At 42.2% G+C, this 71,655-nt stretch overlaps 2 protein-coding genes across 4 annotated transcripts; one reads left to right on the plus strand and one right to left on the minus strand.

Moving 5' to 3' along the window:
• The first annotated feature begins 25,053 nt into the window (after window positions 1–25,053).
• GNE (glucosamine (UDP-N-acetyl)-2-epimerase/N-acetylmannosamine kinase) lies at window positions 25,054–51,736 on the plus strand. Of its 3 annotated transcripts, XM_065744261.1 has the most exons (12): window positions 25,054–25,180; window positions 30,747–30,955; window positions 32,597–33,048; window positions 34,303–34,455; window positions 34,875–35,087; window positions 36,161–36,248; window positions 40,354–40,564; window positions 44,161–44,290; window positions 47,125–47,346; window positions 48,229–48,411; window positions 49,071–49,187; window positions 50,504–51,736. In XM_065744261.1, exons 2-12 carry the CDS (start codon window positions 30,792–30,794, stop codon window positions 50,737–50,739), a joined length of 2,169 nt encoding a protein of 722 aa, XP_065600333.1. In that variant the 5' UTR covers window positions 25,054–25,180; window positions 30,747–30,791; the 3' UTR covers window positions 50,740–51,736. The 3 variants fall into 3 exon arrangements, with proteins under 3 accessions (XP_065600333.1, XP_065600334.1, XP_065600335.1); XM_065744262.1 differs by lacking the exon at window positions 25,054–25,180 and having other exon boundaries at window positions 29,154–30,955; XM_065744263.1 differs by lacking the exon at window positions 25,054–25,180 and having other exon boundaries at window positions 30,871–30,955; window positions 32,836–33,048.
• Window positions 51,737–55,212: 3,476 nt separating this feature from the next.
• CLTA (clathrin light chain A) lies at window positions 55,213–70,508 on the minus strand. The gene is made up of 5 exons (XM_065744276.1): window positions 70,219–70,508; window positions 62,270–62,307; window positions 60,336–60,453; window positions 59,266–59,377; window positions 55,213–55,644 (listed from the first exon to the last, which is right to left on the minus strand). The coding sequence occupies exons 1-5, from the start codon at window positions 70,424–70,426 to the stop codon at window positions 55,473–55,475; spliced, it is 648 nt and encodes a 215-aa protein (XP_065600348.1). The 5' UTR covers window positions 70,427–70,508; the 3' UTR covers window positions 55,213–55,472.
• Window positions 70,509–71,655: the final 1,147 nt, after the last annotated feature.

Below are 71,655 nucleotides of genomic sequence, written 5' to 3' on the forward strand. Positions count from 1 at the left end.
AACGCACAATGACATTCAAGTTTCCCACTAGAAAAGTGTCCTGACAGAAACTAAATGTACTGACCTGATTAAGTAACAAAACTGATTTGTAAAGACAGATGTAAATCTTTGGCTCAGACACAACCTTAGCACAAAACTATTAGGAGTCATACTTCAACAGAGAGGCTGATGACTGAAGTCTAGAAAAGCAGGATGTGATCCTATAATGGTCACTAGTATTTGAGGCAAGAAGCTTTCTCTCTCCATGGCTTTACATCTCTCCTGCCATTTCACACACACACACACACACCCTTTTTTTTCCCCCTCTTTGAAGAGGAAACAGTTTGTGAAGTGAATGGTTGTGCCTATTTGTAGAATCTAGTACAGCACTGACAGATTTCTGTTGGAAACTTCCAGAGCAGTAGCACAAGTCATGTTTGCAAAATCTCATAAATTCTTCCCTGGTCTTGGCTGGATGGGCAAGTACCTCAAGAAATCCCAGTTCCATTGCTAATATGCTATGGTGAAGCCATGTAACATGTTCACTTCATTTTAGAGACAAACTCTTGGATCAGTATTTACTCCTCTGCAGATTCAAAGACTTCACTGTTTTTCTTACTGGAGAATGAATACTGAAGGCAATCCAAACATGTTCTGGTAAACTGGGTATTGATCACAATCCACTGTGCCAGGATTGCTGCGGCAGGGTGGTTTTCCCTTTCAAGAGGGAAAACTGTTCCCAGGCATCTTCTATCACCCATTTTCTGACTTCAGAATGAAAGGAATTGGACAGTATTTAAGTCTGATGTTTGTTTGCTGCTTGCAAAATTTTGCTCTTCCAAAAGACTTGAACGAGAGTCACAAAGGGAAACAGTCCACAATTTCTAGCAGGTTCAGCTCTGGCAGTAGAGATTCTGCCATCCACACTCCATCTGTGTGAGAACTGTAGCCTTGATCTCAACCTACAGCAGAGAGAACTACCTTTTTTTTCCCCCTACTGGGAAACATTTAGGAGGGAAAAGTCTTTTCTGTCCTCTTCAAGACTAAAAAAAGAACAGAGTTGACAGTGGAGAAGAGATGGAAGGCTATGAGACTATCTTCACTGAGATAGCACGCAGAGGCAATCTCAATACAATTACAGGAATGGTTCGTCTTACGGGTGTGGGTTTCTGTCAGAGCAGATATGTAAAGGGAAAGCTGGCACTATGCTCCACTTTTACAGAGTGTAATCCTACTAGGGCAGGGTCACCACAGCTTTCCATTCAGTTAACCTTGGGAATGTGGCAGAGTTTGTTTAGTTCTTACCACACTCAAAAAGGAATTTATGCCCTGTGAATAAAGAAGGAATGCTTTGTGCAGTCACTTGATTTGTGGTTTTAACAAACAACCCTTGAGACATGTTGCCCACTGAACAGGCAATTCACATCATCCCAGAAGCCTGACATGGAGCCTGAAATATACATTGTAGTACTGTTTGAAGAGGGAAAATTCAACTAACCATACTGACAACCACTGCATTTTTTCCTTAAGTCCCGACTTCTGAAGTCACATCATCTGGCTTTCTCCTTACCAATGAAAAGCTAAGGTTTTGCTTTTCATGGCTGCAGAGAAATCACAAAAAAAAAAAAAAAAAAAAAGTGTGGGAATATGGCCTTAGGGTTCAGCATGCTCCTTAGCTGGTAAGAGCATCATACTCCTGACCATGAAGTCCTGGGAGAAGCAAAAACAAAGGATGTGGTGAAAGATCTCTGGGCGCCTTACAGTCAGGCATTGCTTTGTTACATGCATATTGATAAGAATTCACAAAACACTTGCAGTTGTTTAGCAGGATAGTTAACCAACGTTAGTTGAAAAGTACTGTCTGTAAGTAGAAAGGTGTAAGAGGACTGAAAATACATTTCAAAGCGAAGTATCACTAATTTAGGTGTTATTTTGTTGTTTTTTTCCTGAGTATTTTTACACACTTGGATATCAAAGGTGACTAGTTTTGACAAATTTCTTCTTAGTAGGAACTGAAAGTTCAATTCCACCAGGAAACTTTGTAAACAAACTCACACTGTATAGAAGATAATTTCTAAGCCGCATTTAGTGGTACTTCTTCAATAGAACATGAGGATGATGCAAGATAAGAATGCACTTCTCAGTATACTTAGATGTTTCCCCTTCAGTTCCTTTTCTGAATCACAGACTACAATCCATACAGAAGCTCTCTGCAGTACAGCATTTTGTAGAACATAGTATCTGTGTTAATTTTCAGTAAGTAATGTTCTTAGAGCATCTGACATGCACACAGATCCTAACACTTAAAACCATCAGCTAACTTAATCCGTTTCATCCCACAGTGCAGAACTCCAGGATTCCCACTACTCTTGGTTATATGAATACACAGTAGTTTGATGTTACTGATGCAGCAGAGTGCTTCACTGCCAGCACTAGGGGTACAGCAGTTGGCTTCTGACATTGCTGCAAGGCTGCAAACCTCCTGTGGGATTTCCATGCAGGAGCACAGAGCATTTCTTTAAGGAGCACTTTTCCCAGACCCAGCAGTGACAGTGGAGCTGGTGATTGCTTTTGCATGACCTCCAGCACTATTTCCCTTCCATCTCAGTTCAACCAGCAGAACTCCCATGGGACTGCTCCAGTCACAGAGCAGTAACAGTCAAGTTAACCTCTTCTAACAGTAGATTTCTTCAGCACTTTGTGTCAACAAGCACAATGGTTCACAAATTTCTATGCCACCAAAGATTTCTGATTGCTAGATATGAAAGCAATGTTTTTGGATTCATAGAACTATAGGACTGGCATTTGACTACAGGAAGAAGATGATAAGGCCTGTGTGGATATCCTGACTTTGTCCAGAAAGTCTCTACCATTTCTGTAAAAAGCTTTAGCCACTGATATTTTCTCTGTCCCCCCTCTATCATGCTCTGTGGCTTCATCTCCTGAGGACAGCAAATCCTATGGGACAGTGGTGTAGGTTTGGACTGGTTGGTTACACATACGTAATACTTTTCAGTGCTGAGAGAGAGCTTTTGGCATGACACCATCCTTCCTGAATTTATAGAAACTAGAATATAGCTAAAGAAGCCAAATTTACCAGGCAGGGTTTTAGCAGCTGTTTCCAGAAGGAGCTGGGGAATATTTTCTTAAGCCTCAGCTGAAAAACAGAGTGGAACAAAAACAATTAATTGAAAGACTTTTTTTGCTGAGAAAGGAAAAGTTTTCAGAGAAAAAAAAAATCATTTGCTCTAATGCAAATCTAGTTTCCAAGTAAGCAATGTTCTTCTCTCCCATAGTGTTGGATGGTCATGGCTTAAAAAAAAAAAAAAAGGAATATTTACATTTACATTTTGTATCATTTCTTTAATTCGTCTGAATCTTCAACAAACTAGAATTAGATAAACATGCCTCTTAAGGACTCCAGGTGGTCGGCAAGGTGGAAATTTTTATTTGGCGAGTGTTCTGTCACCTTAAATGAAAACAAACTTCAGCTTGGCCACCATATTAAAATTAAATTTCCTGATGATTTGTGAGGATGAGTTTTCATTCACTATGAAATACTCTGTTTCTAGTAATATTCACAAAATCCTGGTCCAATAGAAGTTTGGTCCTACAAGTACACAATCTGAAAAGAAACAATTTGTTCAGTGATTAGGGCACCATCCTGCTGTTGCCCAAAAACATGATAAGCACCGCAAATGAGGTGGGAGGCTATAGTGGAGCAGATGAACAAAAAGTGAAAGCACAGGCCCTGGAGATAAAATGGGCCTGAAAACCCAGCCTCAGCCTGAATATTCCACCAAGGTGTGATTCAGCCATCATTGGAAGTAAGCAACACTCATATTCATGTTTGGGATATACCAGCCTGGTTGGTGTTTGGGATGTACACAGCCAGCCTGTTGCACATGGCCCTTATCCTTGCTCTGCCCAGCACTGGTGATGAGCTGCCAGCCTCCCGTCCACCACCCCAGCACCTGCACGGGACATGAGGAGAGACTGCTGCCCACACAAGCAGGATGGCAGCTGAAATTACAGTGCCTGTCTGGCTGAGTTCTTAACGCTATCTAACCTCTCTGCACAGCCAGCGAAAAGCTGACGAAGAGCCAAAAAGACAGGTTCAGAACCGGAAATTACACATAAACTTTTAAACAAACATTTGCACAGAAATAATGACCTTTAAAGACCAGTTAGAACTGGCTTGCATTGAAAATTTGTCTGCATGACTGCCATCGATTCAAGAAACACCTTTTAGTTACTTGTGTAAAACAGAAGGTGTTCTCAGACTGCATTGTATTTATTTTTAACTCACAGAGTTCAATAATTGTCTCCTGAGAGCCAGTGGTTATAGGAGTAGAAAGATTGCCTTCACTGACAGCTGCAGTCAGAACTATTTATTAAATGCTCCAGTGCGTGGGAGCAATATGGCCTGGTGAACAGAGCAGTGGTGTAGCACCTTGCCCAAAAGTGGAAGTAGACCATACAAAATGCAGCATTTGGGGACCCAAATTCTATTTTTACAGAACTACTCATTGCCCCCATTGCCTCCTGAAGAAGAGCTAAGACTTTTCCTCCCAAGCTCCATACACTACTTCAGTTTCCCATCCTCACCATCTGTCCTATCCATGCTATGGGAGCTCTGATATCAGGTCTGTTTGCTATGTGAAGTAGGAGCTACGCCCTAAAATTTCTAGAAGTCTTGCATTACTATCAACATCTTAGGAAATATTCTATTAGTAAAACCCAGAATGGGCAACAAATGTACATATTTACAGGTGCAAACAAACAAAAAATAAAAGACAGATGTGAGTGAATGTCTGGGAAAAAAATCAAGTGAAAAAAAAATATGGAGGAGGAAATTGTTTATTGCACTGATATGTTACAGTTTTTAGCAATTATTTAATTCTAAGCAAGCGAATGTTTCCAGAAATTTCAGCAGTTTTTTGCATGAAGCACTCTGCTTTGCCAAAAGAAAAGATGTAGAAGCTCTCCTCTGCCCATTGTGCAAGTAAAGAGAATTAAAATCTACTGAAAAATACACTGGAGAAGTACAGATTGAAAACTCAGCTGGCTTCAGTGACAAGCTCTCATGGAAACAAGGGCATCTGTTGTTAAATTGCACCTACTGACTTGAAACTCCAGACAACTTGTCTTCTGAAGTCAGTTCCTGTTTTGCTAGTGAAGTCTGCTCAGGAGGGCTGAGGTCACCACATATTTCTGCAGTCCAGTCCATCACTTCTTTACTCACTAGCTGTCCTGGAAACTGAACAAACTCAGGCTTTACAGCTCTCATCAGCTCTGAGCATATACTGACTCTGCCCCACAGTCAAAGAGAAGCATTCACCAAGCCTTGTATCCACTGCTAAGTATATCACTGCAGCTTTCCTCTTGTGTGGCACTTGCTATTGAAGCTGGAACAAAACCTCGAAGTGGCACAGTAAAGGAGCAGAAAAATGTTAGAAAAATGTTGGAGCCAGACCCCCGTCAGTAGTTGTTGACCAGCACTATGGTAAGCTGCATGTCTCAGCATGCTAGACACCAAGCCTCTCCATTTTGATATTAAATAGTGCAGCTGCCCCACTGGGACAGATAGTTCCATATTAGAAGTATCTACCAGAGATCCAAAGTTCCAATATGTGGGTTCTTTTTTACCTTGAAGGTTAACATTTATCTCATTTAGCAATATGTAAGCTGGAAACGATCATTACTCACCCAGAGATGTAAGCAGCATAGAATCACAGAAATGCCAGCTTCAGTCAGATTAATGTGTTGATTTTTTTCATAATTGAGTCTTTTTAGGTTTCACTTTTCCACTTACCATTTAAGCACATGTTCTCACATCTCAGTCCCAAAAGCTGAAAATTCATTTTGCTGCTTCCTGAAAGTCAAAATTCTGACAAAGTGACAGAGGCAAGAACTTAATGAAAAACATGAAGTATCAGGAGACTGGCACTTTGGTAACATGGACAATACTGTATTTCTTGATGATGATTCTAGGAACCAGTCCCTAGACAAATCCAACACAAACTTCCCAAATGTGAAATACTTCATCAGGCTTAGATGAACCTGGCCTGTTTCCCTTGCCTTCTCCTGAAGGATCCCTTGTTCTTTCATCTGTAGTATGCAGATATTCAGGATATTATTCTTTTCTGAAAATCTTCTAAGATTACAGGGTATTTGACATCTTAGGACATGTATTTTTGCCTCTTGTACAAGATAGATAGATAGATAGATAGATAGATAGATAGATAGATAGATAGATAGATAGATAGATAGATAAAACCTGGACTCAAAAGAACTGTAAGAAAGCAAAGGGGTGAAGAAAGAATCCCAGGTAGATTATTGTTTTCATTTTCTCATTCCCCAACAAGCTAATGGAGAATTTTGACACCATGCCTTTTCAGTGCGTTTCTGGAGAGAAAATCTCTCCTATTCTTTGTTAGAGAATGTAATATTCCCCTGACTTTTCCTAAAAGAAGAACTGAAAAAGACACAGGTTAAAGAACAAATGTAATACACCTTGGTTAGTGTACCGATTGACTAACAACAAATATTTGGTACATGCCAGCTAAGTTTCTGCTGAAAATGAAAAGTGAGTCACTTTCTGTTGACACCTTTAGAACAAATAAAACTGAGGTCCCTGGAGACCAGGTAAATAAAACATAAATAAAATGAAGTTTCTGGTGCCAACCAATTTTGGAGGCGGAAGGGAATGAAATCTCTCCAGTCTTAAAGAAGCAGCATTAATTTCTCTCTGACAAAAAGCTAGTTTATCCTACTCATGTACTCAGGATTAATCATCTAGCCAAGCATGTGTTCAGGAGTGAATTATTTTCCATCTGAAACTGAAAGAGTCTGTCAAGGCTTGGACACAAGATGGGGCAGAGGGAAGTGTGGCATCTCCTGCAAAAGTGTGGGGAACAGTTATCAGTTTGCAATCCTCTGGGTGTTATATTTATCTCAGGTTTTATTCAATACATCTCCCATTGCCCTGAATCCATGAAACAGGTACTACGTAGGTTGCTCTGAAAATAATGTCTCCTATTTATTTCAATGGAAAATACAACAGGTACAAAGAGCACAATGATAGTATATGATAGAGAAAATTCTCAGCTATGAAACACTGTTTTTCAACATAGCCACCACCATGAACTGTGCATTTTTGCCAGCGATGAAGAAGAGTCTATATGCCACATTTATAACAATCTACACCAGCAGAGGAGACCCACTGTCACTGTCACCACTGCTGAAATGCATCACTCACCACCTCACTGTGCTCACACCTACTGATTTGTCTCCATAAATGTTCACCAAGCACTAGTGAATGTCAGTAGGTATCATTTTTTTCTGCATGGAGGAATTCAGTGACACACCTTCGCTTCATCTGCACTCCCATGTCAGATGCCATTCTGTTAGACTGCCCCTCCACTGCCCTCTGTCACACATTAGCAACATTTAATGAGATTCTAATGGAAGGTTCCACCCATACTGCTGTACCACCAACATCCGCTTCTGACATTGTGGACCAACATCATAAAATAGGCATTACTTTCTGCGCAGCCCTCATAAATTTTTTATGTTTACAGAAGTGTTTATAGTTATATAATACTGCTACTAATTCTGACGTGAATGATATCACATGACAATACATTCTTCCCTATGAACCCAGCAATAAAATTATGTCAATAAGGGAATGATGTACCTGTCTGTGGATTTCAAGAGCAACATCCTACTGTCATCAAAAGTCTACACTGGAGAAAGCCTAAGGACTGTGAAAGACACAGAATTAAAATTGTAAAATGTTTGAATGCAATAACTTTTAAAGACCCTCAGAAAAGAGAAGCCATACAACATCATCAAAGTAGCAAGGTATGGGTTTACTCCATACCAATTTCAACATCATCCAGTAAATTTTGAAAGATTTATTAATTCTGTCTAAGTTTCAAGAGCATATGGGTGGGTATCACAGTAATCTAGTGTTAAATGTATATCTAAACTGGATTATATGGACTGGATATGTAGAGGAACAGTCACTTATGTGGTGCTGCTGGATATTTCAGGTCTGATGGAAGAGGTCACCCTAACACCTGCAGCTAGGGCAGTGTATCTACTAGCTCTGCTCTTAGACCTGGTGTTTCCTGAATGCCTGGAGTTTTTTTTACTTCTTTTCACTTGTATTTTTTGAGAAAGGAAAGACTGGCCTGTGTTAGATGTTACATGTTTTTGATTTTAGCCAAGTACCAGCATCCACAGTCTTGTTGAGTGTTAGGCACACTATTCTCGCACAAATATTGCTGCTATCTCCCCCGAGTACCACAAAGCTGTGCTTGCCCTTCACTGCTCCATTATCAAGAGAATTATGTGCCCTTGAGCTTTGCAATTGTAACAGAGCCCTGAGAGCAGCCAGTCTTAAAAGAGACTAAAGGTGGTTCTGTAGCCTTTTGGCTGGTTGCAGGGCACCCAGCAGCAACTTGCTCAGCAGTACATGAGGGGTAGAGCTGCGATTTGGTGTGACAACTGCACCTCTTTGTTGTAACAGCTATATAACCTCAAGGGAAGAAGGGAGCAAGAGAAGTGCTGCTCACCGTGCGCTGCCTCCTGCCGTGCCTTTACATGTCACTGCTTCAAGTCTTCCAGCATAGATGAGGAGAAAAGAGCAACTCAGAGTACTAACAGTCCCCCTGCAGACTTATTGCATACCTATAGACAGGGCTGCAAACCAGCATGACAGCATTCTAGGTTTTTTAAAGCTTTAGAGTCCTCTTCTTTAGGACAAAGCTGAGCACCTTACCAAGGCCTTCCCCAAATGCACTGTAGCCCCAGCAGGGGAAAGGTCTTGGCTGAATCCTAGTGGGCTGGGTGCTAGAGGAAAGAGTCCTGAAACTAAACGACTTCTGAGGCTTATTTGAAAGCAGTGCCTTTCCACATTTGAAGAAGTGCCAAAGTAGCCTTAAAAAGTTGTCCTCTCCCAGACAAAGCTCAGCAAGATCTATCTACTAAAAATGGCTTTCAGAACTAGTCTAAGAAGAAGGAATTAATGCATGTGTTTTAGCATCTCTGCCTTTTGTTGTGCACAATTTGTTTGCACATCTATGATATTTATGTAGATGAATAGCCTAGCGAACTGTGAAAGGAGTGTAGATCTTTGGAGGTGTAAATCAATACATTTCAGGTGAAATGTTTCAGATTTTAACTGAAACTTTCCCAATAGAATTAGGCCTTCTGTTTTGGGGACTGATCTAATACTAAAAATCATTTCTTCATTTCATATTATTTCTTCATTATGAAAGCTCTGTCTTGTCAATCATAGTTTGCACCAGGAAGCAGGAATCAAATACAGACGTGAATTCTTCCATCCATACAGAAGAATCCAGTAAAATGGTATTTGTTCCAGTAGATTTTTGTTTCAGTCTAGAGGGTCAGTCAGAAACAGGAAACAAGAGATGGTAGATTGAAAGACTGTGTGCCTACAGAGCATCCGTAGTACAAGTCTGAAAAATTTCTCACAACAATAAAAGGACTTTTCCTGCAGTTCAGCACACTTACACATCCCAAATGAACCCCAAGCCTGGCCTTTCAGTTGAAAGAAGCCAGTGCCCAACTTTGATTTCAACACTTCCATCAAAGTCTGCAGGACAAGACGTTCTCTTGGAAAGCACCAAGTCCCAGGCATTTGGCTGTGAGCAACCAAGACTGTAATCCCTAAGTCAAGCAGTAAGGCCCAGTTGTACATGATTATTTAGGCTCCCAGAATCTACCTTGATATTTGTGACCACACTCTTCCAATACTCTCTTGCCACAGTAGAAGCTAAATAAATACACAGTCCTACAACTATCCAAATCATAAGACAATAGGATCAAAGTCTGACCATGAAAAAAACAATAATAGTAATGCAAAAAGCAACACTGTAAAATGTTCAGTCTTGGAAAAGAACTGCAGGAATTTCTGCAATGCGTCACTTGACACACCATGCCAGCCAACACCTATAAGTCAAATATCTTCTTCCTCTTCAACAGGATCCACATCCTGCACCTGTTTTGTTACCTGTTCCTTCCAGCACCATGTAGAACAAGTGGAGAAATTACTGCCAATACGCACTTGGCTGTTTAAACATAGGTGCCTAGTGTCATTTTGGAGACTTTCAGGCACCACTTACAGACTTCAGCTGTCAGGAGATTATCTACAGGATCTTGGCTGTGTCTTTACTTCTTTACAGTATCTATCACAGTATTGCAGGATGACTGGATTTTGTAAGGACCTCTGAAGGTCACCTTGGCCACCTGTTCTGCTCAAGAGGTTGCCCAGAACCATGTCTAGAAGCCTTCTGAAGATCTTCAATGTGGAAACACAAACACTCTGGGCAGCTTGTGCCGGTGTTCTACCACACAGAGCATAAATGTTTCTTGATGTTCAGGGGGAGTCTACTCTGTTCCAGTTAGGGTACATTGCCTCTTGTTCTGGCACTGAACACCTCTGAAAAGAGCCTTCTTTGCACCTTCCATGCAGCTATTTAAACACATTGATAAGATTCTCCTCTCAAGGCTAAGAAGTCTCAATTTTCTCACATTCTGCTCATAGAGGAGGTGCTCCAGTCCTTTCATTGATGTCTTTCATTGGATGCTCTTAGTTGCCTTCATGTCTCTCAAGTACTGGGGAACCCAGAACTGGAAACTGTGTTCCAGGTGTGATCTACCTCTTCCAGACTTCTACCAGTATTTTCCTGATGCAGCTCACAATACCATCAACATTCATTGCAGCAAGGACATATTTCTAGCTCACGTTCACCTTGGCATCCACCAGGAAATCCAGGTTCTTTTCTGTAATGCTGCCTCCATCTGTTTGACCAATAACAAGTACCAGTTTATGATATCATTCTTCCCCAGGTGCCAGAATTTGCATTTCCCTTTGCTGAACTGCATGAGGTCAAGATCCCTCTGGATGGCAGCATGACACTCCGGTGTTTCTGCCACTTCTACCAGATTTGTATTGTGTGCAAACTTGCACTAATGAAAATGCTGAAATGGTACTTGACCCAATATTGACTCCTGGGATGCACTACTAGTTACTAGGCTCCAACTAGACTTTGTACAACTCATCATCACCCAGCTACTTGGCCAATTTTCAGTCCATCTTGTTGTCTGCTCATCCAGCCCATATTTCATCAGTTTTGCCTGAGAAGTCAGTGTCAAGTGTTAGTGAGGTCTGGGTAGACAGTATCCACTGCTGTCTTCTCATCCACCACACCAACCATTCCATCATAGAAGATTTTTCAGGCTGGCTAAAAAAGACTTCCTATTTGTACATTCATGCTTTCTAATAACTACCACTTCCTTTCCAAGAAAGAACACTTTCCAGAATTAGTAGCCCCACCACCTTCCCAGAGACAGAGCTGAGGCTGATCAGCTTCTGTTTTTCTGGGCCCCCCTTCTTGCCCTCTTTCAAGACAGTTTTCATCCATTTCCACAAACCTCTCTCTGTTGCCATGATCATTCAAGACAATCAGTAGCAGTTTCACAATGATGTCACAGTTTTGTCAGCACTCATGGGTACACTGCTCAGGGACTACAGCCAAAGACCTTTTTGTTAAGTATTCCACAACCTGATTGTCTTCCACTGAGAGTACATCTTCCTTTCTCCAGACTTTCACCTCAGCCTTGTGGACATCTAAACAAAGTAATTCCAAGGGCACTTGGTAAGTAAACACAAAACTATTCATTGCAATGAGAAGGCTGACCACAGCACAACTCAGGGGGATGTGGAGACACAGACCTACTTTCTAACTGTTGTGAATGTGAGAAAAAGGCATTTTCAGTCACCTGAGTCTAAGTCTGGGCTGCTTAGTTTGTCATCTGGGACCAAAGCAAAAGTGTTGTGATTGTTCCTAAGTGCTGGAAATTGCACAAATCCACCAACATCTATAACTCACACCTTCCCGTGCATGGATATAGCAGAAGTATGTATTTACAGTTAAGCATCATAACCAGGAGAATAGTGATGGCTGTTTCCTGTCTGTGTCCTTGTTTACTGAATATAGTATCTTTACAGGAAAATCTGAGAAAGGGCTCATTGCTAACTGTGACGAGGTGACTGTTCTTCCAAAAAGCAACCCTATAGATCTGGATCACTGCTATTTTCTAATAGGATCGTGTAGTTTTTCTGGTCTATCTGCTATTAACAAAAAGACTGCACACCTCAATCCTTAGCTGTCCATTTCTGCTTAGATACTTCTAGCTGTGGAAGAAAACTTCCAGAAGAAAACAAGAGACTTGGTTACACAGGATACGGAGAAAGATGAGGTACTCATCTTTCACTGCAAGTCACTGCACCTGGATTGGGACAGTCCCTAGCACAAATATGGTCTAGGCAGATAATGGATTGAAAGTACCCCTGAGGGGAAGGGCTTAAGTGTGTTGGTTGATGAGAGGCTCAACTTGAGCAAGTAGTGCACATTTGCAGCCCAGAAAAACTACCACATTCTGGGATCCATTAAAAGAAGAGTGACAAAACTGTAAAGGGTGCCAGTTCTCCCCTCCTACACTACTCAGATCCCACCTGGAGTACCACATTCAGCTGTGGGGCCCCCAATGTTAGAAGGACAAGAATCAATTGGAGTGAGACCAGAGGAGGGACAAAAGATGGCCAGAGAACTGGAGCACCTCTTCTACCTATAAAAACTTACTTGCAGTCTTGCAGTGGGCCTGCAAAAAAGATGGAGGGGAACTTCTTCCAAGTGCATGTAGTGATTCAATAAGGGGTAATGGCTTTTAACTATAAGAGATCAAATTTAGCTTAGATATCTGGAATAAAATTTTACTGTGAAGTTTATTTGACATTGGTACAGGCTGTCCAGAGAAGTTATGGATGCCCCATCCCAGGAAGTGTTTGTGGCCAGATTGAATGAGGCTTTGGAGAACCTCATCTGGTGGGAAGTGTCCCTTCCCATGGCTGGGGGTTAGAACTAGATGGTCATCTCTGAGGACCACCCCCACTGTAACAGCCAAGTGCTTTTTTCTGCATGTTCTTTTTCACCACCACATTTGAGGTTGTATGTCACATGGTTCTCTCTTCTGAAGGATTAATTAGGCCTCATGACTTCTGCTTATGGTCACAAATCTCCTCAGATTTCTTTGACCTCCATAAAGCTGTCCTTGAACTAATCACTTGACTTTCTGAGAATATTTGTTGTTTTGATTTGCCTTTCCTAGCATGAGAGCAAATATCAGTTTGTGAGACATTAAGGTAATTAGGAACCTGTAATGTACTGAGAAAGTTACAATCAAATTTCTCTTCTTTTTTCCTTTCCCTTCCATTACCTTCCCTCCCCTTCCCTTCCCTTCTCTTTTACAAAACCCTAGCTAGGCCTTTCTTCTTTTCTAGGTAAACATTCCATGCCATTCCTGGTGAATCCTTTCTCCAAGCAACTCCCACACATCTTATGTTTATAAACGTCATGTTCCCAGACTCCTGATCCGCATGAATGCAGCTGAGATTGCAGACCTGAATAATCAGAAGATAAAATCAGAAGATAATCCCTACTCCAAATACTCCCTACAAATGCAGAATAGCCTGAAGCTTTTGAATTTATCCACAAAGGGGTAAGCAGGCCTTCCTCCAGCACAGCAAGGCTTGGGTACCATACTACACACAGTCACATTTTTTGATACTAGTATACAGGACTTAGCTAAAACCTCTGAAAATATACATCACTCAGAAGTAAAATCTGGTTTCACTGGGAGATAGAAAAGGCTAGATATGTGGAAATAAATTTGGTGGTTTCTTCCTGATAGCAGAGAGGTTTTCAGGTATTATTGATTCTACTTTAATGAGTTGTGGCTTACAAACTATATTAGCCACTGACCACACTATGCCACTGGCTACAGAAACCTATCCACCTTTTTCACATTTACACCCTCAGACATTTGGATGGGGATTTGATTTTTTTTCTAATAAATGTGGGTCAGATAATCTTCATCATCTGTTTGAACAAGCTAGTGTGTTTCATTAAACTTGTAAGCTAGAGATATTCCACGTAGAGTTTTTTCATTCCTCTCCTTCTCAACCCAGAGTCTTTACTGAGTCTCCTTCTCAACCCAGAGTCTTTTATCCAAAATCCTTTTTCCACTCCTGTCAAGACAAGCCTGGTGGGCCAGACTTTATCTATAAAGAAGGAAAAGAGACTTACCCATGACTTCCATCTACTTCATCTCTACTCCACCCACTGAATCTGACTAGACACAAGAGGACTGTGGAATGCCAGTGGAGAGCCCCAGTTGGCCTGAGGAGTCCACGGCCCTTCACTGCAGTGAAACCTCCCTTTTTTCTATCATACTTGAAAACTGAGACACTTCCTTTCTCCTTCAGTAACGTTACTGTCTTTATTGTTATACCAAATTCCTGCCGTGTTCGAGGAGTGTCTTTTTTTGTAACAGAGTTTGCATGAACTACATAGAAATGTCTTCTGTTTTCTGAGTAGGTCTTGTTCACATGCCATCTGAGCAGGAACCACCAACAGACAAATAAAGGGACATAGTGGGGGGTAGAACAAGAAGAGCTGGTATAGCAAAGTTAATCACAGCTTGCTTGGAAAGTGCTCCATGTTCCTCCTTGCCTCAAAGTAAAGAAGAGAGGTCAGAGAAGTTATCGTTTACTCTCAGCTTCCTGCGCCACCAGCTCCGGGTTCTGGATTCCTGTTCAGGAAAAGAAAAATGCTGCAAAAATTTCAGTTCCCTTCATGCCTGATGTGTCCTCACTTGGTCCGGTCAGAGGACTCCAGGCCACAAATCCCTCAAAATGGAAGTGATGTGAACCTGTAAGATGTTGATTGCCCAAGGAAAATTAGGAAGAAAAGGCATGCGCTGCCTATGCCCTGGTAGGAAAAGCCAGGAGAAAGATGTAGACATACCCAGGTGGTCATGAATTTTTGAAGCTCTTGTGCCATGTCTGTGTAACCTATATATCACTGTATGTATATCACTGTATCCCATATAACTGTACAAAGTCAAAGCTTCTCCTTTCACTAGCAGCCATCGGGTGTGCTTTGTGCTACGTGCCAGCTGCCTGACCAGGGCAGCAGTGTCTGCTGCTCTTGTGATGTTTCAGGAAAAGCAAAAAGGAGCAATCAACAGCCAGAGGCCTTATGTGGGAAGGTAAGGCTAAAATGGATGTGTCCCAGCAAACACAGCTCCTGGCAGACTCACAGTGCTTTCTAATATAGTATGGGAGGAACAAGTGAGTTGGATGAATGAGTTTGTATTATTATGCCTCCAGAACAAAGGCCAGTTGTTCTGGTAGTGGATTAATCATCAGAAGAGGAGGAAGTAGAGGTCTCATGCCAGACGGGTGATCACTGAGGCCTGGAGAAGCTGGATGACCAATATCTGCTAAAGTGGAAAAGTACAGTCAGGAGGAAGTTAGGCCTGGGGAAGCTCATGGGAGTTTAGGTGGTTTGTTGGTTTTTTTTATGTAGTGTTGTCTCGGGGAAAATAGAGAGCCTTGTGCTCCAGTTCTAACCACCCCTTTTCGTTACCACTGGGGAAATTTTAGTAGTCAAGGATCTAATACGAGGAAAACTGAATACAGTTTGCTTTCTGAGATCTCCCATAACTGGTAGACCTTTGAAAAACACATACCTGCACACGTGAGAGTTGCTCGCAAAGTACTGCTTCCTCTTCTGCAATGTTGCCCCACGGCATCAGAGGTGGAGGCTGGTGGTACAGCAGTAGAGGTGGGAAGGTTCTAATATCCCACTGCATGTTGTTGCTGTGTGACAGATGGTTGCAGAGGGGCACTCTGACAGAGTGGAAGTACAGATGAAGCAAAGATATGTCACTGAATTCCTCAATGTGGAAAGAACAGCACCCACTGACTTTCATCATTGCTCACTGGAATTTTGTGGGAAACCAAGCAGCGGATGTCACACAGTGAGGCAGTGGGTGGTATGTTTCAGTAAAGGTGACAGCAACAGTGGGCTGCCTCTGCTGGTGCAGATTCTTCCGAAAGTTGCGTGCAGGCTACTGTCCATTACTGGCAGAAATGAACAGTTCTTTGCTCTTTGAAATAGTGTTATTGTGCTCTTTGTATCTGTTGTAGATTCCTTAGAAACTAAGGAATGAGACATTTTTGTCAGTGACTTCTGTATATTTATATACATATGAAAACATATACATATGCATAATAATGCTACAGGGGAAGAAAATCTGTTGTGACAATGCTGGAAGCACTAAGAGATGCAAAAATGTGAAGGAGGGATATGTGACAATAGAAGAGAGTGTAGCATGGATGAATTTCAGTTTTGATTGCAAACAGGTAACTTTCTGACACAGAAAAAAAAGCAAAGAACTTAACAGAAAAGAAAAACCTGCACTCATTAAAACACATTTAAAAAAAGAATAATAGCTGTGCCAGTTGTGTGCGTGGAGAACAGGGAAAAATGCAATATGTGTTTCACAGCAAACTACCTCCTTGAGCTCTTGTTCTACAAGCATCCACTTTTGAAACCTTTTGTTGTAGCTGCCTGGCTTTTAGGTATGTAACATTGTAAAATGAGCAGCCAGAAACACAGAGCTAACGAAATGCAAAACCATAAACTGCCATGGCTACAGGAGGAGGAGGGATGAAAGCAGTCATTAGCACAGCATGTGTGTCCTGAGTTACAAAAATCTTTCGGTGGTGGTTATCGCCACTATTGCTGATTGTGTGCAGACATAAATCTGGCCACAGAGTGGGAGCTGCTCAGTAGAATTGACACCGATCTACTGACTCAAGTGGTTGTGCTATAAAGGTTGAATGCGTTTGGGCATGGTGGTGACGCATTGACTGCCAGATCTTAGTGGTCTTTTCCAATCTTAACGATTCTGTGATCATATGACAAGAAAAAAGGAAGAAAGTATGAATGGAGGGAATGGTTGGAGACGGTTCATTTCTTTGCACACATGGAGGCCTGCATGTCTAGGACCAGAAGCCAGACAGGGAAAAACTGCTGTACCCTGGAACCCGCAGGTCAAGGGCACAGGGGTGCTGTAGCTCCTCGGTGTGAGCGCGGGTTGCGGGACGGCCCGTGAGCATGGTGAGCGTACAGCACTGCCCGGGGGACAGAGTGCAGCTGCAAGCAGCCACAGAGGACACCGCTGTGAAACGGGGTACGCGGATGCAAGCAGTAGCTGGGGGCAGACTCCCGAAGCCCGTACTATCGCTGCTTCCCCCCTCCCCCCCGCCGGACCTGCCCTTGGAAGCGCTGCTGTCTACGCAGGTGCCGTTCAGTCTTTGCTTTCCGATCGAGCCGCGGGTGCTGCCACTCTGCTGGGCTCCGGGTATCCCGGCAGCGATACCACGCGAGGGGTCAGCGGCAGCCCGCTGGCAGTCCTGCTCAGCCCTCCTGCCCAGCCCTCCCCTCCGCGCCCCTCTCCGACTACCGAGCGGAGCAAAGCTCCGAGGGGCGCACGGCACCGCCCAGCCGCACACCCCAGCAGCAGCTCGGGGTCCCCCACGCTCAGCCACAGCCCCCGCCGCGCCCCATCCCTCTCCCGCGCATCCTTCCCTCCCTCCTCCCCGCCCTTCGGGGCGGTGCTTGCGGCGCGGTCCGGCTCAGAGCGCCTCTCCCGTCCCCTCGGCTCCCTCGGCCTGGCAGCGGCAGCGCCGGCGGCGAGCGGCTCGACCATGGGTACCAACGTGCCGCCGCGCCGGGAGCTGCCCGCCCAAGGCCCCCATGTAAGTCAGCGGCGCGGCTCCGCGCAGCCCGCGGGGGAGGGGGTTGCGGAGGTGTGGGGGCCGCGGGGAGCCCACGGGAGCGGGGTGACGCCCCGAGATGCCGTGCCTGGTCCCCGCGGGGCCGGCGCAGGGCGGACGGGGAGCTCCTGAACCCCGCGTGTCGCGTGGGACGTTGGCGGCCGTGCCGCGGGTTGTCCTCCGTGCTGCGCGTCTTCTTGCCTTGCTGGGTCGTCCGTGTTAAGGTTTAGGAGCCGGCAGCCTCCGCTGAGCCGGCACCGCCTTCACTATCACTTCCCCGCGTACTGTTTGGTGATGCGTCTGGGTTTAGGCTCCCTCGTGTTGGGGTTAGCGCCGGGAGGGCGGTCGGAGAAAGTGTCAGGGTGTTCGGTTTTAAGGTTGTCAGTCACTACATTTATTTTGCTGTTGTCCTGGAGGCAATGAGGTATGCCCCCCATTGTGCCAGGTGCTGTGGAGGGAACACTGAGAAGAAAGACGTGGAGCCGTGGAGGATTCACATCCCAAGCAGAACATGAGCAGTAGGTGGGAGTGGGGCTGTGAGTGCCGATGGAATGACAAGGAACTTCATCTCCGTGGGGCAGTGTTTCTAGGTAGGTTTTCTCTGAAGGCGTTCAGCTAATGGAAGTGAACTGAAGGTGGCACTGAGGGAGCGGCAGAAGAGAGGTAGACAGAGGGAGAAGGGCACGCTGAGACATGGTGACTGATGAGGTGTCCCCATGGGGTTCGAGGTGCCCAGCAAGCACCAGGCAGGTCCCTGCTTCTTCCCCTGGCACCACTCCCAGCACCAGGTTGGCTGTGCCCGAAGGGTTTACCACTGGTTGGTCAGTACCACCTGTAGAGCAGGTTCAGTGACTGCTCATCCTTTTTTTGCATCTGAGACCAGAAGATATGGCTGCATGCAGGAAGGATGCAGAAATTATATTGGAGATCTGGTCTGCAGACAAGCAGCAGGTTGTGCTGGAAAACAAAAGATTGTCTGTAAGCCAGCAGTGTCCAAAAAGGCCACTGGTATCTTGAGTTGCATTGTTAAGAGTGTGGCCAGCAGGTCAAGGAAGGTGATCCTTCTCTTCTGCTCTGCCCTGGTGAGGTCACATCTGGAGTAGCATGTCCAGTTCTGGGCTCCTTAGTTCAAGAAAGATGGGGAACTTCTAGAGAGAGTCCAGTAGAGGGCCAGAGAGATGGTGAGGGGCCTGGAGCATCTCCTGTTCAAGGAATAGCTGACAGACCTGTGCCTGTTCAGCCTGGAGAAGGCTGAGAGGGGATCTTATCAGTGCTTATCAGTTTTGAAAGAGCAGCTGTCAAGTGTGTGGGGCAGGCTGTTTGTAGTGGTGTGCAGCAATGGAACAAGGGGCAATGGGCAAAAACTGGAACACACGCTGTTCCTTCTGAACATGAGGAATAACTTCTTTGCTGTGCAGGTGACAGAGTACTGTCCACATCAGTTGAGGAGTCTCATTCTCAGGAGACATTAAAATCCTGCCTGGACACACTCCTTTGGGACCTCCCATAGGGAAGCTGCTTTAGCAGACAGTTGGAATGGATGATCTCCAGAGGTCCCTTTCCAACCCCTACAGTTCTGTGATTCAGTGATGTCTGCCTAAGTGCAAAACTCAAGATGTGTGCCTGTGTGTGCAAAGGGGTCTTGTCCCATTTGAATATGAGTATCTTACCATGTCATCTAGAAATACCTCTTTCTCTGAAGCATACCTTTATGCATCCTGGCTTTCCTCTTGCCTTACAGCCAGCTTTGAGCTCAGATCTGGCTCCCGGCCTTCCTGAGATCTGCAGGTGCTGAGAAATAACATCATCCTGGATATCCTCCAGTGACAGCATCCATCTAAGATACAGATTTTTAAAAAGTGGGTTTACAACAAGCATTGAAAATGTGTCCATAGTCCTTATTTTTAAGTGAAAAATTATGTGACAAAGTTTTGTTTGACCTCCTGTAGCCGTGTTTCCCCATGGTGCCCTAAGTTTAAAGATGACACCATCGTGTCATGACTTCAAAGACTGAAAAGATTAAATGAACATAGAGATAAGAACTAACATTAACAAAGCTTCCCATTCATAGTAAGGAAATGAGCAGCACGGATGTCAACAGAAGTCCCCCCAGGCTTTTAAGTAGAACGTTACTGCACAAAAACTGAAAGGACTTTGACTTTTGGTCTCCTACCAAAAGGATCCTCACCTCTGCTCTGTTACTCCTTTGCGATTTTACATTTAACAAGTCTACCTGCAGCCTGGGCAATTCAGCAAGTGAGATAGTTGGCAGACCATGCTGTGGGGAATAATTAAGGAACTGAGAATCCCATCCATGCTGTGATGCTCAAGAAAATCGGATTTTTATGTGTTACATTAAAACGAGACTACGTCAGAGTCAAGGATTCTTCTAAACTTTTTTTGTAAACCTGCATAATTCCACATGGTGGAAATATGGTGCTATTCCAGAATTGCCTGTTGGGGTTTTAGAAAGTTTAAATCATGGATAATTATGCTGATTTTGAACATAAGTGCCTCCACAGCTAAGCTGATCAGGAGGTGTCTGTAACCATATGGCTCTGGGTGGCCTTTTGCATCATGGCACACACCTTGCCTTGGGAAGACAGGCTGCTTGTCTCTGGTGGTTTTCCATGTGTATGACCTTTCCCGGAGAGCCTCAGCACAGCCTGTGGAGGTTAGAGCACTTATCAGGAGTGTCCACGGCGTCAGGGAAGATTTTAGCAGGGTTTTTTTTTTACTTTGTAATTTGAGACCATTGTTCATTCAAACACTGAGAACTAAATCAAAGCCCTAATGAAATATCATGCTTAAAAGTCTGGCTGAGAAAATGAGACTGTCCTGGAAGCTAAGTAAGAATAACCACTGATCACTCAGATAATTTAGGCATCATTTTCTGTTTCAGGTGGTATCTAAAGGAAGGAAGGAAAGAAAGAAATTACAATTTACCATATGAGTTGCTTTCTCTCTCTCTTTTTTTTTTTTTCTTTCTAAATTTCATCCTGAGCTCTAAAGTTTGGCTTTTTGTCATTTATACAGTCCTGGCTTCCTGTCCAAGTAAAACATGTTTACAGAATGTTTGTGGCAGGCTTTTTGCACAGACCTTAGAGATAGTGCCTCCTTTACATTTGTGTGCTTGTTTTTACTTTTCCTCAACTTTTGCTTGTTGTTTGGAAAAAAGAAAAAAGGAAAAGGAAAAGGAAAAGGAAAAAAAGGAAAAGAAAATAATTTCTGGAGGTTGCTAGTAATGAAAATTGGGCTTATAGATATTCCAAACAAAAAACGGGGTTGTTTTATCCCTGACCCAGAATTAAAAACAAAAATGTTCTTTTATATAGTGCTTGATGCAGAAAATGCTGTGCTTTTGACTGCCATCTGAGCCTTCCATCTCTGAGTATCTCTGCAAGCATCTTCAAATGAACAATACCAAATTGTTTCAGGAACAGGTAACTGCCATTTAATAGTGTAGAAGCTATAAGAAAGCTGTAAAAACTTATGTACTAGCTGGACAAGAGGAAGAAGTAGAAACTTCTAGACCATCCCACAGCAAAGTATTTATTAACATTGACAGAAGGACAGAGTTTGATGTTGCGACATTCCTCACTGCCAGCCATTTAATATTCTTCTCAATATCATGTTAGTTCTAAGGGGGAAAAATCAGACAGTCCTATCAGTAGATGTGCATTTCTGCTTCCTTATCTCTCCTCCCAGCTTCTGGCCTGTTGCACTTCCTGCTCCATGGCAGCACATCTCTGCACCTGTGTTGGAGCTTGCAAGTCGGCACAGACCCACGTGCACAGCAGCTTCTCTCTGAGTAGGGAGCCCAATCTGCACTCAGCCTCTGCACCCCCTGGGACAAAAATGCCCACACCAGTATGTCACTGAAAGGAAAGCTGGGGTGAGGGCCAAGTGCTGGGTGGAAAGTGTAGCACAAGATTAGAGCCACAGCACTACTGACAGATCATAATTTTGGTATCTTACATCTTTAAGATTGTGATAATACAGCACACAGGAAGGAGAAATGATGAAGCTTTAGTTTCTCTTTGGAAGCCAGATAGAAGATCAAGCCATGCTTTGTAACCTTGCCTCTTTAAAGAGAATTAACAAGTTGTGATAAAAGCCCAGAGTGACAAGAACTGAGAAAACTTAACAGAAGAACTTAGTTTTGCTCTCTGGTCCATCACATTTGAGAGGCATTTGCATCCAGCTAACTTTGCCATTTCTTCTGCATGTTTTCCTTGAGCAAGTTTGCCTGACAAATACCTCTCCAAAATGAAGTTGAGGTGAAATCTGGAATCTGTTGACAGACTTACACTGATGTTACCTGAGGACAACAGCTCGCAACCATGTGGATTCCTTCCTTACCTTTTGTCCAAATACTCTTGAGTAGATGCAGTGGCTGTATTCATTCCTGTTCCAACACACATCAGCTAGTTTTAAGTAGACTGTCTTCTCTGCTGACTTGAAGCATAGACACAGTGCAGGCTTCAGAAGGCTGTATCTTGCTGTCCTGCCTGAATATCCTGCTACAAGCATCACCCCTGCTAGGCTGCAGTCATTGTTCAACCCCAGCTGCTTCAAAGCCAGCTTGAATTGTGCTGTATCCCCTAGTGGATGCTTGACGTGTGTCAACAAGCATGAATCAGCAATAGCAATCATGTTTATCCTAGCAGAAGTGAACACGAGTGGAACTTGAAACAGACAAACCACGTCCTTAAGAGCTTTTAACCCAACTAAAGAAAACAGACCCTTGAAGCACTGGATTGATCGCACAAGCAGAGTGAATCATGTGATGGCAGCAGAAAGTGGATCAGTTCCACTGTTTTATTTTTAGAGAGACAAGGTGGGGAAAGAAAGAAGAAAAAAAAATGGTTGTGTAAAGTTTCTTTCAGTTGAAGACGAAGGCTTAAGTCATCAGAGATTGAGTGAAAGATAAAAATCATGTTGAATTCGTCAGTGCTCTTTTGCGTGGGTTTTAGACAGGCACTGTCTTAATCCTCCTCAACCAGAGACTCCAACAGAACAGAGGCTGCTTTTCATACCGTGTATCTGTTGCATCTGACAAGGAAATTTCTTCTTTAATAAATGACCACAAAAAACACTTAAGATGTTTTATAGTTGAAAATATCTATTCTTGCTCCTCAAAACTTTGTGAGAAAAGGCAACTTTTTTTCCGTGGTATGGAGATAGGAATACACCCCCTCTCATTCCTTGCATTTGTTTTCTCTTAGCTGTGTTGCCCACTGGAGGCGCTACTGAGGTAAATCTTTCATGAGAAGCTGAAATTGAAAGCAGGAGGGATGTAAGGCATATTCCATTGGTCGATCTGCAAGTAATGTCTCCTATTTACTGACAAGACAAGCACAACAGTTACAAAGTGCACAATAACACTATTTCAAATAGCAAATTATCAGCTACAAACACCTTTTTTCCGGGTAGTCCCCACCTATAGCTATGCTTTTTGCCAGTGAAGAGCAAAGCTGCATGCTGCTCTTGTAACAATGTGCACAAGTGAAGACAAGCTCGTTGCTGGGAAAATGTTGCCCACACAGCTCATACTTTCATCAGCCTGAACAGGTGGAGGTCAGAAGGTGCTTATCTATAGGGTGGGCGTGGTAGAACGTAGGTAGGACTGGCAATGTGCTTCATCATCTTCAAACTGGTACAGGGCCTGTGTTGCAAGAGAAAGGTTGTCTTCTTCTCTGACGTGACTCCAGACCTTTGAGTGTTCAGCTTAGTAAGAGTCATGATGTATCAGTCAGAGCAGATGGTTTGTCCCGATCCCAAGAGATCCAGAAGGATCATCCTTTAACTATCCCAAAATACAGTGCACATCACTGTACTTGCTGAGGGCTGTGTCTTGAACTTTTTCTTTACTGAGGAATTCACATGTCACCACTCGATGAATGGCCATTTTAACTCTGGCTCATAGCGGTGACACCGCCTCTCATCACTGGTAATGAAAATAACTGGCCTTGTTATGGTTCAACAGGTCCTGACAAACTGGCATATGGTGTTCTTTCTGTTCCTGTGTGGGCATCTGTGAGACCCAACTAGTGTAGTTTTTGTGCTATTCTGACATTGCAACCATCATTTCCAGAGCACAGAAGCCAATATTTGTCTCTGATCATAATTTACCTATTTGCATGGATGAGCTGATCAAAACTCTTGTCATTTCATGGTGTGACAGCTGTGTGTGGCCATCTGGAACATGGTTTGTCTTTTACATCAGTCAGTGCTGCTGAAACATACCACACACCACCTCAGTGTGTGACATTTCCTGTTTGGTCTCTATGAAAGTTCACCAAGCATTAGTGAATGCCAGTGAGTGCCATTGTTTCTGCACAGAGGAATTCAGTGATGTACCTTTGCTTCATACACACTTCCATGTCAGCCACCATTGTGTCATAGTGCCCCTCTGCAGCCATCCAGGACAGGGCAACAACATGCGATGGGATGTTGATGGATAGTGCCACCTCTACTGCCATGCCACCAACATCTGCCTCTGACATTGTAGGCCAATATCATAAAATAGGAGGAGAGCAGCCCTTGTAGGTGGATGAACAAAGATACACTTCGGACTGAAGGACTGTCAGTGCCAAATAGATTAATGTGACGTGAGCTTGGTATTTTGTGTAAGTGTCTGAGGAAGGATGTCCCTGCCACATCAGTCCGTCAGTTTCTCAGGGTTCAGCTGCTCTAATCATAGATCCATCAGAGAGAGAAAAACAGCAGTGAAGGAGCTTCAGCTAGGATTATGTGTCACTGCATCATTTTATTTAGGTGCTTCCGTAGCAAAACATCGTGTGCAGGTGCTGCTGAGGAACTGAACCCAGATCCAGGCCAGACCCAGCCTGAGAAAATGGGGCGTTTCTTACAGTCATCGGAAGGTGATCACACACAGATGATGAGCAACGCCTGGAGGCAGGTTTTAAACCGGCTGCATCGCGACGCTGCCGGTGGAGCCAACAAGACGAAAGCCAATAGAGGCGGTCGTGGCCGGACTAACGCACCGTGGCGCACCCAGGAACTCATTATTAGACACAGCAGCTCCGTCGCTCAGCACCCCCCGCTCTGAGGGCTCGAGCCGCCACCGACAGGCGGCCTCCCGCCCACCGTGGGCGGGGCTCGTGCGTGCTGCTCCGCCACTGCGGCCTCGGCGCGGCGTGAGACGGCCGCCGGGTGAGGTGACCGCCGAGAGGGCTGTACCCGGGCGGCCGGACCGGGGCAGCGAGGCGGGGAGGGCTGCGGGCAGCCGCCGCCGGGAGCATCGCCGGGCGGGGCGCGCATGCGTCGCGTGGTGCTGCTCGGGGGTGGGGGAGGGCGAGGGTCTGCCGCAGACGGGCGGCCGCGTGTGCGGGCGGTTCCGCGTGGCGATGAGCGCGGACGCGCGGGGAGGAAGCGGCCCCGGTGAGGCGGCGGGGAAAGGAGGAGCGAGCGCGTGGGGGCCGTCCGGGTCGGATCGCAGCGCTTCGGGAGGACGTACGTCAGTGCCGCTGCAGCGGAACGCTTGCCCGCGGCGAGGCCTGCGCGTGGCTCGGTTTGTTAAACTTGTGCTGCAGAGAGTTGAGCAGGGTACTAAAAATAATTCTTCTTCGGGGCTGCCCGGAACTTAGTGTCGAGTGGAGCTGAAAGGCGTTGTGCGCGGGCTGTGCCGTGCCGCGTTTGTGTCCTCTCGTGGGAACGTCGGTCGTGCGGCTAAGAAGGCACGCGTTAGGGATGGAGGTTTCACCTCTGAGATGTGGTTTCACTCGAGTTCGCAGATATTTTTACACGTGCGGAGCTAGGGTGCCCTCCTTTGAAGCGGCTCCCAGAGGGGCTGGTCTGGAGCTGGGGAAGCAGTGGTGCTGCTGGGGCTGACCCCACGAGTGATGCGTCTGGGGGCTGCACTCGGCGATAAAGGGTAACGTGCACCCTGACCTGATTTTACGTGGCTCTGGGAGCCTGCAAGCAGAGCGCTCTCTCTCCCATTTCCAGTTTGAGGGAGTGAACGCTTAAAATATTTATAGCCCGTTGGACAAAAAGAAAGATGGGATCAAATTAGAGCAGCCGTTACCCAAACACGTAAATGCGGAAGTTTTACCAGGAGGAAATAGCTAATTTGTTTGAGGTATTATCATCTGAAAGTGTAAACCACTGATTTAATTAACACAGTACTTTTTAAGCAAGGTTCAAATGATAATAACAAATGTAACGTCTCACTGTGGAGCAAATTCCATCCACTAATTTGTGGCTGAATTTATAGAATTCAGCTTAATTTGTCATAAGAACAAATTGCTGAGGTGCCGGGTTGAATCTGTTCTACTTAAGGTGGTTGGCATTGTTATTTTGTAAGGGTGAGTGAGAAATGCCGTTTCTGATGAGCTCAGTCATGGCAGCTGTTGTTGCATTTTGCCACTCTTCTCTCGTTCTCAAAGGTAAATTGTGGCTGATGGAGTTACACTATGAAAAAAAGAAATCACCATGACTGTGCCAGTTATAGTTTTGCAGAGCTCTAGTGGATTGCAAGTGGAAACTAGAAATACCTTTTACCACTGATGACATGGGATGGATTTCAGATAGTTCTAACATGTCCATTGTGCAAAATATTTTGTTGTTGTTATATGTGACAAAATCTAATATGCATGAAAATCAGGGAGAAGTTGGAAAAATTGATTATCTTTTTAAATATCATAAGAGTAGGGTGCTATAATGGCCTAATGGACTTGATTTTAAAAGTTTACTGGAAAATGTGTGTGTTTTATTTTTTCCTGTTTATAAGATGGACGTGGAGGGATGCTTATGAAATTGCATCAGTAATGGAGATGCTACTAAAGGAAAATTATTTCGATGTCAGAATGTGAGAAAGCTGAAAACCTCTTTCTTTTGCTTTATTTGTGTAGTGCACTGCGTGTAACCACAGACTGTCCTCTAACCTTGAAAGTACAAAATTTGAGCCTTCCATCATGGCTAAGACCTTGTGGAAGTAGTTCTGTTTTCCCCACAGCAAATTTCTATTACACTGTAAAAACAAAAAGTTGAATGTAAAGGAGAATGAGATTGGACAGTCACTGTTACTGTCATGCTTGCACAGCATCTGGTTAGGAAGAGTTTCCCTAGCTATCAAAACAGGTAGAGAGACTGATGCTGCTATGTCTGTGTCATAGATGAGCAATCCTTGTGTGTTGAGCTGGGAAAAGTCACCTCCAGTTTACTTGCCTCTAAAATGCAGTGAAAATCTGATGCAGCATTAGATTTCATACCCTGAGGATAGTACTTATTTAAAATCTGGTTGTTTCCAGTAGGAGAACTGCAAAAACATACCTTGTCTGATGTCTGCTACTAAAATGGTGGTTTCTGTTGAGGGGAGAAAGGGATGCAGTAGTGTAATTTGGGTTCCTGTGTATTTTTTAATGGATTTTTCTACCTCTCTGAAGTTGTTTTTTTATTATTATTATTTGGTTAGTTGGTTGGTTTTTTTCCTTCCCAATTGCAGAAGCAACTGAAAAGAGCAAAGTAAAATGGTAAACCTGGGATAGGTAAACATTAAACATGATTACAAAGTTTAATCAGCTATTTAACAGGTTGCAAGAGTACATTAGAGTAAATGTCATGTTACATTAGCTGCTGATGTTGTTTGTAAATATACATATATGTTCTTAGGGTTTTTTAATTGTCAAGAACCCTCTTTTAAAAATAAACAGCAACCAAAAATAGACTCCAGATCCACCAGTGATTCTTGTCATTATTAACCCCAAAAATTGTTGTCTTACTGTAATCTAATGTTGTATTATTTAATATCTTGATGTACTTTGGCCTACAACTTAGCATGAAAGGGATTAGGAGTCAATATTTAACTCGCTATATTCCACCAAAGTGTGTTTGATAGATGCATAAACTGACTTGAGCAAGAACTTAGTTTTTGTTCACAGAGTGTATCAGTGAATGTATCTCATAGGAGTTTGTTCAATTCTGTAGTTTTAGAATATTTTTTTCTTTGATTTACTAATGTGCCAGTAATTTTCTAACCTAGAAATTTCAGTTTGCATAGGGAAAATACATTCTACTGTTTAGAATTATATAATCATCTATATTGGAAAAGACCTTCAAGATCGTATAGCCTGATCAGCAATCTGGCCTACCAAATCTGATTGCTAAACCATCTCCCTTAGTTATGCTTCTACACATCTCTTAAATACCTCCAGGGCTGGGAACTCCAGCACTTCTCTGGGTGTCCTGTTTAAATGCTTGCTCATGCTCTTGAGGAAGAAATTCTTCCTAATATCTACTTTAACCTCCCCTGGTACAACTTGAGGCTTTTTCCTTGTTTATCACTTTTCACCTGAGGAAAGAGACCAGCACCCTCTTTGCTGCAATCTCTTTTCAGATGTTTCTGGAGAGTTATGAGGTCTAACTTCAGCTTCCTCCGGGTTAAGCAACCCAGTTCTCTCATTCAGTCCTTGTAGCTCTTTGTTTTCTAGTCCCATCACCAGCTTTATTGCTGTTCTCTGAGTACTTCTCTAGAACTTAATATCCTCTTTGTAGCAAGGGGCCCAAAACTGAATGCAACATTCCAGGTGTGGTCTCACCATTGCAAGGGGACGGTAACTTCCCTGCTCCTACTGGCTTCTATTTCTGATACAGGCCAAGCTGCCATTGGCCTTCTGGGACACCTGAGCGCACTGTCAGCTCATGTTCCATCTGCTGTTGACCAGAACCGTGAGGTTCTTTTCTGCTGGGCAGCTGTTTTGACCTGCGACCGGGACCTGGTACTTCCCATTCATAAATTGAAAGGGGACCCACAAAGATCAAGTCTAGCTCCTGAGTGCAAACAGGAGTTGTCCTAATAGTCCTTTATCCCTGGCAGCTCAGGGCCGTGCCTACTGCCCTGGGCAGCCCATTCCAAGCCCACTGCCATTGAGTGCAGACCCTTTTCCTGACCCCCAGCACCATGCCATTCCCTCAGGCCTTTTTGCTGTCCCAGAGAGCAGAGCTCTGTGCTGTCCCTCTGCTCCCTGTGAGAACTGCAGCTGCCATGAGAGCTCCTCTCATCTCCTCTGCTCTGTGCTGAGCACAACTCAGCTGCTCCTCATGCATTTTCCCCTCTAGACCTTTCAGTGTCTTTGTAGGCCTTCTCTGGATGCTGTCTAAATAGATGTGGGCACAATGTGAGAGAGTCATAAAACTGCAGACAGTGCTGGAGCTGAGACCACACAGCTGTTCCCCTCACCCAATGGCAGTGCTGCGTCTGATGCACGCAGGGTACAGTTGGCCCTTTTGGTTGCCAGGGCACGCTGCTGCCTCACATTCAACTTGTCATCAGTCAGAACCTCCAGATCCCTTTCTATGGGGCTGCTTTTCAACCTCTCATCCCCCAGTCTACATATATCCAGGATTGCCTTATCCCAGGTGCAGAATCTGGCACTTGCTTTTTTTCAACTTCTTGTGGCTTGTAATTGCTCAGAACTCTAGTTTGACAGAAGTTTCTCTGCAAGTTCTCTCTGCCCTCAAGGGAATAAACTGTTCTTCACAGTTTTGTCATCAGCAAACTCACTTAGTTTGAGTCCTGCATCCAACTTATTAAGGAAACATAAAAGAGAACTGCCCTAAAATAGAGCTCTGAGAATTGGTTCACTGGTGATTGGTTTCCAGCTAGATTTACTTCAACTCCCTGAGTATTGTTGAATGTTAAGCAATTGGGCTTGACCCATTGACTTAGTCCAATGAGATTCCTCTGGAAACCCTTCCTACTCTCAAGCAAATCAGCACTTCTGCTAAAGTTTTTATCAACAGCAAGCTTAGCAAGGGTGCACTTGATCCCCTCATCCAGATAATTAATAAAAATGTTAAATAAAACTAGCACTAGGATGGATTCCTGGAGAATGTTTCTGCTGACCAGCCACCAACTGGATTGATCTCCATTTGCTCTTTGAGCTCACCCATCCAGTCATTTCACCCAGCTAAATGTACACCTGTCCAAGCCACGAGTAGCCAGTTTCATCATGAGAATAGTGTGGGAGATACTGTCAAACACTTCATTAAAATTTAGGTTGACAACATCCACATGACTGAGTGGGTCATCTTGTCACAGGAGTTCAGGTTATTCGGGCAGAAACTCCCTTTCATAAACATCCCTTTCATAAAGCTATGCTGGCTGCATCTGATCTCTCAGTTGTTCTGTGCCTGCATTTAACTGCTTTCAAGCAGATCTGCTCCTTAACTTTTCCCAGTACCAAGATGAAACTGTCAGACCTGTAGTTCCCTTGATCATCTTTCTTGCCTTTCTCATAGACTGGAGTCACATTCTCTGACTTCTCATCAACTGGTAAATTATTGAGAGTGGGTTGGTGAGTGCTTCCGCCACCTTTAGTGCCCATGGATGAATCTCGTCCAGCCTTATGAATTTATGAATATTAAAAAGATGTCATAGGTTGTTTCTCATTAGACTATAGGAGCTTCATCTTATTCCCTGTCACCAGCTTTCAACTCAAGATGCTGGGTATCCTGGGAACAATTGGCCTTCCTAATAAAAGCTAGCAAAAAGTCATTAAGTATCTCAACCTTATCATCATCTTTCATCACTCTGTTTTACTTCACATCCGATAAAGGGTGAAGGCTCTCCTGAATTTTCCTTTTGCAGTTGATGTCTTTATAAAAGCATTTTGTCTTTGGTGGTGGTAGCTAAACTGAGTTTCAGCTGAGCTTTGGCCCATCCAGTTTTCTACTTGCACAAATTGACAACAGCTTTGTAGTTTTTCTACATTGCCTGTTCCCTTTTCCAGTGTTCCAGAGTTTAAGAGTTATGGTTGAATTTTGTAATATTTAAATATTGTTCACATAGAAGAAAAGGTATTAAAATAGTGTATATTAGATAAATGAAAAAAACAACCCTACTTTTTGTTTTCTAGAATTGTTTAATTGTAAGTACTGTAAGGTATCATTTGTCTGTTATCAGTGGGTAAGTCAATATGCGTCTGTACTTCTGGTCTGTAGTTATGTATGCTGTTCATTAAGTGTGCCATTTACTTGTTATAAAGATTGTTACTAATGGTTTCTATTTATTTTTCAGGAACTGTATTTCAAGAATCTTTCAAAACAGAAACAAAAAGTAGAAATGGAGAAGAATGGAAACAACCACAAACTTCGTGTTTGTGTTGCTACTTGCAACCGCGCTGATTATTCAAAATTAGCTCCCATTATGTTTGGTATTAAGGCAGAACCACAGTTCTTTGAGCTTGATGTTGTTGTGCTTGGTTCCCACTTGATTGATGATTATGGGTAAGGTGGATTTTTGTATCTCCCCATTCTGTTTCTGCTGCATTGTCAGAACAGTCATGAATGCTAGGCCACAGATTCATTGTCATCATGAAAGCACATACCAAAATTTTAAACATAATTTTTCAGACATTACAGATACTTTCTATTTCATTTTTTCAGCTTTTACTAGGGTTGTTATGAAGTGAGAAATTCAGCTCATTCAAACTTACCTCCAAATCTGATAATAGTCAAATGAAAATGTGTTAAGGCTTTGAGTTTTCATGGCAGAAAGATAACTTGCAGTAATTCTAAGTTGAAGTTCTTGTAATTTACATACTTACTGGATGGAGTCTTTATGTAACTGGTGTGAGAGGGAAATACTGTTAGTTCTCACATCCAGGATTGCAGGGGAAGGAAGCAGCATAGGGTGATCTCTTACAAAATGAGTAACTAGAGGTAGAGGCAGTAGTGGTATTAGATATCATCTGGCAGAAGAGATTAAGGTCCCCTTCATAATACTGTGTAAGAAAGCAGTCAGATTATCTGCCTGGGAAGATGGAATGTCTTATTCCTGATCTTTTTCTTTGTAAGAAATTTATGTATGCCAGGTGAGCATTCCCCTGTCTCCTAGGGGAAAGGAAGAAGTCAGAATGAAGAACATACATACATTTGCTGGGGCTGTTTCTGTTTGGTTTTGCTCCAGGTGCCTTATCAAATTGGGCTCAGAAAGTTGAACTGATAGGAAAACACTTTGAAACTCGAAGTAAGGTTTTAGTATAACGGTCTCAGCATTTGAGCATTGTTAAATTTTTATCAATGTTATTCAAGTAAAATCACTTTCTGGACTTCCCAATTAGCAATTTTATCACTTTATCAAAAAGTGTGATTTTTCTCTGAGATCATGGGAAGTTTTATTATTTCAGACTGCTAAGAGAGGAAATGTGACTCCTGCTCATTCTCAGTATACTGTTTATATACTCAGTATACAAGAAACACTCTGTTTCTAGCTTGGAAAGATGAATTCAATACCTTAAAACTAACCTGATTTAAAAAAACAAACAAAAGAAACTCTTGTCAGGTTAGCATCTGATCAGACTGGAAAACTAAGCCAGTCCTGCTTCAAATACAAAATACAGAGGATTTTGTATTGTCTCAGTCTGATTTAAATTAATTTATAAGTGTAATCTTTTGATTGTGAATGTATCAAATAGGTTGAAGATAAAATGGGAAAATATTTTTTTTCTCAGTCTCAGCAGCCTTCAGCTTTTCATTCTTTTTTTCTGTTGTATTTATACGTTTATCCAGCAAAGTGTGTATATTGGTGAAGAACTGACGCAGCTTTTCAGAAAAGAAAATGTGCCATATCTGTTTTCCAATAGACTCTGCAAAGACATGAATAAAGAGTTCAATTACTGGGAGTTCTAGAACATGCTCAACAAAACTTTTTATTAAAGGTGTCTAGAAAACTTGATGGAATTGGAGTAGGAGGGATGATCTTTGTATAGATTAGTGTGTTCCAAGATTAGTGTCCTCAGTGAGGGAGACTTGATAAGCAGGCCTTTGATTAAACATAGTACAACTGTTCTAGTATGCAATTATTTTGTCAAGCTGTGTTGCTGTAAGTCCTAGTTCTGTTTCTCTAACCCTTTCTCTCATCTTCAGTAACACTTATCGCATGATTGAACAAGATGACTTTGATATTCATACAAGATTGCACACTATTGTGAGAGGAGAGGATGAGGCAGCCATGGTGGAATCAGTGGGCCTTGCATTAGTGAAGTTACCAGATGTCCTGAACCGCCTGAAACCTGACATAATGATAGTTCATGGTGACAGATTTGATGCTTTGGCACTAGCCACATCTGCAGCCCTCATGAATATTCGCATTCTCCACATTGAAGGTGGGGAAGTCAGTGGGACCATTGATGACTCCATTAGACATGCTATAACCAAACTGGCCCATTACCACGTGTGCTGCACAAGGAGTGCAGAGCAGCATTTGATAGCCATGTGTGAAGACCATGATCGCATCCTTCTAGCAGGCTGTCCTTCGTATGACAAGCTTCTCTCTGCCAAAAATAAAGACTACATGAGTGTTATACGCATGTGGCTGGGTGAGCAATCCACTTCTTCATGTTTTTCGTATGACTTTAGATAAACTCGTTTACTGAGTTCTTTATCTGTGGTGCCTTGGGAATCTGTTGTGCAATGATTCTAAGAAATGTACAGGAAACAAACACTTATTGCTAGTAGGTTCGGGTTTAATTGGAGATTATTATGAAACTGTTTCTTCTAATGAAGGAGCAAACAAACAAAAAGGGTGTATTTGCTACCGGTATCTACCGTTCCTCTCTATATATATTTGGCCTTATTCTGTGTGCAAGAAAAGCTACAAATCTGTATTAGCAGAAAACCTGTTCCTTTTTCAAAGTAAAACAAAACAAAAAAACCCACAACCTTCATAAACAGGCAATTTCTCTGATCTAGACAATTTAAAAATAGACTCTTTCCTATATGGACACTTATTATGGTGTAAAGAATGCGTCAAAACAGAATCAGAACTATTTAGGACTAATCTAAAAAAGAGTAGAGTGAATTTATATTCTGAACATTCCTTTGCAGAATTTATTGTAGCAGGACTGTATGTGCTGAACACTTTCCATGTTTTGAATCAATTTACTTAAAAGTGCTTCCTGTAAATGCTGTGGTTTTGTTTTTTTTGTTGTTTTTTTTTCCAGTTTCTTATTACATATGACAAAGCAATCTCCTGTATGGCACAGTAACCTGTGTACTTGGAAAGCAGAATGTTACTAGATCAATAGCTGGCTATTTAGCAGATTAGCTGTTTAACAAATATGCAAAAACAAGTATGGCTTTAGGAATAAAGTCTTCGGATGATGACAGAGAACTGACATAAAACCTGACTGATAATGAGAGTCACAAATCACAGTAAGAATGATCAAACCTACTCATCTCCTGTTGTGAAGCAGCCTTTCAGGTAGATTCTTTTTTTTGCTGCTGTCAGTGAAAGTTAAGAGCAGCTTCAGAGCTTTCATGTTATTACAGACTTAGAGATGTGAGAACAGCTCTCAGCTCTGGTTTAGACCTGCAAAGATTTAGATCTAGGCCTGCAAGTTAACAGCATGTTGAGCTTTAAAGAGGTAAAAATTATGAGTCATGTCTAGGGAGGCAAATAATAAGCTAGATCCTCTTGTTATTCGTTGAGTTTTATTGTAATGTTGAATTGTACTTGTAAGATACCCTGTTCGTTGCCCTGACTATTGAGACTGTCGCATCACTCCTTCCTCTTACTATTCTCTGCCAGTGAAAAACAACAAACGCTTTTCTTCTTTTTCCCACTTGAACAGGTGAAGATGTTAAACCCAGAGATTATATAGTTGCTCTGCAACATCCTGTAACCACAGATATTAAACATTCCATAAAGATGTTTGAACTGACACTAGATGCACTCATTTCCTTTAACAAGAGAACACTTGTTCTGTTCCCCAATGTAGATGCAGGTGAGTAAAATGCCTGCTTAACAGAAGGATGGATGACTGGTTGTAAAACATACAGTGGTTCATACAGAATGCTTTTTCCTGAAATCTCCAGCTAGATGGAAGTAGCTGCATGATCTCAGCATGCAACTCCATGTCCAAATTACCAGAGGATATTTCAGCTTTCCAGTGTGGGAAGGAAGATTAAGAGAAACTGTATGGAAGCATTGTGTAATGCCTACTACACTAACTGAAAAATTGTTGGATTTTTTGAAATGATTTTTGTGATTAAACTTAAATTTATGTGTCTGAAAGAGAACAAAAACAGCTCAGAGGTGACAATACAGTAGACTGCTATTAGCTTCTTTGTGTGTTGAGACTTTCAGTGAGCTTGATTCATTTGTTCATGTCTTTTGTTTGTTTGGTTGTTTTTTTTTTTGTAGGAAGCAAAGAGATGGTTCGGGTAATGAGAAAGAAGGGCATTGAACATCATCCCAATTTTCGTGCAGTGAAGCATGTTCCATTTGACCAGTTCATTCAGCTAGTTGCCCATGCTGGTTGCATGATTGGTAACAGCAGTTGTGGTGTCAGAGAAGTGGGAGCATTTGGCACACCTGTCATCAACTTGGGGACACGTCAGACAGGAAGAGAAACAGGTAAATGTTTGTGTAACTACTTAAATTTCTTTGTAGTTCTGAAGGCTTTTTTTTTTTGTCATGTAGTTAAGCAAAACAAACGCTTTACAGAGACCATCCTGCAGTGTCAGTGCAACATAATATTCTGTAGACAAGTTAAATATTATTTCATAAGTTCATAAGTTCATAAGGTTGGAAAGGACCTATAAGATCATCTAGTCCAACCATCCTCCTATCACTATCTCAACCCAACTACTAAATTAAATCCTTTAGCACCTCATCTAAATGCTTCTTGAACAGCGCTAGGGATGGTGCCTCAACCACCTCCCTAGGCAGGCCATTCCAGTGCCTGACCACTCTTTCAGAAAAGAAATGCTTCCTCAGGTCTAATCTAAATCTTCCCCAGCGCAACCTGTGGCCATTCCCTCTCGAGGCCCACCCCCTCCTCACCACAACCCCCCTTCAGGAAGTGGTAGAGTGCAATAAGGTCTCCTCTGAGCCTCCTCTTTTCCAGGCTAAACAATCCCAGCTCCCTCAGCCGCTCCTCATAAGACTTGTGCTCCAGACCCCTCACCAGTTTTGTTACCCTTCTCTGAACACGCTCCAGGGCCTCAATGTCCTTCTTGTAGTGAGGGGCCAATAATTTCCATTTGTAGTGCATTCCATTTACCAGAAGAGGCAACTAATTGTTTTCAGTTATAGCTACTTCCATGTTCTCATGTATACAACTTTAACTTTAAAAACAGCTACTCATCACCATGTTAGGAATCAACTGTATTTTGGTGTTTCAGTCATTCAGATATGACATAAATAACCATCATGATTTCCATTGCACTTACATAATTCTGTTGAAAAGTAGTACTCTACCCTACATGTTTTGTAAGGCATGGTAATATACTGTAAGAGTCACCACTGCCTTATTTGGGAGCAAGGGCAGGCACAGAAAAGGTGAAGGATAATGTTGATTTGGCTGGAGTCTCTTGCTCAGAGGAAATGAAAATAATCACTTCCTTTTTCATTTCTAAGGCAGTTCTTATCCTCTGACATAATTTAAGTAGGTGACTTGTCCTGTACTGTCAACTCTTGCCATCTAGGTGAAAACGTTCTTCATGTTCGTGATGCTGACACACAGGATAAAATTCTGCATGCACTACAGCTCCAGTTTGGTAAGCAGTATCCATGGTAAGTACATTTCACTCTGAAAGGGTGTTGAAGGAGTAGAGAAAAAGCATTTAATCAAGAGGTGATTGATCATATTTGATCACAGAGTTTTTAGTTTGTTAATCTGATGTTAACCGGTAGTTCAATATCCAACAAAATGCAGGAGAAAATTCATATATTAGTTTAGACTAGAATGATGAAGAGAGCTTGTTGCATACTAGAACACAGAGTATGGGGAAGAACAATCTCACTGTCTGCCTTTGACACCTGTTTGAAGGACACAATACTTCGTAGCTGGATTGGCTTCCAGTAATACATGAAGAGCCATGACTGCAAACTCTCAGAGAGGCTGCTGGGTGTATTCACTGCTATTCATGCAGTACTGACCCTCAGTTCTAAAACAATTGAGCTCTTAAAAACTTCAGGATATTACATATGTTTAATTAAGGACAAAACTTGGGAGTATATTTGTTAAAGACCTCAGTATATTATTACAGAACTAAACACTGAAGTACTGAAAGTCAGATATTGTTTATGTTTAGTGATATTTAAAGATAAGACTTATCTGTAGCAAACTGAAATGAATGGTATTCTCAAGAGGTCTGCTCAGGAGCCAAGATCTGGGACATTGTTGAAAGGGTGCCAAAGACTGTCAAGAGCACAGACTACTATCCCCTGTTGCTCTTTGAAGTGGAATAAAGCAGAACATGGGCAGAATCAAAGACTATAAAGCCACATTGCAATCAACTGGGGAACGAACCAGGCCAACCAGAACAGTGACAGATGTTTATCAGCTGTGTCTCATGACAGGAGCCAGAAAGCCAGCTGCCTCAAGGATGTGTATACCTACAGGGGATCCCCTTGCTTCCCCCTAGGGACACTTGGACCCTTGCTCCCTTTTCTTCTCTCAAGTCTCTGTATACCAATGCATGCAGCATGGGGAATAAACAAGAGGAGACAGATCTATGTGCAGTTGCAGAGCCGTGATTTCATTGCCATCACAGAGAAACGGTGGGACAGCTTGCGTGACTGGAATTTTGTAATGGATGGATATGTCCATTTTAGGAAAGATGGGCTGGTGAGGTGGAGGAGTTGCTGTCTATGTGAGAAAAAACCGGGATGTGTCAAACTCTACCTAGGGATGAATGATGAATGAGTGCAGAGTTTGTGGGTGAGAATTAAGGCATAGGCTAATGTGGGTGACACCATTGTGGATGTTTACTACAGGCTGCCTAATCAGGAGGATGAAGTTAATGAGACCTTCTGCAGTCAGCTGAAAGTAGCCTCACAGTCACTGGTGCTGATTCTAATGGGGGACTTCAAGCACCCCTATAGTTGCTGGAGAAGCAGCACTGCCAGGTACACGTGGTCCAGGAGGTTTCTGCAATGAGATGAAGATAACATTTTGTGCCAGATCATGAAGGAGCCAATGAGGGGAGCTGTGCTGCTAGACTTCGTTCTTACCAACAAGGAAGGGCTGGTTGGTTATGTGAAGGTTGGGAGCAGCCTGGGATGCAGTGATTGTGAGATAGTGAAGTTCGGGACTTTGCATAGAAGAGGCAAGGAACTGAAAAGGATTGTTACTCTTGACTTCAGGAGAGCTAGCTTTGACCACTTTGAGGACCTACTTGGAGGTATCCCATTTGATTAGAGCACTGGGAGATAAGGAGGCCCGAGAGAGCTGGTTAACATTCAAGCACCACTTCTCCCAACAAGATCAGTGCATCCCTAAGAGTAAGAAATTATGCAAAGGTGGCAAGAGACTGACATGAATGAACAAGTAGCTGGTAGAAAAACTCAAATGGAAGAAAAAAGTTTGTGCAATGTGGTAAAAGGTTCTGGCTGTGAGAGAGAAATATATGAGCGTAGTCAGGGAATGTAGGGATGCAACAAGGAATGCTAAGGCCCACTTGAAATTAAAACTGGCAAAGGAGGTCAAGGAGTACTGGAAGAAATTCTTTTAGGTATTTATACAGCAAAAGGAAGACTAGAGAAAATATGGGTCGCTGTTGACAGAAGTGGGTGCCCTGGGGACACTGAAAGGTGAAGTTACCAAATGCTTTCTTTACTTCAGTCTTTACTGCTAAGATTGCCCCTTGGGAATTCCAGACACTGGAGGTAAGACAGAAAGTCTGGGGAATGGAAGACTTCACTTTGTTTGATGAAGATCTGGTCAGAGATTGTCTAGGCAAACTTGATGCACACAAATCCACAAGTCCTGATGGAATGCACCAAGTGCTGAGGGAGCTGGGAGAAGTGATTGCTGTGCCATCCTCTATCAACTATGAAAGGTCATGGAGAATGGGAAAGGTGGCTGAGGACTGGAGGATAGTCGGTGTCACATCTTCAGAAGGGCAAGAAGGAGGATGCAGAAAACTACAGGCCAGTCAGGCTCACATCTGTCCCTGGGAAGGTGGTGGTGAAGTTTATTCTGGATACCATCTCCAAGCAAGTAGAAGAAAGGGAGGTTACCAGGCAAAGTCAGCATGGATTCATCAAGGGCAAATCATGCTTGATCAATCTAGTAGCCTTCTGACACGACCATCTGGGTAGATGAGGGGAAAGCAGTGGATGTTGTGTACCTTGACTTCAGCAAGACTTTACACACACACTTTCTCCTACTGCATCCTTGTAATGAAGCTTAGCAAATGTGGGATAGATGAGTGGACAGTGAAGTGGATTGAGAACTGGATGACTGAAAGAGCTGAAGTAGCTGTGATCAGTGGCACAGTCTGGTTGGAGGCCTGTAACTAGTGGTGTTCTCCAGGGGTTGGCACTGGGCCCAGTCTTGTTGATTATTATCAGTGACCTGGATGAAGAGATAGAGTTCACACAGCAAGTTTGCTGATGATATGAAGCTGAGAGGAGTGGCTGGCATTCCACTAAATGGCTGTGCTACCATTCAACAAGACCTGGAAAAGCTGTTAAGTTGGGCAGAGAGGAACCTGACAAAATTTAACAAGAGCAAGTGTAGAGTCTTGCACATGGGGAGAAATAACTACATGCATCAGTACAAGTTAGGAGCTGACAAAGCACTGAGGAGGACTTAGTGGCCCTGGTGGACAACAGGTTGAACCAGCCCTGTACTTGTGTGGTTAAGAACAGTGTATCGCAGGATGCGTTACAGAGTGTGGCCAGCAGGTCAAGGGAGGTGATCCTTCTCCTTTACTCTGCCATGATGAGGCTACATCTGGATACTGTGTCCAGTTCTGGGTTCCTCATTTACAAAAAAAAAAAGACAACTTTTGGGGAGAGTCCAGCAGGGGGCCACAAAGATGAATAGAGGTCTGGGGCACCTCCCACATAAGGAAAGGCTGAGAGATTGGGACTCTTCAGCCTAAAGAAAAGAAGACTGATTAGGGGATCTCATTGTTTATAAATATCTTGAGTGTGGGAGTCAAGTGGATGAGGCCAGGCCCTTTTCAATACTGTCCAGCAGCAGGACAAGAGGCACTGTGCAAAAATTGCAGTGCAGGAAGATCCATACAAACACAAGGAGGAACTTGTTTATCATGGTGGTGACAGGGCACTGGAACAGGCAGCCCAGAGAGGTTGTGGAGTCTCCTTTCCAGAGGTAATCAAAACTTGTCTGGACATTTTTCTGTGGGACCTACTATAGGGAACCTGCTTTATCAAGGGGTTGGACTAGATAATCCCTTGAAGTCCCTTCCAACCCCTACATTTCTGTGATTCTGTGAACATACCATTTATTACGATTACTACTTGTCATATTTGTGTTAAGTATATCTTGTCTGAGTGTGTAGCATGTTCATAAACTTAGTTTCTGTAATTTTAGATTGTTATTATGTGGGGCCTTTAATTGAACTCTTATTTGGTTTTTTTGTTGTTGTTGAAAAACTTCCCAGTTTTTTACATCTCACGTTCTGTATTCCTAAATGAAGCTAGTGTCAAGCTTACACAATCTGCTGTTGTGTGATCTTCAAGCTACTGTACTCCGTCTACCATATACCACAGTATACCTGATTAGTCCAATGTGCAGCATATTGTCAGAATAGTGATATCATGATTTTGTGATGGTACAATATTACAGTCTTCTGTCATTTAAAAAGCTTTGCAGATTGCATTGTTACTTCCAATTAAATTGATTTTTTTTTTCATATTACAGCTCAAAAATATATGGTGATGGTAATGCTGTTCCAAGGATTTTGAAGTTCCTTAAATCTATTGACCTCAAAGAGCCATTGCAAAAGAAATTCTGTTTTCCTCCTGTCAAAGACAACATCTCTCAAGATATAGACCATATTCTAGAGACACAGAGTGCTTTGGCTGTGGACCTAGGTGGAACAAATCTCCGAGTAGCAATTGTCAGTATGAAGGTAAATATTATCCTTCTAGCTATTCTGCAAACTTTTTTGGGCTTTGTGGTTCTTTCCCTACATCAACAAGGAGGGAGCTGGGATTGTTTAGTCTGGAGAAGAGGAGGCTCAGAGGAGACCTTATTGCACTCTACCACTTCCTGAAGGGGGGTTGTGGTGAGGAGGGGGTGGGCCTCTTCTCCCTGATAAATAATGACAGGACAAGAGGTAATGGCCACAAGTTGCGCCGGGGAAGATTTAGATTAGACCTGAGGAAGCATTTCTTTTCTGAAAGAGTGGTCAGGCACTGGAATGGCCTGCCTAGGGAGGTGGTTGAGGCACCATCCCTAGCGCTGTTCAAGAAGCGTTTAGATGAGGTGCTGAGGGATTTGATTTAGTAGTTGGGTAGGGATAGTGATAGGAGGATGGTTGGACTAGATGATCTTATAGGTCCTTTCCAACCTTATGAACTTATGAACTTATGAACAAGTGGAGACATCCTTAGGATGTAGAAGATTTGGAGAAAGAAACAGCATGGTCCTAGTTGCATACCTTCTGTGCAAAGTCATATGATCTTAGAATTACAGGACAAGTTCCTGATCTGTTGGTCCCTATAAAAGTTGCCTGAATTCACCATGCAGCTTTCTAATTGTAAACAAAGAGGGGAAGGTTCCATACCCAGACTCGTTCCTTTTTTGCTGACTTACATGGCTATGTAACGGATGCAGAGAACCACTTTGAGTAACAAACAGTATTTATAAAAGCAAATTACTCAGAGGAGGTGGTGGGTGGTCACAAGATACAGAGTTTTGCATTTCTTCTACCTGGAGAAGAAAAGTAGTAATCAAAAATCTTAGTATCTTCCTACACAGAAGCATGATCAGTAAAAAGCCTTAAATGCAAAAGCATTTGGTGTAAGACATCACACCACAGAGTTGTAGACCACTTGTAAAGAAACAGGTGAAAAATAGAACACTGTTTACAGACCTAGAAAACAGGGAATAGTTGAAGATGCTAGAATTGTTTGGTCCAGAGAGGAGAAAATTGACTGTAAGAAGGCCTTCAGATGTGTACAAGCCTCTTCTGCAAGAAGAAAAATCAGTTCAACACATGTATGAGGAAGTAGCAATGGATTAAAACTACAGAGTGGAAATTATTCTAAAGGGTTTTTTTTACTATCCAACTTAGCTGGAAATTCAAAAGCTGGAATAGGTAGTTTAGGACAGTATGATGTCTTCACATAAATAGTAGAGACTAGTTTTGAAATAGGCTTGAAATTACAGCTGTTACAGTGTGTATGGAGAGTTAATGGTACCCATGCCCAGAACTTCACCATCCTATTTGTCTGGTAACGTGACACAGTAGGAAGCTTTCCTTTGTCTGTGCCATAGCACTGATAAAGATGCAATTGCATGCATAGTTTTGCTTCTTACATATCATGAATGTTTGAAAACTGACTTAGCAAGGTGAAGATACCCAGCTGGTGAAAGTTAATGAAAACTGAAGTCCTAAAAGACAGCAAGTGAGGCTACCAAGACAGCATCAGTATCAGTCTGGTGTCAGATCACTTGCAAAGGTGTTCTGTACTGAAACAAGTAAACACACCCATGATCATCAGCTGATTTTGCAGAATTAGAATTTCAGAGTAACAGAACATCTATTTGAACTTGTGAGCTTCAAGATAGGAGCAAATAATGATACAAATATTATTTAGGTATGGTGTAAAAATACTGGAAATAATTATTACCCAGGTGATAATGAGAAGATAGTTAAGACTGAAGAATTTTATCTCATTCATACATCTGTTCTTCTGCTTTAGAAAACAAAATAACAGAGTTTTGAATTCTGCAGCACTGTAAGGATTTGATTAAAGTTTGTGAAGAAGTTTTTGCCTTTTATTCTCTATAGTGTTGGAGAATTACCCCTGCTTTTGTACTGTATGCTTCCAGATGACTAGATCAGTCAGACATAGTTAGCAAGAAGGACAAAATATCTTCCCTGAAGAAATGGGAAGGGCTGTTATAGTTCAGAATGCTTGTATTCACTTGAAAGTATGTGCCTAGCAGTTAAGGTCTGGAAGAAAGTGTAATTTTTTTTAGCAGCCAAACTAATGCCATGGCTTCTGCCAACACAAGCATGAAAGTAACTGAATTAGAAAAAAATGCTGTTTTGCAGCATGTAGTTTGAAGTGGCATTTATAAAAGTTAAATGTTGGAATGTTAGAGCAAAACAATCAAAGCTTCATAATAAAATTAACACAACAGTTTTAAGTATTTAACAGCAAGTGCAGAGATGAAGGTGAGGTTTTCATGAATAAAAGAATAGTTTCCAAGAATACAGGAAGTGCTCCTTTTGAAAGCTGCTGTCTTCTGAGCTTTGCTGCATCTTAGTCTTACAAAATAACTTACTGTATTTCTCCCTCCCCTCTAAATCAGAAGTAGAGAGGAAACTAAACATCATTTAAAGTAACGCTGACAGCAGAAAATACTGTTGTTGATGCTGATACAGTTCTAAGGCTCAAAAAGATCGAAGTTCAGGTGTTTTCTTCATTAAGAATATAGAATAATTAGAATATATAGAAAAATTTTAATTATTATTATTTTAATAATTTTATTGTATTATTTAATTATTAATAATTTTATTCTATGAAATTATAAAATATAGGATAAAGGCAAGAATATAAAAGATGTCTTGCATATAGACTGGCTGACTTTGTTATTCCTTTGTCCTTAGTTGAACAAATGCTATTCACTTAAGCGTATTTTGTAGAGTACTCATTATATTAATAGAAAGGGCTGTGTTGCTAAACAAAATAGCATCTTCTGCATATTCGTAGACTTGTCCTGCAATATTATCATTACATTAATGTTACTTCCTTTGTAAACAGGTTCAGATGTGCATAGTTAATTCTTTTACTACCACTGCATGACTCAAAAGCTTTAAAAATAGTCTCTTCTTCCTTCGTCCTCTCTCCCACATACATCAGATGTCACAGTAGGTAGTATTCCAGAAATATTTCCAGTGACTCACAGTCATAACCACTTAGAAGAAAGATTATTTCTGAAAGGATAGTAATTTGTACATTAAAATTTCAAGCACTTCTCTCTGACTGGTATAGCAACAAAATGCTAGCTATTGCATAAAATAGTAATGTCAACAACACCATTCAAATTTCCATGTGGTCAGATTAGAAACATCTCCTTCTAAAGTGGTGTGGATTCTGTCTTCTTTTTAGCAATTATTATTCGTTGTCTTTTAACTTTGAAATATTGAGTTGAACTTTACTGATGTATCACAGTTTACTCCTAACAACATTTCCAGCAGTCCCTGGAATATTTCTTTATGCAATTCACATTTCCATCTGTATTGCATTTCCGCTAGGAGAAGATGAAGCAGAATGTGAAGTCTGAAAAACAGAACGTAAAGCCTCCCTCTTGCAAGCTTGTCCCCCAGAGTCCTCAGGAATCTGAGGACAGTGTTCTGTAGCACTAAGATCTAAGATGTATATTGCATTAAAAAAAAAAATCAATTTTTAAGTTGACTTGTGTTGAAATTAAAGAAAAATTTAATCAGAAAGTACATTTCCATAGAGAACACTTCTGGTTTTTATTTTCTAGGGTGAAATAGTTAAGAAGTATACCCAGCTCAACCCTAAAACTTACGAAGACAGATTAGATTTAATTCTAAAGATGTGTATAGAAGCTGCATCAGAGGCAGTAAATCTGAACTGCAGAATTTTGGGAGTGGGTAAGTTAATGAATACTAACTTCTTTGTCTTTTCATCTGAGAATTTCAGCATGTAATGAAGTCACTACTGACTAATTTAAAGCACTTACTTAAAACTAATCCTGTGTATTTTGAACTCTTACATTATGTTTCTACCACACATGGAAAAAATGAACTGTTTATGGAAATGGGAAGCTGACTATAAATACTGAAGTTGCCCTAGCTGGTAACAGCCAGGAAGGTGATCTGCTGAGTTTTAACAGTGCCCAAGTCCTAGCCTTTGGCATGATTAAGCTTACAGTAGGGGCTCCCATGTTACCGCAAAGAATTGCCGTTTGTAGTATATTATGTGGTCTCTATACTTGTGAATTTGAATGGCACATTCTAAAGGTTCTCTAAATTAAATATATCTGAAGTCTGTGGCATATAGAAATAGATTTCAGAATTTCCTGCAGAACTTTTTGTGTGTATTGAAGCAGCTCTTGAAGCAGCTTAAGCTGAGTTCAGTTTCCTCTGTTGCCTTTAAGCCTTTATGGCATGGATTGGTTGTGCAGCATAATTCTCAGCTGTACTAGGGCTGAATAATGTTAGATCCATTTTGCAGCTAATGGAGAGAAAGGCAACCTTTTCATTTTCATTCTTTTCTATTTTGCTTATGCTGTAGTAGAACCATAGAATGGTTTAATTTGTAAGGGTCCCTGGAAGAGCATTCAGTTCCAACACCTTTGCCATAGGTAAGGATACTTTACAGTTGTTCATGTTGCCCAAAGTCCTTTACCCAACCTGGCCTTGAACATTCCCAAGGGGTGGGGCAACCATAGCTTCCTTTGGCAGTCTGTTCCAGTGTCTCACCACCCTCATCATGGAAATTTTCTTCCTTACATTCAATGTAAATCTACCCTTGTTCAGCTTAAAACCACTGTCCTTTTTCCTGTCAATACAGGACCTGGTAGGAAATCTCTCAGTCGTTATTATAAGAGCCCTATGTACACTGAAAGAAGCTTCTCTTCTCCAAGTGTTTTCTCCAAACATTTATTTTCTCCAACCACAACTCTCTCAGCCTGTCTTCGTGGGAGAGTTTCTTCAGGCCTTTCTGATCATCCTGTGTCCCTGCTCTGGACCCAGTGTAACAGGCCCACATTTTTCTTGTACTGGGGACTGAGAACTGGGCACCTAACTCTATGTGAGGTCTCATGAGAGCAAAGTAGAAGGAGACAGTCATCTCCGGTGCCGTGCTTGCCACACTTTTTTTTTTAATGCAGACCAGGATACAGTTCGTTTCTGGGATGCCAAGCACATATTTTTGGCTCACGTTCCGTTTTCCATCCATCAGCACCCCTAAGTCCTTCTCTATAGGACTGCTTTTGATCTCTTCATCCCCCAGTCTATACTGACATTGGGAATTACCCCAGCTCAGAACCAGAACTTTACACTTGTCCTCGTTTAATGGACCCACTCCTCAAGCCAGATAACATCCCTTCAATCTATCATATCAAAATTGTTTTGAACCCTAAAAGTTACAATGGTGTTAAGTACACAGGGTCAATTAGAAGATGTATGTCAGTTCTTCATATCTTTCAAACTACCTGTTACATAGTACCCATGACTTAACCACCCAGACTAGTTTACTACACCTAGATGATGCGTCTTGAAAGCCTCACGCTTCTTGTAGAAGTGGTCACAAACTCTGCATTAGTTGGTATTCCGAATATCTAAGAACTTTTTATCATCACCTAGGTGAATTAGGATAATAGTGTTACAGGAACCAATATACAGAGTTCTTATATGGGGGGAAAAGAAAGTTTCCTTTTGTTTGTTTAATAATTCCAGAATTACATTCCTATTTATTTGTGAGCCCACTTCCTTTTATGACTGTCTGTCACTGTTCAGTTGCTCGTGAAAGAAGGGAGAAGTTTTGCTACAGAATAAGATACATTTCTTACCTGATTCTTTTACTTTTGTTAACTGACACTCACCTCATTCAGTCTCATATTTTGAATCAGAATGTTATTTGAAATGAAGATTTCTTTTTAGAGAGTGACATGTAATTTTTGTGGGAATAATTAATTTGCTAAATTATAGTTATTTCTTTAAGGCTAATAACCATAAACACAAGTTTTCTGTTGTGTCTTGTAAAAACTTAGAACTACTAGACTTAATCCTAGAGCCAGTATCAGTAGCACTGATTAGTTATTGCAGGTGATAGTATAAGTAAAGGCATGTTTTAATGATATCGTGCTGAGTTAGCAATGAATGCCTTTTTTTTTTATAAGGATTTTCTGAGTATCTTTAGATAAATTACAGAATTATATAATCTCTGCAGAAGAATGATGGCTAAAATATCCAAAGTGCGGTGTCTAGAGCTAGTAATCTCTATAACAGAGTGGCCTACTCCTCAGAGGTCCTGAAAGAGTCCATGAGATTTGGAAGCCTCTCCAGCTAGAGAAAACTGGTTAATGGTAATGATTATTAGCCATGATTCCATTCAGCAGACTGAACTGTTCAGTTTTAACAGTGCATTTTACACAGTTTGCTATGGTATTGCCTTTCGTACATTACTAAAAAGAAATGCAAAGATTTGCTGCAGTCTTGGTTGAAGCAGGAAGACTAACTCTGTTAACTAATGTGAATCATTCCCCATCTAGTTAGCCCAAAGATACTGGGTGTACTGTGATTACAGCAGTCAAGTTCTGTGAATTCTCTTTAGATGTCAGTAGTAGCACTGCCAATGATACACAGAATTTTTTACTTTACCACTCTGCTTCAACACTAATAGGAGAAATAACACTTCTCATTGCAATGAAAAACTGATTACTTAGTTCTGCCTTTTTTTCTCCTGTACTTCTGGGACTTAGGTATTTCCACAGGTGGACGGGTAAACCCTCGAGAAGGAATTGTACTTCACTCCACAAAACTCATTCAAGAGTGGAGCTCTGTAGATCTCAGAACCCCAATATCTGATGCTCTGCACTTGCCAGTCTGGGTGGACAACGATGGAAACTGTGCTGCTCTAGCAGAAAGGAAATTTGGTCATGGAAAAGGAATAGAAAATTTTGTAACACTTATCACTGGTACAGGTGAGTATGTTATAATTCAGTGAAAACTGAAACCATAACACCAGGACTGTCATTCAGGGGCTCATCTGGTTTTAAAAGTGTAAACACCTGTAAAATCCTGATATTAACTTCTTAAACCACAAATCCTTGTACCACTGTATCTATTTATACTTTTATTCAGGCAAATAAAACCTTTTTCATGGTATGTCTTTCTTGATAAATGAAGTTCTGCTAATGGTAGCAAGACAGTTTCTCAAAATACGCTAGAGTAGCTTTAGTTTATTCAGCTTTATGTCTTAAATTATTTCTCATCTGTCTGCAGAGGTTCAAGATCGGGGTATGTATGTAGAATAACTAGATAAGAACTGAGTAAGACAGGTGATATATCGTATGTAAATGTAGACTTTTCTTTTTAAGCATATAGACCTTTTGACCATTTACCACAGCATTTAGAATATTCCAAATGACTAGGGTTATTCTAAACAGCTGTTGAAATGCAGTATTAAAACATCTGAAATGAAAATCTCTGAAAATAAATAAATTTAAGGCCACTTCTGGTGTCAGCTTTGAGAAAAAGGGCATGACCCACAAGCTTAAAACATCTGTTGTAGCAGTGCAGTATCACCTGTAGATTTTAGAAGCTTGGAAGAAATTGCAGGATTTTGTTACATAGGAACAGGAGATAGCTACAAGCTTCCTTAGTATGCATGCTGAGCGTGGAGAAGTTTGTCAAATAACGGTCATTTATGGGCTTCAGTACAGAAAACCATGGATACACATTTTTACAATCTTTATTAGAATAAGCCAGTTTCAATGTCCTATGGAACTGGGGCCTTTTAAAACTGCATTTTACCTTTTAAAACTATTAGCTGGTTTTGTTGGTTTTTTTTTTTATCTTTGCAGGAATTGGAGGTGGAATCATTCATCAACATGAACTGATCCATGGCAGTTCGTTCTGTGCTGCTGAGCTTGGCCATATTGTAGTATCTTTAGATGGACCAGAGTGCCTGTGTGGTAGCCAAGGATGTATAGAAGCATATGCCTCTGGAACAGCATTACAGAGAGAAGCTAAGAAACTGCATGATGGTATCTATGTATTTTATTTTTTAAAACATTTAAATGATTCCTAAACTTCAGTGTAGTAAAAAAAAAATAAATTCAGAGAAGACATTTAAAAAACAGACCTGCCACTAGGAGGAGACAACAACAGGAACAGAGGGAGCTAGCTAGGAGGTCTTGTGTACAGGCAGTGCAGGAGCTGCAATAGCCTGCATAGTACCATACAATTCTTTTCTGGTTTTGGCAGTATGCTGGCAAGCCATTAGAACTTGTGGCTTCAAAGTTGCAATAAAAATATAGCAGAGTTCAGTTTCTCATTTTTAAGCATGCAGTACGGTTTTCAACTTGACAGCCATTCTTTGAGCTGTTGAGTTTCACAGGCATCATCTTTCAGCAACAGTTTATCAGTCTACTGACTGAGGTTGATAATGTTTATATTTGATTTTATGAAGGCTTGGTGCAGGTAATCAGACTTGTGAATTACTGCATTTGAATTTGATGCTCTCCTTTACAAACAGTTCCCTGAACTGTGACTACTGCTAAATTCAGGGCAGGATCGATAGCTCAGGTTTCAGACTTCATATGTAAATAGATATACAGAAACCTTAACTGCCTGTTTACTCCATTTCTTGAGTTAAGAGATCACCTTTTTTATTTCTTGGCTTTCTCTCCTCCCCTTCAAACAGAGGATCTGCTTTTAGTGGAAGGAATGTCAATGAAGAACGAGGAAGTTGTTAGTGCTGCACATCTCATTCAAGCAGCTAAACTTGGAAACACAAAGGCAGAAAGCATTCTCAGAACAGGTAAGAAGATAGCCAGAGGCAAGAAAACCCTAGCATGATTAGATTTTTGAGGATACAGAAATGGTAATGCACTGTAACACTTCAAAAGCGATGCTAATGTAGATTTGAGGACTTCTATCTGTACAATTACTAGCTGTAATGAAACGTTAAATGCAAATGTTGGGGAAAATGTGAGCAGGTGAACAGAGACTCTTCAATACTAATAAATAAGATTAAGAGTTCCTGAAAAGATCAGTTTGGTCTTAAGCGGGGGAAAAAAGAAAAAAAAAAAAAAAAAAAAGGTGAGGTCTCAAGATCTTCAAATTGAATAATCTGGGAAGACATTTTATTGTAGGCAAGTGAATGTCTTGTCTGAGCAAGCAAAAGCAATTCACCTGTTACTTTACATGGGATAATTTACTGTTTTACTAGCTTGAAACATAGAATCATAGAATCACCAAGGTTGGAAAAGATCAATCATCCCGTCCAGCTACACCTATCACCAATATTTCCCATCAAACCACGTCCCTCACTATAGCATCCACACAGTCCTTGAACGCCTCCAGGGATGATGACTCCATCACCTCCCTGCGTGGCCTGTTCCAGCACCTGACTGCTCCCTCAGAGAAAAAGTATTTCCCAGTGTCCAACCTGAATCTTCCCTGGCACAATTTGAGGCCATTCCCTATAGTCCTATTGCTAGTTAGGTGAGAGAAGAAGCTGACCCCACATCATGGTAACCTCCCTTCAGGCAGCTGTAGAGAGCAATAAAGTCACTGCTAAGTCTCCTCCAGACTAAACAATCCCAGCTCCCTCAGCTGCTCCTGATAAGATTTGTGCTCCAGACCTCTCACAGCTCCAGGACTGCAATGTATTTCTTACAGTGAGGGCCCCAAAACTGAGTGCAGTGCTCAAATTGTGTCCTCACCAGGGCCGAGTACAGAGCGATGATCACCTCCATGCTCCTGCTGGCAGCACTATTTCTATTACAAGCCAGGATGCCGTTGGCCTTTCTTCATACACATCTGTTAGCACTGAGAAGTTAGAATAATACTTTGCTATTTTCTTTTACAGTACAAGTGCGGTAACACACAGCTTGGTCTTTCACATCCATATCATGGAATAATGCTTTACTGAACTTTTTTTTTCCTTTCAAAGGAAAGATTAATGACAAACTAATATGGTCTGATAACATAAACTCAAAACTTGCTGCTATATGGAATAAAACATTTCTGAATATGGAGTTATTTGCTGCTAGCAGATCTATTTTACGAAAATGTGTTTGTACTGCTTGGAGCATTCCATGTAATTTCTTTTCAATATATTTTTTTTTTCAGCTGGTACAGCATTGGGACTTGGAGTTGTAAACATTCTGCACACCATGAACCCCTCCCTTGTGATCCTTTCTGGAGTCCTAGCCAGCCACTATGTTAATGCTGTCAAAGATGTGATACACCGACAGGCTCTGTCATCTGTTAAAAATGTGGATGTGGTGGTCTCAAATCTAGCAGACCCTGCTCTTCTTGGAGCTGCTAGCCTGGTACTGGATTACACTACCCGTAGAATATACTAGGTGCCTGGAAGAATTACAGAAATGAAACTATTCCTTATGGGTGGAGGGAATACTTTGCCCAACATCTTTCTTTGACTAGAGCAGCTACAGAATCAGAATAATGAATAGTTAGTGACTACTTCAACATTTCCTAATTGAGGTATTACCTTTTTGTATTTTTTCTAAATTTCATCAAACTTCATAGAAACTATTGTGCAATTCTGTTGATTTTAATCGCCTCTGTTGGCAAGCCCAGATGTTGCTTTAAGCATAGCTGAATTATTTATGAGTATATCTTAATGTATGGTAAGGAATATGTGTATTGTGTCAAATTATAACTAATACTTGGGGATCCGTTTCTCATTTTTCACCTTTGTGAAATGAGAAGTCTATAATGTGACCAGCTTTTCTATTTACAGGTTTCCACCCACAAAGTAAATATATACAATCACCAACAGCAGGTGTTAGTTTCTGTTGGTGGAAATAAGAAAGAAGCTCCATTTAGAAGTTGTGGTTTGTGAAGGACTTGGAAAGTATGGTTATTTATTATATCACCTTTAGAGGGCAGAGTCCCATTTTAGAAGCTTTGCATATGAAGGAAAAAGACAATGGTCTTGTGAGCTTGCAGACTGCCAGAGCAGTCCAAACTGACAAGTGTAGCAGGGAGCACCTTTGTGTTCTGGCTACAGCCTGCAGTAAAATAATTTTATTGTTGAGGTTTAATTTCACTTTATCGGATATGCTCAAGGGACGTAGTCTACACTTTTGTCTCCCAAATTAGCAGAGAGGGGACTTTATTCTTTGGTGGCCAGTTATCTGACAACCAGTAATGTGGTACATCTGACTGCCTTCTGAGAAATCTCATACACTGCACAGTGACATAGTGCATCTCCTTACCAGTGCTGGGGCTGCAGGTGAAGTGTCAGCGATGTCTTGCGTTCACCAACACCTCACAGGATGGAAAGTCAAATCTGAGCCTTATCCTCACAGTCAAGGTATTCATTGGCCTTGGAGCAGCTAACATATTAAAGGCTTGCCTCGTTGAAACAGCTTATATGCTGAGAGAGCGAGCCTTTTCTGGGACCTGGTTAGAGGCTGAAGATCACACAGTGTAGTCCTCTTGCGTGTTTAAGGAAGGCAGGCTGCTTTAACTAGACCTGTTTATACATAGCTCTGACTTTATTGATCAGCTTTTTAGTACACTTTCATGATACTGTAATACTGACAATTACTTGACACAAGAAGAAACTGAAAAAAAACAGGACAATCTACGTGGTCAGCTGTACTGGAAAGAAGACAGCTGCCAGAGAAACAGTCTTGTATCCTGGTGTTTAATGATCTAAACCATCTGCACCAGTCTTTCTCAGAACCAGCAAGTAAGGATATACTGGGTCTTAACCCTTTGCTACGTTGCATCAGGCTTTGAGTTCCTTTTCCTTTAGTGTCTGGATTTACTTTGTGAATCCCAGTAACATCAGTACTAGAGCAATAGCTCCATGAGCAGATTAAGAAGTTCGTCTTCCTCTACAGTGACAGCAGCTCAGGGCAGGGGTAACACTACTGAGGTTGTAACAGAGACATCACCCATGATTTGACCTTTCCGTCCTCCTAGCATCATGAGGAGTGTCTGATTAAAAGTGGGACCAGGTTTTTCTTTCCAGACCTCCCAATGCTCTGACATCTCAGCTAAAATTTTTCCTTAGCAGCTGAAGGGAGATGACAGGCAGTGACAAAATATGAGATTCAAACATTTCAAAACATTTGAAGTCTATTTTCTTTAAAAAAGGTGTCTCTTAAAGTGTTTTTGAAGTTGTTTTTTTCTGGCATCTGGACAAGAACCTGCTGTAAAGGGGCAAGTGCTGCAGAATTCCTTGGTTTTCCTGAGACATTTGTCAGTTTATAAAATTAAAAAGATGTTCATATTTAAAAGCACTGTAGTGACTGTTTGCTTTTTTGTTATTTCTTCTTCCCATGTTCAGAATCCTGTCCCACTTCAGGCACTTTTTTGTGCGAGCCAGAGGTTTTATGGGCACTGACTCCCAGTTGTATCCAGTGCTAGGGGAGAACATCTCTGTCTGGTTAATTGATGTTGACCTATGCATTTTAATTCACCCCACCTTGAACATCACGGGCCCTACAAAGCACATCAGCCTTTTTATGCATTACTGGGTGTGCAGAAAGGCAGTAGCTGAACATCTTTTTCCCAGCTATCACCTTTTTAGACTGCAAAGAAATACAGTACAGTGCAGTTTGGTGTAAAATCAGACTAAGGTTACTTCTTTATCAGAATGACCAAGGCAACAAGGACATGGAGAACACAGCCAGTTTTCTGCTGCCATGGGAACTGAGGAAAGCTTTTGTGTCTGCAGCCCCCCCCTCCTGGTCCCATACAAGTATCAGCAGTACCATAAGCAAGCCACAGATCTTAATGAACTTCAACTTTTAGCTGAAGAGGGTCTTAAACTTTTTTTTTCCATTAGTTTAAAAAGAGACAATACCTCCCCACACCACTCTTGCTTTGCTTTTACAATTAGGCCCTAATTTAGATGGACCATCCCATACTCAATTGCAGCACAAAGACCTCCACTGACAACCTTTCACAGTGGAGATCAGGCTGCACAGACTTGTGCAGACTACACCCAGTGCCAGCATGCTGCTGCAGCATCACTGCTCTGCAGAGGAACAAGCTTTCCCACGTGACAGCTACCACCAGATGAATCCTCTTTTGTCAGTCCCAACAGACAACCCCTTGTCCTTTCTCAAATACATGCCAGTCAACTGTACATTCTCCTCTCGACCAGCTGCACAGAAAAAAACAAACAACAATAAAACATACACATGAGCAAGGAACAGGCAAGCCGTAGTGTTTGTGGTTCACAGCTATTGACAGCTTTCACCTATATTCCTCTAGCTGAGCTTCCTCTCAGAGGCAGAAAGACGCAGGACAGTACTTGGGTTCCCATCTCCAACAAACTCGTGGTCTTGTCACCATCCCCCTTCTGCTCTACATATGCTCATTACCACTTCAGGCCAGTATGGTGCTGTCTGCCACCTGACCACAGGCTGAACAAAGCCAATTATATTCCAGAGTGAACAAGGTATTGTCTGCAGCTTCTCTGATGCTGCTTAAGGCTTGGTGCACATACAGCTGGAATTGTGTTTGAACGATGGTAAGTTTCCACATTTTCTGAGATTCCATTGACTGAGCTTTCTTTATTGGCCACATTGCTACTACAGAGACAAACAGCAACAGTGGGAAGAGTACTGAGCCTGCTCAGCTAGGCTAGGCACAGCACTGTCACACCACGCCAGAGAACAGTGGCAGATGCTGACTTCAGAAAGAAACGGTCAGCGTTCTGAAGCACAGACAAGGGGTTACTTAACGTTATCTTCTTGTTCTGTTGCATAAGTAATTAAAACAATTTTCAGGAAGCCTGAGTACTGCTGTGGCCCCACCTGGAACACTGTGTGCTCCCCAGTGCAAGAGAAACACAGGCACATTGGTGCAAGGACCACTGAGGTGACAAGTGGTATGGAGCACCTCTCCTACAAGGCTGAGAGAGCTGAGACTAAGCCTAGAAAAAGCAGAGGCTCAGGGGGATCTTACTGATACGTAAGAATAGCTGAAGGGAGATGATAAAGATGGAGTCAGGCTCTTTTCAGAAGTGCCCAGTGTCAGGAGACCACAGGCGAAAGCTGGAACACAGGAAGTTCCTTCTGAACACCAGTGAACTTTAAATCTGAGTCTAGAATCCTCCCCAAACTGAGCTAGGCTTTCAGCTCATGATGAGAAAATACTCTCCACACTAGCTAAGCTACTGTATGAAAGACTGGAATTTAATCTGAATGCTGGGTGAGATGGGAGCACCAAAGAAGAAACAAACATTTCCAAACAAGTTCGTTTCAAGGCACTTTAGGACAGAGCTGCAATCCAGTTGCCACACAAGCAGCAGTCAAATTTCTCTTGCCTTTGCTTGTCAGATCAGCTGCAGACAGCCTCCACACAAAAGGGTTTTGCACGTGAAACCAGCGTTAAATACTTACATGGCAAAGAAAGACAGTCCAACAAGCAGATGAATGTCAGAGACTTTTAACTACTCAATGCCCTTGTATTATTTTTCTAGCCTAAAATGTATAGCTGGAGTGAGCCTGCCACATAGCAGAAAACTACACAGAACAGCTTACCTGCAGGAGGTAGTGTCCTTGGTTCCACCAGAAGTGAGATAAGCTCCTTAACAAGCCCGGTGCTCCAGTTTCCCAAAGCTTCTATCTTGTGTAACAAATTGGATAAGGAAGCGGTTCTAACTAAAGCTTTCTTAAAGCTTTTGAGGGCTTACAGAGACAATCAGGACAGGCTCTGAGGAATCAGAAATACTGCTGTCTAGTCATTCACTAGCACAGTGAAATCTCTAACAGTTTAGAGAAACATTTCATTTAAATAGTCCCTGTGAAAAGGGTGCAGGAGAGCATCTCAATTCATCCAGAGTCAACACATTTTGCAGTTTAACACATCTTTAATATCAGTAACACTGCAAGTGACTTCTCAGTGCAAATAGCACAGAGAGTACAGGAGGTTCTCTCATTTAAAACAAAGACAACATGAGGAAGAACATGCAATCAAACAATGATCAGCTATAGATACATCGTGTTTGGTCCAAAAAAAACATTGAAACAATTAATCCAATTACAGCAAACTTAGCTTCTCTGAGTAAGGTTAAGATATTGCATTTGTAGTGTCTCCATTGTGCCGTCCTTCAGCGAACCAGCGGAGCCTGCTTGAGTGAGATGAGGACTGAACGCATGCGGGACACATCTTTAGCCTGCTTAGTAGACTTGGGATTAAAGTCACAGAGCTGAGCCACACGTTCCCACTCAGTGCCTGGGAAAACATCTTCTGCATCACTCACAAAGGCTTCTTCAGCTGCCCTGAAAGCAATGCAATGGACCTTGTGTTAATGTCCAACATAAGGCATTCCTTCCCACTTACAGGATGCAGTTCTTTTCATCATGTTTAGTAAGAAATGTGACCTGACAGCTGCTTGTGAACATTATGGCTACTTAAGCTCCCACTGCCCAAGCCCTGGAGATGGAAGTAGGTTGCAGTAGTATGCTGTGCACAAGCAGTGCAAAAGATTGCTGTGTAAAATGTTGGAATACAGGTGTTTGGTTTTAAGAGTAGTCAATGAGTTATTGCCTACAGGAGTCACCACCCAACTAGCCAGAAGGTAAGGTACTCCTGTGCAGATATTTTATTTATGGAAAAATGCCCAAGTCTTAAATATTTAAGCTTCCGACACTTGATGGCTTGCTTTGGACACTTGCCAACTAGAAATTTACAGTTCCCTGCAAGCACGTCATAGAACAGATTCCGTTTGAGGATTTAAATCAGCCACAAGGCTCTTCAGGCCATCATAAAACTATCTGCTGATGTTTCCCAATGCTGTACAGAAGCAGCATAAATCAGAAGGAACGTAAGTAATGAATTCCATGCCTGTGGGTGCTGTAGTCTAAAGCACAACTTGGCAGTTAGGATGACTCATCTGAAGTCAGCTAGCAGGATAAACATGTTTCCCCTCTTCTCACCCTAAGGATACTCCAAGAAGGTTTTTTACAGTATGTACAGGTTAGCGCCAATGGCTTCCCAGCAGTATCCTTCTGGCATTTCTGTGCCACCAACAGCATTGCTTCAATGCATGTGTAACTCTCCAGTATCATAACTCTGGGGCCCTGGTAGCTGCCTGAGTACAAGAGCAGTAAGCATTGAGAGATCAAACCAAATCCATCTACTCCAACAAGCAGTACAGAAAAAGCAGTGAGGATGACTCCCCATGAGGGTTCAGCACTGTTCACAGGGATGATAAGGTTACAGACACCACTGAAGACAAGGATCACTACAACACTGCTACTTTATGTGACATGACACTTTTAAGGGGCAGTGAAGATTTTTTACTTAACTGTTCTAGGCTGTAGCAAGGATGATTTATGTTTGTGCTTTAAGGTGAAGAGAAGAAAAGAAACGAGAGAAAGTTTAAGTCAGATATAGAAAATGAGAATGAGTTTAATGCAGATGGTCAGCTGGCTCAACATGCACTAGCAGCTCGGCCTACATTCAGGAAGCATGCTGCCAATTTTATTCTGCAGCACTTGCACTGCACATTTACTACAGGAAAACAAGGATTTTATTGGAAAAATCTAACTCCAGGAGACTTCAGAATAAAGTCAAACACCACCTGTAAATCCATCATTTCACAAGTCTTGCTTTACATCCATCTACAATTAGGAAATGATTTCCACACTTGACCTTCAGTATAAATGCACTCAAAGCCACACCATGGTTCACCAGTACACCTTCTAAAGGTGTCACTCTAGAATCTGTGACATGGCCATCTCTCAAGTCAAGTCTACAAATTAAGGGAAGAAATTAAAATACATGAACAAGCCAACAAACATTGCAACCCTTTTACCCGACAGAAACAACGCAACTACTGGGGCTTGAAAATCATGGCTGTCTTCTCACTGACCCATGGGTCTGGCAATAAGTCTACACATAGGTGCTCATAGGTATTTTACCAGCAGCTAATGCCAGTTTCCTAATACCACCATCTTGGTTTCTTCCTCATGTTCTCTAACAGCATCCTAAATTCTATAGGCACCTCTTCTACCTTGACTTAAGCGTGTGATATCTTCCTCTTGCACTATAAGCAAATCTCATTTTAATATTTTTCTGATTTAGGCAAATTGCACAGACCAGGAACACAATGCCTATTACAAAAAATGCAGTTATACATTATGCTTCACCATGGAAGTGATAGGACTAACCACAGCACCCACACGAGACTAAATCTGACAGTAACCCCATACATGCACCGAAGCGTCTTGCTGTACTGGCCTGGAAGGACAGTAAACTGTGAAGCCCAACGAATTACAGGCTACTGAGTCACTGACCAAATTCCTCTGGTATGTACATTACATAGTTTAAATGTGCTGGATGTGATCCTCACAGGAAAACAGCTCTTAGTGCTGTAGACCAGAGCCAAGCCAAACCAACCAAGCAAAGCTATTTGCTTATTCTACGTATGCTGGCTGAAGTATTCAGCAGAAGGCACCTTTGGACATTCAGCACTGTTTCTGTCCTTCTTCATTACCTAGCTGACTGACAGACAGAATTAGTAGTTAAGCAACATACACATAACCAATCAGGTCAGCGAAGGGTTGTTTGTAGAAAGCTTCATCTGCCACCCTAGGTAGCAAACAGTCCAACAGGCAGGCAAGCAGGCAGGAGAAAAGAGATAAGGATGAGAAGTACAGAATACAACTGAAGGCAGTTTTAAAAAGCAAATTCAACTAGCATCTCCTACACGCACTGAAACAGGGAAGCAGCTACCATACAATGTACCAATTAATTTACTGACTAGCTCAGAGGAGCAATTTAAAACCTCCCCTATATCACAGAAAATTAGGACCACCTAGTTTAGGGCTAGTCCTAGTGTTCACATGAGATCATCTCCAGATAGCAGACTACCTAAAGGAAAGATCTCACACCAAGCTGATGAGAACACTGAACACGCCCTCTGATCAACACTTTATTTTTCTGATTGCAGTTCTTTTTAAACTGGTCTTTCTCCAGAATGCATACCCTGATCTCAAACCACTGACCAAGATAAAGCTAAAGGGGTAATGAGCTCTATGAGCTCTTGCCACAACTTTTAACAGCAGCAATCCTGTTTTCAGCCCAACAAAAAGACTGTGCCTGAGGAAATGGAATTGTCAAATCTATAGTTCTGTAGAAAGTATAAAGTCTCCTTTTATCATTTAGTAACTAAGGGATCACTTATAAACCTGCTAGCCCTTTAGATATGAAAAAATTACATTTCAAAAAGCATTTCAGCTTGAAGTCTGTAGATTACCAAAGTTTACAGCAGCCCCAGTGATTACCTGAAAAAAAAATGACACTGGCAGCCTTAAGTCAGAAATGAAGACCTAAGTGTTATTAAGTCAGCACTATCATATTTACCTTTATGTAGCCAGAAGTCAAAATTCTGCAGGGAGCTTCTAAAGAAATGTAAGAATTTACTAGACTGTGCCTGTGTTTAATTCTTCACTCACAGAACTGTTTATTTCTCAGAAACTTCTACAAGAAGCAGCCAAAGGTTTTAAGATATCTAACAAAATAATCTGTATCAAAGTAACTAGGAGGGTACTTTTAAGTTTCTGAGAAGAGGCAAGAAAGGCTGCTAGCTAATCACTGAAGAGCTGTGCAGCTAGGTACATACAAAGAAGTCAGCAGACTGATCAACTCTGTGCAAGTTCAAGTTTCATCTTAAGGAAGATTCAGGAATTGCTCATTATTTTAACATGCACTTAATGTAACCTCTAAAGAAACACACTAGTCTACAATGGGACGCTCATCTCTTAATTGGATAGGTTACTTAAGTGGGCTGAAGGACTAGTGCCTTAGGATACAGTAGACATTCTACTCTTGTCTCCTTCACCTCACCACTTCCACAGCCAGCAATATTGCTCTTCAGATGGCTGGAGAAACCTTACCTGTTGCTAGCTTTTGTTTTCTGCAGCTTTTCATCTTGTCGGGCATACCACTCCTCCAACTCCTTTATAGCTTTCTCCTTCCATTCTGCTTCTTGTTTTCTTGAGTTAGCATCTAAAGATTCAAGAATTGATTTGTCAGTCACATTTGTTCCAGTTGGATTCCATTAACATTTCAAGTGTTAGTTCAAGGTGTACTCTAGTGCAAATTACTACTTGATCCACTCAAATATGGTTTATGAGGTTCCCTGATTTAGGCTAAGGGAATGCTAAAGCCCTCAACATTCAGAACATTAGCTAAACAGAATGCCCCTGTGCAGAACTGAGACAGTCCAGTTCAGTCTAAGCATCTGTAGACTAATTATAATTCAGTAAGGCTGCTAGCCTGCAAACAGTTCTAAAAAACTGTCACCTTGCTATGGCTGTTCTAGAATAAAGCTCAGTGAAGTCACTGTACTTGCTTTTACACCCAACTCACAGTTCAAGATAGGCTCATCTGTTCTAACTAGCATAAAAGAGGAACAACAGGCTCCGCTCTGCCTGGAATCATGTTCAGAAGGTTGTCCTGACAGTCTCAAAGTAAGGCCTCCTCCTTAGTGAAACTGGAAAGCACACCAGTTTATAGGATCTTAGAAGCTGTCCACAGGTAGATGTGGCTGCAATTGACAGCTGAAATTAGTTACAACTTGGTTATTTAAATTTGCTGTTGGATTAATAGCTACATGACAGCCTCAGCAATCTTAAAATGAGCCATCTCCTCCCTTGCAAAAAATGGGCTGACATTTGCATCTACTCATCCTTTTCTGCTGATAAAAGCTGTTCAGTTTCTGTTACAGAACTGAGGAACTAACTGGTAAGTTAAGCACAGACACTTTAGTAGTCTTGAAGAATTCAGAGAACCACTTGCTTGTTAACTCCTATACCAATATTAACTGTTTGCTTACTGGAAGTCTTATCCCCTGAGCTTGCCACTCAAGCAAAGAGCTAGAAGCCATTGTTTGAAAAGCTTTCCCGACGAAGAAACTGCCACTTCTGAGTTTCAACCACGACTACTTCTACAACAATCTCCTTACCAAGCTGTTCAAGGCGCTCCTTTTGCTCTTCTCTCCACTTACGAATGCTCTCTGGTTCTGACTGCAGTCGATCTACTTGTGATATGGCAGCATAGCAGTCTGTTGGACCACTGCTCTCCTTGGGAGAAGGAACAGTAGCGTCATTTGTACACTGAAACTGTACATTTCAGATAACTGCCTGCAAGCTACACAAAAAGATATTTGAACTGAACATATTATTTCTTTTGATGCTATACCACATGATGAAAAAATCTCTTGCTATAAAGTACAGCAGGACTGATGTAAATTAATACAGAGTTGCCTCTAGCAACTTAGGATCAAACAAATTCAAGCATTCTGAGAATTCAAATTGTGCCAGAGGTCTGACCAAAGAAAGCAGAAGACTGCTCCTAGAATCTCAGTTGTGGGCCTACAAAACCCCCAGCTCATTTTACATTAAATATCTGCAATGAAAGTGTATGTTTGGAGGGTCGTTTTGTGCACAGGAGATTGAAGTGTTCTCTGTAATTTGTATTTGTCTGCTTCAGAGAAATTTGCAAGCCTTAAAGGAAGCTGGCTTCCAATATCAGTCAGAGCTATTACAGAACTGGGACTGCTATTAGCTGCTTAGAACACAAGATGCACTGTTGGTTTTCTTATTAAATGTTCAACTGTAAGTGCTAGGCCACCTTTCATCATACAATAGTTCAAAGACCTGCAGAGCATAAGTTCATAAGGTTGGAAAGGACCTACAAGATCATCTAGTCCAACCATCCTCCTATCACTATCCCTACCCAACTACTAAATCAAATCCCTTAGCACCTCATCTAAACGCTTCTTGAACAGCGCTAGGGATGGTGCCTCAACCACCTCTCTAGGCAGGCCATTCCAGTGCCTGACCACTCTTTCAGAGAAAAAATGTTTCCTCAGGTCTAATCTAAATCTTCCCCGGCGCAACGTGTGGCCATTCCCTCTCGTCCTGTCATTATTTACCAGGGAGAAGAGGCCCACCCCCTCCTCACCACAACCCCCCTTCAGGAAGTGGTAGAGTGCAATAAGGTCTCCTCTGAGCCTCCTCTTCTCCAGACTACATTAGACATTCAAAGATAAACACATTGCCACAGAGTATACTCCAACTGTTTTCATTGGTTCACCCTGCTTTTAATAAATGAAATACCTCATCAAGTGGAACCTCCATCAAAGCAGTCAATTAGAACTGTAAACAATCAAGCTATTTCATATAACTTTTACTGTATGAGACACAGAGGACCAATAACAAGCAGTTTTCCCAAGAATCTCACAGCAACAGTGAAGATATAAACATGGTTTCAATGAAAGCAGTTTGTCTTCATCCATCTCAGCGTTTGCTTATGTCCATGGAAAAGTAGCTTAATACACTGTTTCCTTTTCACTATCTATCTAAAGAGGGCTATCTAAAGAACTTTCTCAACTTTCTCCCTGACACAGACAAAACATTGTCTATAGCATGAAAAACATGCTTTCATAATGTGATGGAGCCACTTGCCAGCAATTTAGTCATGCAACTTTACATCACTAAAATATATAATATTTTCAGTCAATTTGTTCCTTAAGACCAATTTTGATAAGACAAGTTATTCTTAACAAGAAAACAATTCAGAAAACTTCAGACAGTAAGTAGGTAGTCAGAACATGTTCCATTCAGTTTACTAGCCAGCACCAAGTAAATGTTAAGTCATACTACAGAGCCTGTCAGCCTGCTCACAGTGGTCATGTACCATTCAACAATAACTCAAAATAGAATGCTTCTGTAGGAGGTCTTCAAGTTCAGAGGAGGAGCATACTGAGAGCAGCTTTACGAGGTCATGAGACAGGAGACAAGGATATTAGAGAAGAAACAGCAAGTGCAAGTCTAGACTGAAATAAGTTTCCACAGTAGAACTGCACATTCAAAGCACAGTGTACTTCTGCCTTACCTGATAGACAACTCCATTCATCACTCCATCAACAGCACCTGTAAAGAAATAACTGTAGTTTAACCATTTGAGAAAAACAATACAATTGGATTTACTGAATGGTTACTTGCCTGGAAAGCTTTATTACAGCATCCAGTATAGGAGTTATGTAAGTGATTGTTAGCCAATAGCACATATGGTCAATTCCTTATCTCTGCATTTTTCTTCCTTTTCCAGGACACAAGAAAACATTGAGTCATTATTCTTCGGAACTAAGACAGTTCTTCACAAAGTTTTGCTATAGGCTACTCAAAAAGCAGAGCTGATATTGTTGAGAAGTTGCCATGGGGAACGTTCTGAAGTTTCTCCCATTTTCTCATCCTTGCCTTAGAAAGTGAATAGTAGACAACTGTTCAGAAGTTAAGCACGAATTACTCTTTTCACACTACCTGGAAGACTAACAGTCAGGTAAGATAAAACTTTCTAAATCTTATGATGGTTTTGTAACCTCCTAACTCCTAGCAAGTCCAAGAACTATATTAACATCCCCACTAAAAATCACCTTTCATGTTTCTTCTGCAGTGACACATTTGATAGCTTACTACTTTTCCAGCTCCATTATTCCTTCTGAAACAACACAGGTAATACAGCCTCTTGAACAGGATCAGCTGGAATCCTTGTCACAGACGCTTAAAATCCCTTATCAGAAGGGACACCTGAGAACACGCATCAATTGTGAGGCAAGTAATATACATAATTGTGAGGCGTCCTGTAACGAGTGGTGTCCCCCAAGGGTCAGTTTTGGGGCCCATCTTGTTTAATATCTTTATTGATGACCTAGACGAGGGAATTGAGTGTATGCTCAGTAAGTTTGCAGATGACACAAAGCTGGGAGGATGTGTCAAACTGCCTGAGGGTAGGGAGGCCCTTCAGAGGGATTTGGATAGGCTGAACAGCTGGGCTGAGCTCAATGGGATGAGGTTCAATAAGACCAAGTGCCGGGTCCTGCACTTTGGCCACAATAACCCCATGCAATGCTATAGGCTTGGGGCAGAATGGCTTGAAGAATGTAGAGAGGAAAAGGACCTGGGGGTGTTGGTTGATGCTCGGCTCAACATGAGCCGGCAGTGTGCCCAGGTGGCTAAGAAGGCCAACAGCATCCTGGCCTGTATTAGAAATAGTGTAGCCAGCAGGAGCAGGGAGGTGATCATCCCCCTGTACTCAGCTCTGGTGCGGCCGCACCTCGAGTACTGTGTTCAGTTTTGGGCCCCTCACTACAAGAAGGACATTGAGGCCCTGGAGCGTGTTCAGAGAAGGGCAACAAAACTGGGGAGGGGCCTGGAGCACAAGTCTTATGAGGAGCGGCTGAGGGAGCTGGGATTGTTCAGTCTGGAGAAGAGGAGGCTCAGAGGAGACCTTATTGCACTCTACCACTTCCTGAAGGGGGGTTGTGGTGAGGAGGGGGTGGGCCTCTTCTCCCTGGTAAATAATGACAGGACGAGAGGGAATGGCCACACGTTGCGCCGGGGAAGATTTAGATTAGACCTGAGGAAACATTTTTTCTCTGAAAGAGTGGTCAGGCACTGGAATGGCCTGCCTAGAGAGGTGGTTGAGGCACCATCCCTAGCGCTGTTCAAGAAGCGTTTAGATGAGGTGCTAAAGGACTTAATTTAGTAGTTGGGTAGAGATAGTGATAGGAGGATGGTTGGACTAGATGATCTTATAGGTCCTTTCCAACCTTATGAACTTATGAAGTATTTGAGTTCATGAAACTATTTAAGTCTCCAGTACTACGCAGAAGGCAGTAAGATTTTCAGGAACACCTCTCCAGAACAGTAGTATGTTCCATCTGCCTGTGCAATATATAAAGGTATTAACAACTTTGCCTCATCATCCATAATGTTACACTGGATAAGCCCATCACATGTGTTTCTGCCACACTAATACGCTCTACACTGAAAGCTGAAACTGTAACCAAGTCAATAAACAGCAGACAGAAACTCAAGTTTATTTCACATCAGCTTCCTAATTAAGAAAGAACTGGCTTGAGAGGAACAGGAAGCTTACAGCATCTGTCTCCTTCATAGTAGCTATCCTTTATATCATTTAATGTCAGCTTTAAGTTCCCTCAAAGCAAATTTGCAGAGACCACTGAGCACACACTGAATCACGCAGTTACAGCTACAACTAACAATTCTCCTCATTAGGTTTAGAAAGATTAATGCCCACAAAGGAAACCTGTTTACACTTGGTGCTTCATAAGGATCCTGTAGCTTCTCACCTTTTTTGACTTGGCTGGAATTACAGCTAAGCCAGAATCTGTAACTTGTATTGACAGAAACCACCTGAACAAGACAGCTGCCTACACTGCCCAGCTGGGAAGAGCTAAGAGCAACCTGCAGCAGCAGACAGAACCTAGATGAAGAGAGAACCCAAGAAAAGTTAGTCTTGAAATAAACGTTCTTTCATCTCCATAGGGAAGGCAGTAGTTCAATGGGACTTACTCTGGAAACACTGAGTGAGCAGCTAGGCAAGAGGGCTTACATCTTTAAGATTTTTTCTTGTCATAATACAAGGAGAACTCTCATTAAAGTCTTCAGCATTCAGGCTGGTAGTTTAGAGGTGAAACAAAAACATGCCTGCAGAGGTGAAAAACAGATGTGCTTGTCTTAGGACTATTTTTATTCTGCTTAGACACTAATTGGTACCGCAGAAAGTATTGTTAGAGGGCACACAAGTAGGCATTAAAAATACTACAGCTTTCCATCTGTTTTAAGCTTCCTACGACTTGTGATTACAACGCTGAGTCAGCATGCTGACAGTGCACATTGCCTGATGAAAATAAAACAGGACAGTACTGTTATGATATCGTGTGCCAACAACACAAGTACACTAACTGGAACAGAATCAATAGTCAAATATTCTCTCCAACTCTCCAGACTCAGTGTCTGAGTAACTCAGTAAGAAAGCTAGAAAACCTCTTTGCCAGACTTTGTTTCAGCAAGCAAAGCTATCTGTGTATAAGATTACATAGTTCACAGAAGGATATCACTTTGTATACAACTTAAAACAGTTAAAAACAACTGGGCTAACTGTTTTTAACACTTACGAACAACGGCAGTTCTCTACTGGCCTCAGAGTCCCTCCATACCAAACACTTAAAGCATCTTAAAGCTCCTAAGTTAACACCACGCTTTTTCATAGGTTCATAAGGTTGGAAAGGACCTACAAGATCATCTAGTCCAACCATCCTCCTATCACCATCCCTACCCACTGAACTACTAAATCAAATCCCTTAGCACCTCATCTAAACGCTTCTTGAACAGCGCTAGGGATGGTGCCTCAACCACCTCCCTAGGCAGGCCATTCCAGTGCCTGACCACTCTTTCAGAGAAAAAATGTTTCCTCAGGTCTAATCTAAATCTTCCCCGGCGCAACTTGTGGCCATTCCCTCTCCTCCTGTCAAAAAGTTATGAACATCCCATCCTCCTTGGTGCCCTCTTCTGAGCTTCAGATAAGGTAAAGAAAACACCCAAGCATCCACAGCTCCAGAACATGCTGGCAATAGAGTAACAAACTTCCAGAGTTCCACCCAGACAACTTTCAGAGGCCAAGCCCTTGAGGAAAGCAGAAGCTGTATCAGCTGTTTGCATACACAGGAAGAAAACAGCAGTTGAGCTTGCCAGAAACAGACAGCTGGAATCAGTGTCCTCCACATGTACAATAGCTTACAAGAGAAAAGGCGGAGTAACTTGAAGATAAGTGCAACTGTTTTTTCATTTCAGTCCTAAAAATCAACATCTAGTGAATATGCAAAGTTAAGCTTCTAGTTGAGAGGAACAGCCTAGGAAAATAATGCAACTTCAGGAATTGGGCAGATCAAACTGAGTTGTCAGAGGCCTTCTAAAGTGAAGATCAACTACTTTGAAAGTGATCCAAAAAAACTGATGCACAGAAATTTAACAGCTTTGCCACAGTTAAGCAAGGTATTATCAGCAGCACTGGGGTAGTGTTGAGATAACCCTCCAAGAACACTCCTCCAGCCCATCATTCGTGAAATTTCACTTGTATTACATATTCATTACATTCCTGAATTCATTATCCTGTCCACCCCGATGACTGACTAACAGACAAGGCCTTATTTAGCAATCTTCGATGTCAGATGTCATCTAAAGGCCTAGTGTCATGATGGTCCATTGTTAGTCCTTGGGGGTCACTTACTTCCTCTCCTAGCACAATCTTTTGTCCTAAAGATTGCAGTGAAATGCAAGGACAACCTGCCAGGTCTCTGTACAAACAGATTAGGAAGACAAAGGGAAATATCTTGACACTCTCAGTCACATTTAAGGTATTTGATTTATCTTGCCTTGTTAAAGCAGAACAGTCTTACAACATCTCTCCAGCTACAATGCTACCTCATAACTATAATCCACAACATTCAAAGACTACTGCAGTGTTGCAAGCAGGCATTACCAGAATATTTTCTGTAATTACTTCTTCAAATCAAAAGCAACTCCTTGCTCTAAGACCCCACAGCTACGCAGCACAAAACAGTTCCAGCCTTGTTTACTAGTCTCTGTGAAAATTTACTGTCAACACAACAGATGAAAGCTATTGGAAGAACCAGACACAGGACCATGTAGATTAACACTTCTAACTTAAGCCCAAGCATTTTGTACTTCATGGATTAATTCTTACTGGTGTCTTCCTATCAAGCTAGGCTTTGGACAACATCTTCCATACAACTGAAAGTACATTCAATTCAACTCGATATACAAATTGTGCTTTTATGAGCTACTTTTACCATTTTTTAAATACTGAGTATTCCCTTCACTGCATATCTTCAAAAAAGTAGCAGTCTGAGGGTGTTGTTTCCTTGTTTGTTTTTTAAGATAGCAATACAAGAAATTGAGGAAGAAATAGGTTTGCTAGACAAAACCTCATAACTATGAACGTGGGTAAAACAAAAGATAAAAACAGACTAGGAAAAGGGCTTCTTTACTCATTAGTTTCAGTCTGCTGTCACAAAACACAGTTCTCATTTTCACTATAATCAATAGCAGAAAGTGTGGTCTAGTATCTGCAATAATGCTGTACCACAACAGCTTCTGCAACTTTCCAATAGGCATAGTATTCCCCTGTAAAGTGCAAAATAAATGTGCTTATTTTTACCGTGAGCTTAATGATAACTAAAAAAATGCTACCATATGGGGCACTTCTAAACTTTGAACAGTTAAGAAAAAGCAATAGCCACTGACAAGTAACTCATTTTGTCTGTGATGCTAACTAGCTCAGAAGGAAACAATCCTTTCCTAATGATGTTTTCAAGCAAATTGATATTTAATCCCTGAGCGATTTAAATTCCTTAACTCCTAGAGAGGCTCATGTGCCTCTATTCAGAAGATGGATAAGCATCATTTGCTGAAGTTCATGTAAAAACAACAGAATGTGAAACTAAAAATCAACATTTGAGACTAGACAGCCTACATTAAACTTGAATAGTATTTTCATGATTAACATAAAACTGCTTGCCACTGAATATCAGAAGCTACCAAAAAGCTGTCACAGGATTTTTATATTGACACAAATGGTGGAAGGTAGGTACCTTAACCCAAATACATTAGCTCCTGTTGAGTGGATACAGCAAGTGAATGTCTACAATTGTTTTCTCATTGTGGGAACAGAATGTTGTTTCTGCAGAAGAACAAGATAAGATTTTAGTTCACGGTCTCTGTGGCCACCTAGCATCACAGAGATTAGAAATAAAGACTGTAAATGGATTAACAGTATACAGGTGTCACTAGTAACAATTTATGTTTAGCCAGTATGAATATATATGCAATATTTTGTCGCATGACATGCCCAACTGAAGCGATGGCATGTTGGAACTTGCCTGTCTGAAGAGGCTTCAGGAAGACCTGACACTCCCCCGGTGCTCTTTGTTTAAGAAAAGAAATGTTTCTTGGACTGAAGGGAAGAGGCCTTGGAGAGAATCACCATGTAAATATGATAAAAGTTCTGAGACACCTGAGACAGGATGGCAAGTGGCTGGCAGCGAGATAACGTAAGAATGCCTAAATACATGAAGTTCACAACTGACCTTGAGCTTAACTACTGGGTTTTTTTAATACACTTAGGTTAAACACTGTGTTGGGCAAGACAGCATGTTTCTTACAAACTTACTTAAGGAAGCTGGTGACTGTTTCTCATAATATTCCAAGTTAATGATCTTCACACTCCCGTAGAGAACTGTCTCAGCTACAACTCTTGCCTAGCACTGACGAAAAAAACTTACCCAGAAGATCCATGAATCAGGACTTCAAGAAAGTTATGGTTAAAAAAAGTGAATAAAAAGTAAATACACAAATCCCTGACCATAGTGCTTTAAGGATTTACTTAGATTTTTTCTTAAGAACAGATATAAATAAAATAAACTTGCATTTACCACCAAGGGAGTTTAATAAGCTAATAAGGACTGTGTTATAAGATGCTTGTTAGGGTGCTGACTGAATCATAAGAAGTCTTAGAGAGAAATGGCAACAGAAACTATGAATACACGTGCCACCTGAGCTAGTACATTTTGCATTACTGCAAATTGCATTTTCTGTTTTTCCTGGAAGGGAATATAGGCTTCAACAGCCAACAAACATATGCTGTATTAAGAAGGTAACCGCCAGAAGCCCAAAAAGATAATCAGCTATGCCTATATAACAGGTCAGAGCATCAATTAAATCCAAATTCATAACAACAACAAAAAAAATTGATATACAGACCACACCTAGACTCCACAGATTCTTGGATCAAGTTATAATATCCCCTGCACTACGGCTCTCTTTCAACAGAGAAGTTCTCCAGTAACAGTTCTGTGAAGGAACAGAAAAATTTCTTCAAACACAACTTAACTACTTTTCCATTTCAACCCAACCTGGAAGCATTTAACAAGCTGGCAAGTAACCACACTGCAGTAGCCAGAAAACAGAAGTCCAGTTCTAGCACCCTGCAAGATGCCAACATTTAACAACTTTCTTCTATAATATATAAGGCAAATGTTTCAAAAAGCAACGTCTGAGGCTCCTGAGAGAGGGGAATTATACAGGGTCTGTTTCTGTCTTATAAAGTACACAACTCATGTTATATCTGCTATTGGAACAGGATGGTGTTGTAATGATTACCCTCATTTTCAGTGCTTGAGGATGTCACTTCATTTGAAAAAGACATTCATGCGGAAATACCCAGTCTGTATAGCCTACCCTTCATGAATGTGCTAGTTTATAAGGGCTGCAGTATCTCTAAGTTAGCACTGAATACAGCAGGTCTCCATTACTTAGCTCACTTAACTGTGCTTTGTTCCAAGGGCTTTTCATTCCAAAGATGTCCCAGTAGCGAACTGATGAGCAAAGTAATTCAGCTTAGCCCAGAGGGGGTGTCTGACAGTTTTGGAAGGGATAAAGGAACGGCCTCTCGAGATCAAAATGCACTCCGTGAGCGCGGACAGGAGCACGAGACAAGTCCTCCAGCAGCACTTCACCAGCGTTCAGAACGCTCGCAGCTCCTTCCCAATTGGAATTCACATTAAAGACCTTAGTGCCAGACGCTCAGCATGGCTTCAGCTGCTGTCACACTAACGGAGTGCCCCCTCACCCTGATGCCCCGAACACACAACCACGCTCCTCACAGCGCAGCATCCCGTTCTGCAGCGTCAGTTTTCTCACCTTCTGTACAAAGGTTACAGAGGCACAACAGCCTGAGCAGAATTAAACATTAGCTCACGGACGCGAAAGCGGATCGCCGCTTCCGAGCGGACCACCGCCGCACGGAGCTCCGCGCACAGCCCGGAGTGCCCCGCTCCGGGCACACGGGGGCCGCGGAGCGAGGCGGCCCCGCCGGAAGGCGGCGGGCAGGCAGCCGGGCCCGCAACGGCGCGGGACAGGGGCCGCGGGGGACAGGGCAAAGGGAGGCCGCGGCCGTACCGGAGTCGAAGCCGTCCGCCGCCTGCAGCGCCTCCGGCACGTCGCCGCTCTCCAGGATGCCGTACCCCTCGTCGTTCTCGATGCCCGCTATCTCGTTCTCCTGCTGCGCCAGGAAGGCGGCGGCAGGGTCCTCTTCGGCGCCGTCCGCCGCCCCGTTACCGGCGGTGGCCGGCGGCTGCTGCGCGCCGAAGAACTCCAGGTTGGCCATGGGGACGAGCGGCGCTGGGCGGGAGCGGACAACGGCGGAACGCGGGCCTGAGCCTCCACACAGTAATCGCCGCGGAAGTGGAGCACCCTCCGCCCAGGCCAATGGGAGGCGGAGCACCGCCGGGTGGCAAAGCCAATCAGCGAGCGGAGAAGGCGGGGCTAACGGAATCCTCCGCGCGCCTAAGTGGGTTCGGACCAATCAGCGTCAAGAGCGTGGGGGAGCCGAGAGAGAAGGGAGCGGAAAGGGGGCGTGGGGTGGGGAATGCGCAGGCTCGGCTGTGGGAGCCGCGCTTGGTGTCTGGGGGACAGGTGTATCTGTGGGCAGGTGTATCTGTGGGCAGCAGTGCTGTCTAAAGCGCACAGGTCTAATGCCAACGTCTGTGGCAAGGCCTCTGTCTCCACTTAGGTGCTGCCTGTAAGTCCACGCGTGTCATAGCACATTAGAGGGATGCCATCCTGGCCTACCTTCCAACACGGTTCTGCAGGTGGCCAAATACGCAGAAGAGCATCCATGGAAGTTAGTTTTTGCCTACTTGAATTAGACAAGACAAACTGGATGTTGAGGTAGGTTTTGTCCCACTGTCAGTTATGTTTTGCTATGAAGTGGTACCACGTGACCCCACACCTTGCTTAGACAGTTAAAACATGCCTGCTTCCTCCAGTGAAAATTCAGAATCTAGCATGGCAGTAAGCTGAACTTCGCTCCATTTTATCTTCTAGAAAGAACAGAACTATGTCATTTATTTTAACAAATCTCCAGCAGTCACAGGAAAGTTAAGGAATAAAGAGTAACAGCAGTAAGTAGGTCCTACATTCATAACAAAACTGAAACTCCCTCATAACATGCATGCCATGCTCACACTGAAACATAACAGTTCTTGTCCCTTAGTTTCTTCTGAAAGCATGCTCTCAGGTACATTTTAATTATTCTTCTTCCCCTTTACAGACACAAACAAAATAGTGGAACAGTCTTATTGTTCCCCTTCAAGCATTCGAGTGAATTTCTGATAACAAATTTAGCAACTTTCTCTTTTGTTCTTTTCAGTCTTTCTTAGCCCTACCAGATATTCTGGATGTATAGATGTACAAAGAGAATATTGTGAATTCAAATGAAAAGCAAATATGCATATTTGCTTGTCTTAAAATTGCAAGATAAGGAGAAAGCATGAAACATAAGCAAAACTGTAAGCTTGCAAATGGCCCAATAACATTACCTGAGTTAAATCAGAA

This window comes from Cyrtonyx montezumae, unplaced genomic scaffold (assembly GCF_038088225.1).
Source record: "Cyrtonyx montezumae isolate F1298 unplaced genomic scaffold, pur_monq_1.0 scaffold_30, whole genome shotgun sequence".
In the NCBI taxonomy this organism is placed as follows: domain Eukaryota; kingdom Metazoa; phylum Chordata; class Aves; order Galliformes; family Odontophoridae; genus Cyrtonyx; species Cyrtonyx montezumae.

Coding starts and splice junctions, on each gene's coding strand:
- CLTA (XM_065744276.1), bottom strand. CDS start 70,426: ATGGCCAACCTGGAGTTCTTCGGCGCGCAGCAGCCGCCGGCCACCGCC. Junction 62,308..70,218: donor GGCGGACGGCTTCGACTCCG/GTACGGCCGCGG, acceptor ATTTCTTTACAG/GTGCTGTTGATGGAGTGATG. Junction 59,378..60,335: donor GGAGCGCCTTGAACAGCTTG/GTAAGGAGATTG, acceptor TTGAATCTTTAG/ATGCTAACTCAAGAAAACAA.
- GNE (XM_065744261.1), top strand. CDS start 30,792: ATGGAGAAGAATGGAAACAACCACAAACTTCGTGTTTGTGTTGCTACT. Junction 33,049..34,302: donor TGTTATACGCATGTGGCTGG/GTGAGCAATCCA, acceptor CCACTTGAACAG/GTGAAGATGTTAAACCCAGA. Junction 40,565..44,160: donor TAGCAATTGTCAGTATGAAG/GTAAATATTATC, acceptor TTTATTTTCTAG/GGTGAAATAGTTAAGAAGTA.